Source organism: Gadus morhua, chromosome 5 (genome assembly GCF_902167405.1).
Source record: "Gadus morhua chromosome 5, gadMor3.0, whole genome shotgun sequence".
Classification (NCBI taxonomy): Eukaryota; Metazoa; Chordata; class Actinopteri; order Gadiformes; family Gadidae; genus Gadus; species Gadus morhua.
Window position 1 is genome coordinate 6147247 of NC_044052.1, and position 71644 is coordinate 6218890.

The window sequence follows — 71644 nt, forward strand, 5'->3', positions numbered from 1 at the left end:
TGAAATGTATAAAAAACTGACCTTTAACTTTCAAATAAAACAGATGCAATGTATTTGTGTAAAGTCGTACAGGTTCTCAGAGAAATGTATTTTATTGCTTTATTCCATCTAGACCAATTAGACAGATTGGTTTGGATTTTTTGTGGTCTTGCAGCATTCGTCTTTCATTAAAAAACAATGTTATATTGTCAAGATTGTGCTAATGGACCCTTTGGCATTGTTTATGAAGAAAATTTGTTTGACAAGTGGGTTGCAATAAATAAAAGTTCTGAATAACTTTGAATGAAATCGGTACACAGGCCCAAATCATGTAGGCCTAAAGTATGATCTCAGCGCCTCTTGTGATGTATGAGCGTTTCAGCGCATAGGCAGCCTATGGGGCAGACGCGTAGCCTCATAATGGCCAACGTGGGCCAGTGCCACTATGATTGACAGTTGGGCCAGTGCCACTATGATTGACAGCTGGCCCACCCTATCAGAAGTGCCCGGCATTAACTCGAAATTCAAGGAACGAAAACATTTGCCCATATTATAATGTCATACTAAATTGTTTGAGATCTATTATGTTTCAATTAAGTATCATTATGTTACGAATATTTACAGAAATGCTCTTTTTGTTCATTTTTAATATTCTGTCCGTAAGCTGTGTCCACAATCGCAATTCGGTTAGGCTATGTAAAAAACAAACGTTGTTGGTGTCATCATTTAAGAAACCAAGATTAGTTGTTACCACTAGGCCTACAGAAAGGATAAATGTTGCCGACAACGATGACTTAAGTCTCGTTGCCTTCAACCTCGTCCACAACCACCTCCACTCTTTGTCATTCAGCTCTCTCCATGCCTCCAGGTGAGTAGTTCTCCAGCTCCCGGCACGCACGCACGGAATTGAAAATCCTTGATATGTTTGTTGAACTCAGTAGCCTTCTTGGTCAGAGGTGGTTCTTTTCTGTTTTGTTATTTTGAGTAGTACCTTCTTCAGAATCAATGTTTTGGGTTGAGGAGGCACAGAACAAGTAGGCCTATATATTTTTTTTTTAACAAAGCGCCCGCAATAGCCTAGGCCTTCTACAACCTTTTAATATTTAGCCCAGGCTACTTTATATGATTCTCTTCTCCATGGTGTTCACTATTTGACAAGGCTATGTTCAAAGTTAAAATCACATGCATGTTGTGCCTTTAATCCCCCCCGGGGGGATGAATAAAATACATCTATTTATCAATGTAGCCTATTATTGTTTGACATTAATCGTTTGATCTGCGATTAAATCACATGTGGTTTAATTTTGGTACAATTGCTGTAGTCTATATTGTAATAAAAAAAATGAATGTAAAAAATAGTGGCCCACCCTCTTTCGCAAAAGTTCACCCCGTTGAAGAATCCTGGCTACGCTACTGCTATGGGGTGATGTTCAGATGACTCCAAAAATAGCCTTATCCCTTCTAATCGTTTGCACAGCGTTACCTGCACCACGCAGATGAAAGATAAAGTGAAAACAGATTTGAAAAAATCCCTCTTGGGCTACACCTAGGGATGCTCGCCGTGTGTCATTTGGTCCATGCGTTTCGCCGGAGCAACGTTAACATGATTCTCATAATTCTCTATCCCACTAATTTGATCCTTTGTGGTATTGTTGATGCTCAACAGGTGGTTTATTTAAACTAAGAGACAAGGTCAACGAGCGTGCTCTCTGGACGTGGTTTATGAAGCATCTCTCGAGCACAGGTAAGAATTCAGTTTGGATTGGAGGTGAGCGGAATGGTATATAGGCCACGCCTACAGGTTTAATTTACCCCGGTAACCCTTTGGTCTGTTTTGGCTTTGGCGGATATGGCGAAGAGGCCATGTTTGTAGTGTTTAACCTATCTACAAACTCATACACCCTTATATGGCGTGGTCCACTATGTGGAGAGGAAACCTTTCATAACTGGTGTTACCTTGAAACATGAAGTCACAATAGAGCACAGACTAGAATCATTTACATCACTTAGCGAGACATTGGCGTGGGGCTATTGGTTATTCCGGTCATCTGCAAGAAGGGCTGACTTTGTTCCCCATTAGCAGTAGCTGCTCATCCAGTGACGCCCTTCCATCCACAGCGATTTACTCAGCCGAGCTGGGACCAGGATACTCCCCAGTGGGCGCAGTGCTCGGAAGGGATTCAGAGTATTCCAATACCTCCATGTAGGCCCACGCAGTTTTTTGACAGATGCACCATGATATCGGGTGAAAGTGATTCCCTCTGGGGACGGGTTGATGTCATGTAACGCCAGTTACACAGGGGAGAGAAGCGTGAAGTTGAGGCTTACTCAGGTCCCAGGGGGAATGCATAACGCTGCCAATGTCCTCATAGATCCAAACAGAGGCGAAATATCTTGATAATCCTATTGCAGTCGGTTATAAACATTACCTTTAATTGGAATTGAAAACTACAAGCGGCAATTATCTGAAGTGTTTTAACCGAGGGGAAAGGTGTGCTTGAGGTGCCCAGTTTTTGTTGCGTTACAGAAGCCATGCTGCGCAAGCATTCCTCAATTTGTTTGCATTCGCAAACATGAAACGTAGTGACTGAGAATGAAAGCCAAATTAAAGGTAGAAAAATAAATCTTTCATTATGCTCGTTTAAACTGCAGATATTTGGTTTAAATTAAACCCAATAAATAATGAGTCCAATGAAACATCCAGCCAATAGATGAACAAGGTATTACGAAGTTAAAAAGCACAGGTAGCTCAATAGTTAAAAGCAAAAAGTCACGTAAAAAGCCAGCGCTCTTCGGTTTGACTTCCCTGCAAACATACGCCTTGGTAAATGAGGATTTGTTCATGCTAAGAAAGCATGATAGGGTGCAACATTATGATAGTAAAGACCATTAGGAACTATGAATAATCAGTTGACTACATTTGAGTAAACAATCATTGTAAACAGCTTGGATGTCTAGCCCTTTCATCCAACAAATAAAGTAAATGTTGCAACTTAACAATGAATATGTTCAGTACCCATGAAAATACTCGGAATTTGTAAGTTTCAAATGTTATGAACTTGGTAGCCTGTTGGAAAAACCCATTTATTTATCAATTTGAGCAAATTCACATTGTTTTATGTTGTGGCTATGGGTTCAAAATCAGGCAACAACCCAAAAACAAAAACACAAATAAGGAACATTATTGAGGGGACAACAGAACAGGAATTCATTTAATACGTACTATTGTTTTGCTTCCTGCGGACAAGTGTGGAGGGCTTTGACGAAACAGCGGCACTGTACATACAGATTTGCTTTGCGTGGTCATGATCTATGGACACGTCAGCAACACCATCTGTGATCAAGCATTTACTGTACAAAGGGAGAACAGATGCCTCTGCATCGCTATACAGTACCCAAAGCCCAAGCTTTGCTTTCATCATCAGGTTGTCTACACACCGGTGGGCAAATTTAGTTTCACCACAAGAGGCTTACTTGGTGACTCGTTCTACAAATTAGGGAACGAACATTTAGGTGAAATGGTACAATCATGAGAATGATGAGGCATGACAGAATACCGTATGGTAACTCAGGACCAGGCAAAAATCAAGTGATCAACACATTTCAGTCTTGTGTAATAGGGGTGGTTAAGTTACTATATGACGGCTGTAGAGTTTAGTCACAGATTACTTATACATTGGTATGGGGGGGGGGGGAACAAAAGAAAACTATGAGTGTGGCCGTATCACAGCACAGCCCTCCAGCTGGGTGGGCCGAGGAGAACAATGTCTGTGCTGGGAGACCGCAGTGAAATGGCAGGGCTCAGAGGAGGCGCTTGGTCTTTTTGCAATTCTGTAAAACCATCATTTGTTCAGATAAAATCAAAAGCATGAAAATAAAAAGTATATATATAAATCTTTAACCCTCCCTCCCCCGTCCCGACCCTTAATTCGTGTACGATTGGCGTTTATTCTTCCTCGCTCTCGTTTTCATGCTCCATGTCCTCATCGCCGTTTGTTTTGGACTCCAATCTCCCGTCTTCATCACCACTGTTTTGCCCTTCCATCGCTCCATCGTCCTCCTCATCCTCTTCCTCCCAATTCTGAAGAGAAAACGGTAGAGGTCACAGGATTAGACAACTCAAAAAAAGAAAAAGGACAACCCATGTACAACACTGGAAGGACGGTGTGGTACTCACGTCAGAGTTATCATCATCAGGAAGGCCTTCGTCCCCGGAGGCGTCGTCTTCAGAGGACTCTGGAGGACCAAGGGGAAACACATTAATCCAACCTCTGCAGTCATGGACATGTAAAAACTCTCGAGCACGCCCCGGTGTGCACTACACCTTATGACTACGGTCGGAGACGCGTGCTCAGATGGGCAATAACGCAACCAGTGAATCAGTAAACACCCCGTCTTAGAAGATCTCACATTGGTGTTTGAGTTCCAAGTGTGGGGCGACTGGAATAATCTGCATTTGAAATACCACAGCAAAGGCCATTTACACACACCGTGCACAAACCCACCTGACCCCCACCCACCAAACGCGCATTAGGCAGCTCTGTTATTTTACAAATGTCAAACATTCCACTACTTTGACTTATATGTGGAACGCCAAATTGAATGCCAGTTATTGCCATTTCAGAAAGACACTACATATAAAAAACTATTATTACATCTAAAAGAACAATTCAAAGATGCATTACTGCCATTTATATAAAGATGTATATTCATTTGTTGACATCAATTTTTCACGTGGGAGGAGAGGTCAGTGGTGAAGCGAAATTGTATGGAGATGGATCACATACGCATTAAAAGGTTTAGACGGAACTCATCAGCTCACAAGCAATGCAAATGGTGAGCTGGCAGAAAGAAGGGCTTTGTTTTGGTGAGGACAATGACCAAGGGCTTAACTTCCCAATCCCTGACTCGATACTTAAGAAACCATACACCTTCGTCATAGCAAGAGGTTTTGCCATTTCACCGAGAGGATATTAAGGTACTGAACGTCAACGCAATACTACCAATGCTATTTTAGAATACTTATTTTCATTGCTTATGGTATCTGTTGAAGATGACGTGAAAGGGATCCTTTTAATAAGAATGTTTACCCTCAATATTTCACAACACCCATTATAACCTGATGATTGCTCGGACCCCAATTTTGTTATGTTAATGATATGAGGATAGTCGTCAAGTCAGTTGTACTTAATAAACAGTTTTGTACATGTCCACCCTTATCTAATTGAGTTGTGGTGTACTTCCTATAATAACATAACGCCAATTGAATGTGGCTGTTTTGCATAAACTAACAAAATGAACACGCACGTTTGTTTTTTTTTAAAGGCACAAGTTAAAACAATCAGATTCGCTATGATGAGATTCAAGGAATGACAATGAGTCACTTGACCACTCTATTGACCGCGTTGCAGCGAAAGTTAAATGTAACTTTAAAAACTGAAAGCTACTCTAAACAGTGAGGAGAGAAAAAAGTTGATGGTAGCTGAGCACATTCCAGCATGACACTATGCCGCAGATGAAATTTGTGCGTATAGGAAATGGCGATGAAATACAAAAGGTGGATGGATGGATTTTTTATAAAATCGACATCAGGGCAATATTGAACTTAAATCAGATCAGCCTTATTGCTATTGAAGTTTTAATTATTATCACTTCAGGTCAAAATCTACTTTTCACTTTAAACTTTGTTCTCTTTGAACTTCGATTCAGACTATCAATATAAACGGCCTCAGGCATAAATCAATCTACTGATCATACATAAAATATGGCATCAAGCCACTAGTGATCATATTTCCACAGAAGTGGGGGGGCTATTGAACTCCTCTTGTTCAGGACACGGCCGGGCCCTAATAGGCGCCCTCAGTTGGTTATTCACAGAAGCCTTTTACTTTCATTTGCCGTGGTTGCCTTTTGCGGTGGAATTGTTACTCTGGTTGTTTTATGTTCAGATAGAAAGGACTCGGGACGGAGGAGCTCGTGATTTGCATAGGACTGCAGTACAGTAATGAGACCAAACAGAGCCACGTTCCGCTCAGAGAGGGGTCTGAAAGCTGCTGACCAGGTTGCCTGGCAACAGGAGCCTTGTTTGCATGTTAGATGAGTGACTGCACGGAATTCAAAAGTGCCTTGCCGAGTTACATGTGCCCGTGTTGAGATGCGTCAGCGCATCAGCCCAAGGGCTCGCAGAGAGAGAACAGCACTCAATAAAATGTAGAATACCGACTATTACTGCCACCAATTGTACACCTGCTCTGGGAAACCACTTTGACAAGCAACCCTTTGATAAAAAAAAAAAGCACGTCTACCGTTCAGTCAAACTGAAAAGCCAGAATGTCCGCCATTGAAGGTGCTGACCAAATCCCTGCACGTCCTGAACCGCAGGGTACCAAACATAATGGCTTTGATGAAATGGACTGAAGTTTCATCTCATTCCACCCTGCCTTCCCAAGGACAAACGGTGATGTATTCCTTACCCTCTTCGTAGACCAGCTTAGCAGTGCGGTCCACTTCTGTGTCTGTGCAGCTGTTGCTTGTCGCCACCTAGTGGTGAAAACAAGGAGGTAGATGCAAAAAACATTCAAATCAAATCCCCAGAGCAGCCTTCTCCTGGTCTATCGTTGCTCAATCCCATTGGCACCAACTTTCAAAACCCCAAAAGCTTCGGGACCAATCAGTGCTATGGGAGAGAGTTTAAGTCGCCAAGTTCCCTGCCGCTGCTGAATCTGGTCTGAAGTCAAGCAAATACATTTGACAGAAATTTGATCCGAAGGCTTGCTTCGATTTTTACAGCCTTACTTTCTGTCGCCGCAGCCTTTTTGAAAATTATGCAGGCTGTAACACTCACGCCGTGCTTAGTCATGAATAAACTATCTATCCCTTGATTGGTCCTTCCACTTGTGTTGAATGCCATGGGATCGAGGCAATTCTGAGATTCAGTGACAAATGGAGATGTGACCTTAATGTCTAAGAAGGTTAATGCTTCGTAGGCCGATTCTGGTTTTGGTACACAATGCTAATGTACAAAGCTCTATGTAAAAGGTGCATACCTGTGTGATGAGAAGAAGCAGTTTGCCATTCAGCTTGTTTAACCTGTGGAACATTTTCACCCTGCTTTCGATCATGTGGTACAGCACTCCGAGTTGGTTTACCAAGTCAGGCAGCTGTGGAATGGGAACACATGAGGACCATAATGAACAAGAAGCTGGGTAATTGGCGGCGTTTAAGAACAATATTAACAGGTTCATACCAGGCATGAAAAGATATGTCAGGTAGCATTGCACTAGGGCGAAAACAGACGACTTGTGTTGCTGTCCACATGCAGGCTTTTGGGGGTTAGTCTTAGTACGTGATTATTATTTTTTAAGTTCGCCAAACCTAAGAGGCAACTGATATGCCTTAAAGAGGTACCAATAAGTACAGAGTACTGAGAAACATTACAATGTTTGAAAGTAAGGAGATCAATTTTGTGTTAGTGAAGCTCAAAACTGATCATGATCAATGGCTCACTCCCTATAGGTGAGTGTGCCCTGGGTTGTGCAATAGTTCAGCTGAATCCCGACGTAAATGAGATGAAAACTGACCAACGCCAAGACACGTCAACCCAGTTTCTAAATTTTATAGTGTTATTTTGTCAGGTTTGCTGCCAATATGGGAAATTACGATTTGATTACACATCTTAAACCCAGTTGTTATAAATGAGATTCAATAAAAGTCTAATAATGTGCACAGACAATATCAGTAATGCTACCGGCAGTCAGGATGTCTATTCAAATTTAAATACGAATGTTTTGCAAAGCACTCCCAATATCTAAGGCTTAAAAATACTTTTGTCAACCTTGACTAAATGGTTTACCTACTGGCTGCAGCTATTCTGTACTTAGTGGAGTACAGAATACATTACTGGCCTGCATCACTCAAAGTTAACTTGAATGGAATCATTTTAAACTTGAACAAGTTGTACTACTAGGGAACACAAGACTTGCAATAAAAATAAGTATTGCAAGCTAGCAAAATGACAAATTAATGACCCATTTCTTAACCGTCAGCCAGTGTCAGTGTCTAGTCCATCAGGCGGGTTGCAGGGTGGACTCACCGATGACAGGTACGAGGTGTGTTGCACGAGCACCGCCTTGAGCCACCGTACCATTAGTAGGGCCCTGCAGGGGGAGGGGGAGGAGAAGCCATGCTCCATTAGCGGCTCACATAGCGTTGTACAGCGGTATGATGGTGGTGCCGGTACAATGTGGCCCTCTAGACCGAGTGGGAACCTGCGGTGTTGTGACAAAATAATGAAGTGCGCAGGGCAGGGCGGGGTGTGCTTCACTTACGCTAGGGGATGTCCTTGCAGTCTCTTGGTGATCTGAGAGAACGAAACAAAAGTTTAGATATTCGTTGCAAGGCTTTCTTTTTTTTTTAACAATAGAAGTTGAGAAATAATGATTTGGACTCACTTGGTTCAACAACGGCAGGACTGCTGGGAGTGGCAACCGGGCCACAGTCTTCTTTATCTGCATTTCTTTCTTGTTCTGGAACACTTTCTGCAAGGAGGAGGGGAAACATTATTTGGAGATCTGCATCGAGGTAACAGACAAGTTACAAACAAACTTTCACATTAGAATTTATTGGGGGCGATGATAAAGCACACGTACATTCAGGATCTCTGCATCTTGGCTCTCCAAGCCTTGCACCAGAAGCACTGCAAAGTTGTCCATCTGGAGGGAGGGAAGCCCCTTCACCCGGCCCTTCTGTGCAGATACGGTGGAAAGATCGATCTCTTCAAGACGCTCTTCTATTGACATCTGCACAAAGGGAATGAACAAGTGGTTATAAAAGGGTATCCAATTGGTTCCACATATTCAACTGGCTTGCCAACTCGATAGTGAAACACCAACCACAACTACAAAACAAATGGCAGATATGGTTCCATTTTCCCCAAAAGTCAAAAGCAATTTATAAGAATACGAAAAGATAAATTAAGCTTACCTCTGTAGTTTTACCGCCTAGTTTCCTCTTCTCTGACCCTAGTGAGGTCATGGTGATGGGAGCCTGGTGACCAGGAAGCCCTGGGACCAACACTTTGCTCTTGGTATTGACTAATGGCGTTTTCACCTGGAAAAATGTAATTCACTTTAAATATTGACCACGTGTTCACTCCATGATTGCCACACAGAAAATCAAAATGTCTAAATGCCAAGCACTTGCAATTCGCTGGAGCAAGGGACAAGACAAGTGGCGGGTAAGGACAAGATGGTGGTACCTTGGAGACATTGGCGTCAACGGAGAGGGATAAAGCGGTCTTCACGTCCCGGGTCAAGCAGATGTGTCTTTTCTGATGAGTTCACCTCCTGCAGATAGGCGAGTGGGTGGGGGTGTTAAAAATAAATAAAACGTCATCCTGTAAACAAAGCCCACAGCATGCTGCTGTATTTCAAACTGTTCTGCTTTACTCACCACCCTCTCCATGACAGGCTGAAGGTGGTTGCCATAGGCCAGCATCACACTGCGCGAGTCTGACCCCAGGGCTGTGGCCAGCAAGGGAATGGGCACCGGGGAGTCTTCTACGCCCGACATCTGCACGGTACAGGAGGGGGACAGGGGCTTCTTGCACGGCCTGTGAGAAACACAAACAACAAATCAATCTACAGATGCTTCCGGATAAACACATGCTAGGTGACTAGGAACAACACTTTGAGGGTCTTACCCGTTCAAAAAGTGCTCAAAAAGATGGAGCTGTCCATCTTTGCACACCACAGCCAGTCTCATTGCCTGCACAAAGAATATTAGACTGACTTATTATTGAGAATAACCTATCCAAAACTGCATGAAAGACAGTAGCATCAATACTTTTCAAATCGTTTATATGAGAGCACAACGCGTCTGACCTCCTCTTTGCTGTTGGAAGAGTAGAGGTCAATGTGCAGGGGTTCGTCGGTCAATGTGAACGACACCACAGAGTTCTTGTCCTTGCCATCGTCGCGCACTTGCCTATAAAACACATACAAATGCATGAGTATCATAGCAGTAACAAACTATTGATATAACTATGTGCATTTAAGGGGACAGGTATACAAAAAAATCCAATAGAAAAAAGTTAATTATGAAAACGCATAAAGAGGGAAAAGGATCAAATAAGCATGCAAAAACACATGGAAAGGTACCACAATAGAAACATCTTTGAGGATGAGTCTTCAGTGGTATACATGTTAATTAGCTGCCAGCATCTACCTCATGCTACCACTGTGCAGTCTTTATACTGTATTGATGTGAAAAGAATGTGACAATATGCAATGATGAGGAGCTCATGATAGGCTGGGCTAGTTAAATACGAATGCCTGAAAACACTGCACCCGTTAGGGTGACTTCTTTAGAAATCCATGCAGCTCTATTCCGTGCCATGAAACAAAAATACTATAAATAAAAACCAAAACTAAGAAGATCACCGCCAAATTGTACAAGTATACTATTATTACTACTGCTATTCATTCACAGAAATCCCGTAACTCACCAAACGCTGAGGAGCCTGTCATATGCAGCCCCAGACAGAAAGTACAGTCCATTGCCGTCTGGTGGCCGGGTGGTAGCAAAGCATAGGGTCGTTATAGCCGTCGAGTGGCCTGTGAATTTCTGAAAAGAGGGCAGAAAGCAAATGTGCCCATGTTTTATTCATTCATTGACTTACCGCAATGCTTACATTAGATATGATCAAAACATTAATTAGTGTATTTACTGTTATTTCAAGCCAAGGTAATAGAAAAAACATGGTTAACGATAGAGCCACACTATGAAGTTCCCTCTTGGCCATATTCAGACCGAAAATCAAACCAGCTCTTTATAAATAAGTACAGGCTGTAGTAATGGGGAGATTTCAACTTGGGTAGACATTAGTGGAATAATGATGATACACCCAGGAATAAAGATCCATTTGTGTCCAGTACCAAAGAGCTGCCGTGCTCACCCTATACACCTCCTTAGTCTCCAAGTCCCACATCTTGATGGTCTGTCCTGCAGAAAGCAGCAGCTTGCCGTCAGGACTCGCACACAAACTGGTCACTGCTGCACGGTCCGCTTTCCACTTGCTGAACACATTGAACAGATACATTCACACATTAACTCATCTGTCATCACCCCATACAAACATGGGGTAAAATAGGACTCTTTAACAAAGCTTAAATATCATGGGAATAAACTTTGAATCAAATAACCAAAGGTTAATTGGGGGTTTGGCAATACATGGGCATGGCAATAGATGGCGATAAGCAATAAGACTGAATTTACAAAGGCAGCCATGGATCATTTGCAATAAATCACTTAATACTAGGGATGGTTACCGGTCTTGCATGTTCCAACAGTTTATTAGGTTTCTAATAAATCGCCGTCTAATCAATAGTTCATTCACTGCCTCTTCCGTGGTCATTACAACATTATGAATAGACTGCGTCGGGTTCTCCGACGTCTCTCCCTCTTGGCCTGCCCATAACAGGTTTGAATATTAAGGGCTGCCTAATACTCGTTCGAATTTTGATATTCTAATTATATTCGAATAACGAAGTTCGGAGTCAAAGCCCTTGTGTGTGCGGGGTTCTTGATGGACCGATTTTCGAAAATTATTCCAATGCTTCTCAGTGAATATCGAATAGTATTTTTGCCAGAAATGCACATCCCTACTTAATACCTTGAAAAACATGCTCCATGTAGAATAAAAAGCATTGCCAATCTAATTGAGTTAGCCTGTATTAGGTCATTGGCACTTTAAGTGGAATTAAGTTACGGTCTCGGATAGAACTGCAGGGACGATCTCAGCGGTTGGTTTTCCTTGGAGCTTTGTTGCTTTTCTTCCACTTTGGATAAGTTGTATGTAAATTATAGATGTTGGTAAAGTATTTATGCAGGTTTGTTCTTATTCGCTACTTCTATTTACCCCGGTGACCGTTTATGTAAATATGTCCCCGTCTGTGTTTCTCCACTAGTGAGATTTGTTAGATATGTTGGCCAATTATCTTTCCAACTATCAAGGTTGTACATAAGCCTGTTCTGTGTACCAGTGAACAGTGAACTAAACCATCTCCTACGGTTAGGCTGTTTGTGACTTTTGAGATTGTATTCCGGGCTAGGCCCTCCCCAATAGCCGGGCTACATTGAGAGCCATGTTAATAATGTGTACGGCTCCAAATTACCAGTACATTGATATACCAGTGTTATGGCTTATACGTGTGCTAGTTGAAAAAGCAATTGCTTGCGTGTTATTACTGTTCTATATAATTGTTCATGTATCATCGTTCCCTTAAGAACACATTCTTCCTCAAAGGAACGTTCCCAACCAGAAGCCTGTGGTCTCCCTGTGACTGGCGTTCACCAGCTCTACTCCGCACATCTACAGAGGCCCTAGACATATTTCAATTGTCTTTTATATTCTTGAAGTGTGCGCACGTGGAACTTTTGGGGGGCCTTTGACATTAGTTTGCCTATATACCAACAGAATAGGCCGACACTCTTAACTTACTACGTAACTTACATAATGCACAGTTGGATATATTGTTGAGCATTCATTATCGTTCATAACTGTGACCGAAATTTGAATGAACAATTGGCAAAGGATGTTCAACAATACATTATCCAGCATAATTTAGAAATGGCCTTGTGGATGCAAGGCATTCAAATAAAAAGATGGCAGCAATCTGCCTGAGAAATTTGTTGTTCTAGAAAATGCAAGTTATGTGCGTAGTATGTGGCTACTGACCAGCGTGACTTTCCCGTTTGTAGGTCCCACTCTACAATTTGAGTATCGTCTGAACCGCTGTATAACAAGGCGTCCTGGGGGTGCCAATCCACACAGTTCACTGCTCCACTATGACCACCGTCCTATCAACAGAAGAAAGAAAACACATTAACAAAGAACACAAAACAATAATAATGCAATGACATGTACGTAACCAGCATTTTTTTACATAACCCCACAGCCCACCTCTGGGGTTGTGGATAATTAGATATATTTAATTGATAAGGCCACCAGTGGAATAATTTGTGATTTACAAACATTACAAATGTAAGTGTACCGTGACCTCACCAGAGTGCAGTGCAATGCTCCTTTTGCTGTGCTGTAGATAAGCACAGTGCCCGCCGCCGTGCCCATTGCCAAAAGGTCTGCCTTCTGCTCCACCTGCACTGCCTCTGATTTCCTCTTCTTCCTCAGGGGACCCTCCTAAAAAAAAAAGTTAACAGTTAATGAAAAAGATCAAATCCATTAGAAACATATTTTGATGCTTGTGTTTTACATAAAATTAGGACATCAAGGAATAAGACCATATTCAGCTGGATAAGTAAATGTCAAAGTGATGTATGCCGAAATGGCCAATATCACGAGGGACCAAAAGTTTTTCAGGGGCAGCAATCTTGCTCGGTAAGATATAAACCCTTAAAGTATAAGGACATTTGCGTATACTTGTCTTAGTATCTAAAGTATATTAAAACGTCAGTGATCTATGGCTTCAAGTGTCATGGTGGAACATGTTAGCTTGAAAGCTAAACCTTGTGTAGCTAACGCTAACTTCCAAATGCACACTTTTACAAGCGACTGAGGAGACATCAACGATGCGGGACATTATATAACGGCGCATCTGAAAACAAACAAACACAATGTGGGGTTGTTTCATTCGAAAAACACTGATTTCCAGCAGCATTTTCTGAATTGAAAACTAATTTCCCAACCACTGTGGGACCAACATGTGCGTTTCCCTCAGGCGCTACATAGCCAGCTAATAGCTGCTAACGTGGCCACCGCTTGCTAACCCCATCCCTGTCCGTGTCACACAGGAGATGATCTTCACATTAACACATATGGTTATCCGAGGAGTCACTCCTATGCTCAAACAATAAATGCAATATACTCGGTTTAACTGCCGACGCCGGTTACAACTCATGCATTTCGTCAAGGCCTAAGCATTTTAAGTACTGCTACCACCACATACCTTGACTGTCCGGCATGGTCCCCATGCTATGCAGGTACAAGTGGCACTCAGATGGGCAGAAGGCACATACTCTTGGTGAATTGTTTTTACTATCAGTATTCCAGATTCTTAATCTACCATCTTGGGCACACAAGGCTAGATACTGCGTGATTTAGGTGAGAAAACGCAGGGTAGTCCAAGCGAAGTGCTGCCACCGTCAGCCGCCATTTCCCCAGTACTGGCGTGAGTCTGCGTGGTCGAAAAAAACCACGTGTGAGTGTTCACAAGCAGGCGCATTTCCCCTGGAGTTTACAGCCTTCCCATTGGCTACTATCTACAAATGGGTGTGTCTTAAAAAAATCTAATCCGTTTTGGGAAACAATATTAGATTGAGTTTTAAATCAAATACAAGGCTTAGTACTACATTTGAGTATGTGGTGAATTGTACTTACCTCGTTTGTCGATTTTGCCTTGTCCACAGCAAAACAAACAAGCAGCCTGAGTGCAAAGGTGAGCATCCCAGTTTACTCGGGTATTATCGAAACGGGGAAAGTGCTTTGATTATTTGTATTAATCGTATAAGTGCACAGTACCACAATTGAACCTCACTGATATACGCAACAACGTTATCCCTCTATAACATCTGTGAGGTCACAATAGTATGTTGTGGGCTAAAAAAAACGAATACCATGTTTTTGCACCGATAAGGCAGATTTCACACAGTTAATGAAAGTTTAAACAAGTTAACGATGATAATGATAATAATAATTATTATTATAATTATAATACAAGTATACACTTTTGTTTTTTTTTCTTAGTTTTTTTGGGGTACTTCACAGAGAACCAATGGCGTCCTCTGCTGGAAAATGATGGTAGCTGGCCCCAAGCAGTCAGGCTCCTGGAAAAATCCAAACCCTACCAAACTGATTATTTGCAAAGCATTTTTGCACCAGAATCAACTGTTGCTGGTCCCACGACCACTTGAACCCTTTACACTTACATTACACTTACGCTTTACTACACCCCATTACTTATTATTAGTCATTTTTACTTATTACCACTGTTTTAGTTGTTGTAGCCTCTTATTAATACTTACTTTATGTTATTATTTATTATTGTGATCTTTGCTGCTACTTATTGTTTACATATTTTTCATATTTTTATTTACTTTATCTTGCATTGTTGCTTCTTTGTGGCTGTTGATGGACCAAGCCAAACGACTTGGTTCACAAACGACTCTTGTGTACTTGTACAATAAGATGTAATACAAGTAATTCTGATTGGATACTGCCTAGAACCTGTCCATGCCTAGAACGCACAGGAGGCGGAGCATGAGTTGTCGCAGATTGATGACGTCAATCGTGTTGCTGCATGGGGAGCATGACATTCTGCTGCCGGATGCAATGCCATCGTTGGAGACCTACTGGACTTTCATGCGCAGCGTTGTAGTAGATATCCCAAAGTCTTTGTTTTCTCGGCTGTCGTGACTACAACTTCAATGTTTTGGATAAGTTCACTCAATTGTTTAGATATAGTTTTATATATTATTAACTGTTAATTTAAACCATGTCGATACATATCCCCATGGCAAGGGCTTTGCTTTGGCAGACGCTCGCACGAAATCAAATACCTAGTATTGGACACAAACGTTATAGGAAGCTGCATAAATACAATGTACAGTCAAGGGTCCATGAAGTAAGACGTTTTTCCGTAGGTACTAATAAGATGGACGAGGACGACAGCCAAAAAGTAGGACGAGATGTGTCTCTAGTCAGAAGACGTCCCCTGTCTCCACTGGAGAGAATTAGTCAGTTATTACCTCAGGAGTCCCTTGGACCTGAAGTGGAACAGTTAAGAGATTGTAATGATGACAGAACTGAAGAAAGCCTGGCTGTCACTGAGGATTCAAACACTCTAGTCGCATCTGACCAAATCTGTGAATCAGATACACCCATAAAGGAAATCACAATGCCCCAAGAAGAGATTACACATCTATCTAATGGTCGGACTGTTGCCGATTGCAGTGACGTGCAAAGCCAAATGGGGGCTGGAACTCCATCTCACATGGCCGAACCACTGCCAAAATCTCTCCCTCGGGAGACCATGATCGAGTTCGGGGAGCTGCTTGTTGCCGAGTTTCGCAAGAAAGGTCGGGTAGAGTTTAGGAAGATGTTCCAACTGCAGGAGGGAGTGCGTCTGCAAAGCTCCTGGGGTACCATAAACCACGACGACATGGCAGGGCGACCCTCGGGCCGGATTATGAGGACCACACACTGGGCTCCCATCCTCATTCGCCGCCCGAGCCTGGAGGATTATGTGCTGTTAATGAAGAGGGGACCAGCAATAGCGTACCCAAAGGTTCTGTTTGTTTAGTTCAGTTCATGGGCCTATTGTTACCAATATCTTTCTCTGTCATGGTGTGTTATAGAACAGTTCATTACAGACTAAACATTGTAACATTTGTATCCATGCATTTCTATTCCCTCCAGGATGCCAGCATGATGTTGACAATGATGGACGTGGTAGAGGGAGACTGTGTGTTGGAGTCGGGGTCAGGGTCCGGGGCGATGTCCCTTTTCCTGTCCCGAGCAGGTCTGTAGTACGAGCCACATACATTAGGCTTAATACATATGCGAGACATGCGTACAACATGCATCAATGGTTTTATGAAGACGTTAACACTTGAAACTGAAATCGATATTCACACCTTCTATGTTAAAGACTTCACAAGTGATATCAATAAACTGTTGCACTAATGGATTTTTTAAACCCTGACTACAATAAAATTAAATCCTGATGTACTTATCCGTTTAACTATTTACTAATCAGCAATTACTGAGTAGTGGAGTAACAGTGTTAGGCTTCTAAAATAGAAACAATGAAGTCAATTCTACACTGGTGGTGAAAATACTTTATTATTCGTGTGTGTGTGTGTGTGTGTGTGTGTGTGTGTGTGTGTGTGTGTGTGTGTTGCATGCACGGCAGTGGGCTCCAAGGGTACCGTGCTGAGTGTGGAGGTCAGGGAAGACCACCTCGGCAGATCGGTGAAGAACTACAAACGCTGCGGTTGTCGTGGGCCCGGCGGCGTGGGGGCGAGGAGTGGCCCGACAACGTTCACTTCCACCAGGCCGACCTGAGCTCCGCCTCCTCCCTGCTCGCCGTCGGGGGTTCCATTCGGTCGGTTTAAAACAGCAGAAATGCAAAATTACAAACTACAGTCCGTTGAGCGTTTTTTGTAGTTCTTTCCCCAACACAATAACCCAGCACATTATGGAGACATTTCATTCTTGAGGTACTGACATGGATTCTTTGTGTTGCAGGTTGCTCTAGATCTCATCAGTCCCCAGTTGGTATTGCCAACGGTGGTTCCTCACCTCCACCCGGGGCTGTGTGTGCGTCTACTTGGCTAAGTGTGTAACATGAGCTTCCCCACTAGAGTAGATAAGTGAACAACAAAATACGTAAACAACAAGGAGAATAACATTTGCTCATTAGGTGTGCAAAGCCCTTATTGAGTATAAAGGTGTGATCTCAGGTTTGCCATCCCATATTTGAGAGATGTTTTAAGAGGTTCTGTCAGATAGTCTGAAGTTATTTTAAATGTTTTTGAATCGTCCTTACACCATCCACAGTATATATATGATCACACATTACTCCACATTGATCAAGGTATATTGTACTTGCCTGCTTTTTTTTTTAATTGGGCCATATGGACAAACCTCACACTTGTATCGATCCTATAGTATAACACAAGTCGTCGATCTACTTGACGGCATCCGTTGCTCGTCCTTCCTCTGCTGTGCGAGCGCATCATCGAGGTGCCCGTCAGGATTGGCTTGTGGCGCCGGCTCGCCAGAAAGACGGGGACTTCTGCACAAGGAAGTCTCCCCTGTCCAACGAGGACAAGAAGGGACCTATGTGGAGTGGAGGAAAAAGGTGAAGTTCAATACAGCTTTTGATGAAAGATAAGACGTGTTAAGGAATGGTGTTCTTCATAGAGGTGCAGAAGGTGTTACTGGAAGCTTAGGATCACACAGATCCTGTTTCATCTAAATGTTTTATTTTTTAAGGAGAGTCTGCGAACGATGCACGGCCTTTCGGAAGCGTCCCCTACATTAGCAGACCACACCCGGAGCAATTGAGCCACACTGGTAACAACGCATTTGAATCCAGCAGTTCATCCTTCAATCTAAAATCTCACATGTGAAATATGTGAGATATTGCACGATAGTTTCCTGATTTGAAATTGCTTTTGTTTTCACTTTCAGCATTCCTGGTAAAAACTACGGAAATATGTACAGTAGCCTCTTTGCAATTGACATACATGTATTGTACACTTAGACTAATAAAAACTTGTGACCTGTTACCCTTCATTTTTGTTCGGGTGTGAATGTTATCAAACGAAGTTCCAGGCACAGGCATTGCCACGAGAATATGGTACATTTTCTTGGTTGGCAGAACTATGCCAAAGGGAGGTTTTGTATGAGACACAATAATGACAAAATTAAAGACAAAACAAGACCATACTGAAGTTTAATTCTCTTCTCTATTTAGCCCTCCGCTAGAAGAATAATCACAATAGAAACCACACACATGCACCACAACAGTAGTATTTAGGGTTTCACAATGTACCTATTGTTATTGAGGTATCAATTTTATTTGGGAGCGCCCGTATCTCAGCGGTGGAGTGTTAAAGTTTTCCCATAGGGGGACACTTTGATTCAGTCAAGGTTAAAACTATTCACTGATAGATTAAAAATTCTGAGTCAAAGTCCAAATGACCCATCATTTCTGGTCTGATAATGTAAAACATGGCAGAATGGCCAATTCTAGATATGCAAATATGCATACATTATTCTAAGAGCTGTCAGCTTCAGAAGGTAGCAGAATGTTGAAAATTGCCATGCACATTGAGGGCACCTCCCCTAACAAAGTTTGAAAGTTTACATAAAGATTGGTGTTGACATCTCATTGAATGACGGCGCAGTAATTCCTCATAAGCGAAATGCACCAATTTGCCTATAGAGGGCCCAAATTTCACACAAACGGCATCCAAATTTTGATAACAGTTGCCCAGTTGGTGACGTATGGTTTACTAGTGACATGCCTGAACATGAACGTTTTACTCATGTAAAAGAATCAGCCATTCATATCACATACTTTACTATTCATGTTTCCCAAGTGCACACGAACGGTCGCTGTCAGGAACACGCATAAGATTGAGCCTCATCACTGGTGAGCCGTCTTGTTATCACCAGAAGAGTGAATGCGCCTTCTGTATGTCTTGTGTGCGTTTGTGGTCACAAGTGGCTATGGGAGTAAAAAAAATATATAGTGTTGAGAACAAAGACAGAGGCAAAGTTTTGTAGTAATGACTCAACCCTTGATTTACCTGAAAAGGGGGGCTGCTGGGATAGGCGTTGGATGCCTTCTGTGACTGTATGCAATCAGTTATTTTTTTTGCTTTCACAAGCAACCAGTGAATAGTATAATTCATTCAAAAATAAGGCAAACATTATGGCTTGTGTTTTTGCAGCAGGTGATACAACTTGTGTATTTCAAACAAAGCACAACACTGAAAGTAGGGCAGGGTGAAAGACTGACTGGTCATTCATATAGAGCCTTTATTTAACACTTACAAAGGCAGGCTGTGTCATTTTAAAAGGCAGAGTAGAATGAAAACATGCCCTTAAAGTACCAGTACAAGACATCCTAGGACCTGTGGTCAGAGCCAATATAGATATTAGAGAATATAATATTATTCAAATTATTATTCCTTCATAAACACACATCAAGGAAGTGTTTACAATTAATGGTAGCTATGAAATTGCTTTGACTGAGTGGATATTTAGCTGTGAACGAAACTCGACGTTCCTGATGATGGCCTATTCATGTGTAACCCTGGGGAATCCCAGACAAGAATAATACATGTAACCCTAAACCAAACAGAGTTGTGCTTTACTCTTCGTTGATCCAGTCCATGGAGGCATCATGAGTAGACCCACAGCCAGAATCATGCCCTAAGAAAGAAATATATCCAAAAGGTCATTAGTCTGGTCATGTTTTAGTTAAAACCAGGTAAAATCTATTTACTTTATGAAGAGCTGTGTGTATATAGACCATGATCAACTAGGGGGCACCCCGTTTGAGAGGTCCATCTCCTAAGCATAGTTCTTACTCAGTTTTTCTTTGCAAGTGTTTTCATGGTTGGATCCTTACTGGGAGGAACCTCGGTGAGTCTGCAGGTGGAGCGCTGGGCCTGGCCTCTGGCCTTGCGGGCCTTCCCCTTGGGTGGCTTGGCCTTGGGTGGCTTGGCCTTGGGTGGCTGGGTCTTGGGTGGCTTGGCCTGGGGTGGCTTGGCCTGGGGCGGCGTGGCCTCCACCTCCAGCCAGAGCGGAGAGTCGAGGCTGGGGGTCGTAGCGGAGGAGCACTTGGAGGAGGACGAGGAGGAGGAGAAGAGGACCAGGCTTCGACAGCGTTTTGCCCCGTGCCCACATAGGGTGCATGGAGCAGGAGCCGCAGAGGGACCCCGTGGAAGGCACACCTGATCTCGCTGGCCGTTATGCCGCCTGGCGCCACTGTGGTGCTCCGCCCTCTCTCGTTGCCACAACAAGTGGGATGGCATGATGGCGATCACCTTGGAGTGGGGGGAATGACAGAGGGAAGCTCTCATAATACTGGAATATATTAGATGAAAATCTCAGGTAACAATGGGTACTCTGAAATGAAACTCTGAAGTACAGAACTCCCTTCAACTGGGTTGGTTTTCTTTTAGCTGATACATTTAAATGACACATTTACTGTGGCATGCCTACCTCCTCGCAGCAGCGCTTGCTCACGACACCTCTGTATTCCATGCGAGCCCAGAGTTTGTCGCGCTGCTTGAGGAAGTGTGGGAAGTGCTTCCTCCAGCTACTGCCCAGTGCCCAGGGGAATATCTCATACTTGTTCTCCTCCTCATCCTCCTCCATGGTGTTGGCAAGGTAACTGTTATGTAAGCATCTTAGTTCAGGCTCTGCTATATCGTCCAAAAAACGTTTGGAAAAAAAATAGCTATCCTGATGCTGGAAAAACATCTAATATAATAACTTGATCAACAGGTCAAACTTACAGAGCAATGAAAAAGTTTGTTCTGTTGTGTTCCCCGATGCTGAAGTCAGCCCGTTTGAAGTAGATAAAGGTCATGGCAAGGAGATACTAGTGAGCCAGAAGCAGGAATACTGTTAAAATCTGTAGATTGTGATCCCAATACAGTTTTAGAAGGAGTTTGTTAAGAGTCAAGAGTTTGGCAAGTACCTTGTCTGTGACTTTACAGCAACAGTCCCTGCACAGAAAGTCTTGAATGAGGACATCATCTGCAACCAAACACATTAATTTGTGATTAGGCCTACCACAAGATGAACATTTTAAATGGATCATGTTGTCGAATCTATGAACCTACATTATGGACATTTGCCAAAACAGCTGTGATTGAGTAAACATTATTTCGTACATTATCCACGATGGGTTAAGAATCCAGGATACAAAGGTATGATGACCAAAATAAACAGGAAATTTAGGGTATTGAAAAAGAACACTCATTCTTTGTAGTAGAAAAGCCATTCACCAAAAATTCTAAAGAAGGCGGTCATCTCCTCTCGCTGTACAACAAGTGTCGGCCCCGAGATAACTTTGGCACGATACAACTCATGTTGACACTGACTTGGCTGGCTCTTGCCTGCTGGACCCTGGGCAACTTGTTGATTGGGTCTTTTAAGACGGAGACTTCTCTTGATCTGGAGGGAATATGCATTGTTGGGCTTGGTGCGTACGGTTACCGAGGGCGGGGTCTGGCACCATCTCAGTGTTTGTTTCTTCATGCTGCCTCCGTTTGGATCGTTTGTGGTAAAAAAAACAAACAAACAAAAAGGTTTGCCCTTTACCACTGAGGATTGATTTGTTCTGGAATGAGATAAGGGAGACAACTATTTGAACCTGTTCACCAAGAAGTTGAACTGAACGGGTGTCATTCAAAGTGAGTTAGTCACACGCTAATGATTTCTGCAGAAGAGCATCTCAAACAATAGGTCGCTGTTTGTTTTCCCGTCACCTGTCACCGAGCTTTCTGCCCTGTCAGCTAGTCGGCTAGCTGACGTCAAATAAGACAGCCACAGATTGTAAAGCACATGTGACAAACAAAGGCATTTGCTAAACGATTTAATTTATATACAGTACAATCTATTTTCATTATAAATGCCTTGAGTGGTCATCTAAGCCCACATGTTAACTTTTGCGTTCTGGGCCACACGGCTAACTTAACCACTGGGCAAAGCATCAGAGCAGTTACTGGATATCAAATTTACGTTCTTACCTTTGCTCTGAAGGTTTATAATGAACTCTGTGGTTCTAGGGGGTTTAAATACGGCTAGGTATCCCAAGTAGAGACCATTGACAAGTGCGGTTCCCTATTATAGCAGTGTTTGGTACCTGCATCTACCAACGTCTGGTCCTCGTGCGTCTCTCTTGCCTTATCTCGCGCGCGAGAGCTCTCTCTCTATCTGTCTCTCTCTCTCTCTCTCTCTCTCTCTCTCAATAAATAAATACTATTAATGGTTATTTTGGTATGAAAAAACAAAATATATATATTTTTCGGTTAAACGTTTTAAAGTGAATTTCAATTCAACATTAAATGATTTGTCTTTCTGTCTTTTGTCTTTCAGCCAACTGGGGGATTTTTTTTTTCCCTTTCATAGAAATGTGGGTGTGGAAAGAAGGATTTAAAATGCTGAACCTGTCCGGTTTCACTATTTCCTCTTTGTCCCACATTGCGAAAGCATCACTCTTAACTGTACAATGTTACTGCAGGTACATTTGCTCATGCTGATTTGGACTCTTTCAGTGGGCCAGGTGTCATGCTGTGATTACTCTGGGTCTATGTGCGGTGCCCGAGGTCCAGGGGACATCATCATTGGAGTACTAAATGCCTGCCACTCTAAGGTGGCGAACCTGGAAGGGCGAATTCAAGCAGAGAGATTCAACTGCACAGGGTAAGCCTTCAACAAGTTTCTGTTTATTTCATAGTCTTTATTTCCTTTATTTCAAATAAAGTTGATTGCAGATGCAAAATCAGACAGATAGGTGTTAACAGTCTCACATGCAGTTCATATAACAATAGTTCATAAGAAAATGGAGTTGGTTGTTCTTTGTTATAATTGGTATAGGCAGCTATAAGGCATGCTGCACCGTTTAGGATAAAAGCAAGTCAATGTCATTTAAATGATATCCTAGAATATGAAATAAAAGAAATCAAAGACAGCCTTAAAAAAAAACAAATAAACTAAGTTGTGGAATATTACGTCACCCCGTATTATGTATTATATTTATTTATATTTCCTATTATTACGATTTTGCATAGATCACTGATGTTATTTATACATGTATGTTTATACTTACCTTAATTATTACAGCCATGCTTGCATTTATATGCTTAGTTTGATTCTTTTAGAGGCATATTTAAGGGTTGAATGCAAAGCGTTTGTGATTGTAAACTATGATATGATCAAAACAAGATGAGATTACATAGCATCATGCGATCATCAATACTACTGCTAACAGCTGGGAGAAATGTCGAAACGTAAACATTTCTAATTCGAACGCATTCTGCATTCTCATTCAGGTTTGACTTGGAATCCTTTGTGGAGACCTTAGCCGTCATTCACACGATCGACACAATCAATGACTCTGGCTTCCTTCCTGGCATCCGTCTTGGCTATTTGGTCTGTGATACATGCTCAGACGCCAGCAAAGGAATCCAAGATGCCATCCATATGTTGGCCATCAACCAAACCAAGCCTTTCGGATGTGACTTGATAGAGCGACCATTAGTTAAAGCAATCATTGGGGCACGTTATTCAGAGGTATCAACTGCTGTAGCCAGACTTCTGGGCCTCTATATGGTTCCCCAGGTGAGCATAAAGAAATAATATAGCATCTTCTCTCAATTTAATTTGTTTTCAATTGTCACGCAAATAACCACAAAGTGTTTTCGGATCTTTTTGAAGATAAGTGCCACGTCATCTGCAAACACTCTGGACGATACGTTACGATATCCGTCCTTTTTTTACGCACCATACCTAGTGACGTGCATCGACCCACGCCCTGGCCCAGCTCATGGCCCATTCTTCAAGTGGAACTGGGTGGGTGTCGTATCCGGTGATTATGACGACTACGGGAGAGCCGCTCTACACGACTTCTTAAAATATGCCGAGGATGTGAATGTTGTGCGGACTTCAATGAGGTCATACCGCATTACCTGGACCACCCTGAGAGCAGGCGACGGATTGACGAGGTTGCTAACTCACATCCAGTCCTCCGACGCTCGGGTGTTCTGCCTCATCCTGAAGGGGCAGCTGGTGGAGCAGCTTTTTAGGGTGATGATCAGCAAGGGGATCTCCAGGACCTGGATTGCCACTGATTCCTGGTCCCAGTATCAAGCGGTGGCTGAAATGACTGGGATATCAATACGATAGGAGACGTCTTTGGCATTCGGTTCATCACAGGGACCCAACCCCAGGGTACGAGCATTTCCTCACCAACCTTTCGCCTGGCCAGGGGGCTGTGAATAGGTTCATCGAAGAGTACAAGGATCTGAGGTTTGAATGTTACTCCAGAGGCTCAGAAACACCAGGATTGCCTTAAAGATAGACCTGCAGACCAGTGTCCATTACCTGACTCTCTGAAGCTGAAATCGAAACTTGCTTGTGTGCTACCAGACCCTCAAAAAGCAAATTGATGACTTTTTGGCTCAGGCTCCTGATCAGACGTATGCTCTATAGATTGGCTACATGGTCATAGCGTTCGCTCTGCGATCACTCCTCCAATGCAACACAACTACATGCCCCGGAGAGCGGGACTTTAAACCTGGCAACGTATGTATTTTTCAATACTATTTGGTAATGGGAAGACGTACATAGTGCAGGTTAATCTTGTAACCTTAACATAAATGCCTTATCAACATTTCATCAAACACATGCTCTTTGGTTCAGCTTTACTTGAAATGAAGAATGTAAATTCACCCCTTGATAAGAGGCAGTTTTACTTGATAAATCTAGCCTTGCAATGGCTATGAATTAATCAACTGGGTTAAGAGACAAAAAAATAGGCATTTTGAAATGTTATTGGAGGGTACAATGTGACGATACGCACTCTGGGTATTGAAGAGAAGACCATCGAATGGCATACTCCAAACAAAAACGGTAAGACGGGCTACAAACATACTGGAGTGACTTTACATAGATAACGTTTTTCTTCTTTCTTTAATTGCAATGTTTGTAATATTTGATATTTTTTTATCGTATTTTTTTTCAGATCCCTGAGTCAAAATGTTCACAGTCTTGTCCACCTGCTGAACATTTAAAAAAATCTCCATGATATTCTGGTTGATTCAACTGTAGTGAATGTGAAGAGGGATCCTTCACCAATGATTCTGGTGAGAATATTTTGGTGCATTTATTCTTATGAAAAATACAACCATACAAAATACTAAAACAAAACAACGTTTTTCTTTACAGATCTTCCCAACTGTCTAAAATGTCCTGGGGGAACTTGGTCCTGAGGGGTGCGAAAAAGTGTTATCAAAGAACTGAAAGTTTCTTAAAATGGGACGATCCCTTTGCTATTTCCTTGCTTGTTGTCACGGGGATAGGACTTCTTTTGCTATTTTCCATATTTGTCATCTTCCTGACTAAGCGTATTAGTGTCATTTTCAAAGTGGCAGGTGGAGAAATTGTCTTTGTTTATGATGGCTGGGCTAGCAGTTAGCTTGGTGCAGTGGTCTTGTTTGTTAGCAAGCCTACAGATGAAATTTGTAAATCCCGCCAAACTGTGTATGCCTTGGTTTTACACTGTCCGTCTCTTGCATTTTAGTCAAGGCCTTTCGCACCTTTCTTGCATTCCTGTTTGACATGAACCATGCAGCATATGCTGAATCAAACTATATAACCGGTTGTCATGTTGGTGTCTGGCATCTGGAATTCAAGGTCCTTATTGTCCTTTCTGGTTGATCTTTGATGCCCCTAAAGTTGACCGAGAAACCTCAAGGCAAAGCATTGAAGATTGTGTTGCAGTGCAATGAAGGATCCAACTGGGGATTTGGCATCATGCTCTCTTATATTGCGCTGCTCGCCAGCATCTGTTTCCTCCTTGCCCTCAAAGGTAGGAAGTTTCCCACAGCGCTTCAATGAAACCGGGTTACATCATTTTCAGTATGATCATCTATCTATTTGTGTGGGTCTAGTTTTATCCCCTATTTATGTGACCAAAATTCAACAGCGCCTGCAGTGCAGGCCTCTGCCATTGTTGTAGATCCAACTTTGGAATTATTTTCTGTCATTTTTTCCCAAAGTGCTACATGATGCTTTGCAAGAAAAAGCATGACACAGACAGACGGTCATATTTAAAAAACTGTACACAACTTTTCAATCAGCACAATAAGCAATGAACTGTCGTATACCCCTGATTCTGGGGCACGGATCTGATGTAGAAAATTCATTTGAGAAGTCAATTTTATATAACAGATGCTGGGGCAAGCACCCCAAACTCTTCCAGGGCCTCTGCTATGACAATGAAGGCGGAGTCCCATAACACTGGCATTTCCTCATCAAATCAAATAAGGCAACGGCTGCGAGCAAAGTCCCTTTGAATATTTACTCAGAAACTGAGTATTCCATTTTATTAATCTGAGAATTCCACTGAAACTACGTGTACTTTTCTATTTACTGCTTGGCATTAGCTGTGTCAGTAACAACCAAAATCGTTTTACTGCATGGTAAACAGAAAACATACACAGGAAAAAAACAACATATTCCTCCTCAGTCATCCTCAATCTTTAAAACTTAAGCAAATAGTATTATCAATTCTGTCTATAAATTATAAACAGCCAGTAAATATGTTTTACCATCATCCTGTTATTAACCCCACTCCCTGCCAAAAAACTCTATCCCTCAACTACTCTTGAGGAGTTGTGTTTTATGATGAATTAAGGAGGAATAATAATTGGAGATCAGGCAGGATTAACAGGAAGGAGGGCAGAATTTAAGTAACAATGGAAGGTGTTTGTTCTGTGTATCCTTCGTAAGCCCACAAATAAAGTGTTGAACATTGCAACTCTATTGTCTATTTTCGACATCGGACTGTAAACTCTTCACTGTCAATAAAACAAACTTAATTTCACTTGTGTGGGTTTTTCTTTGTCATTGTACCATAGCAAAACCACTAAATGTGGCATGGCAATCCGTTTTAACACATTTTTCATTGTAACTTTGTAAATAAATGACTTACTGATATGTGTAGCATTAAAAAATGCAATAACACTACATTTGAACCATTATATAGGAGGCACACATCGGGCCCCTCAACATAGTGGTTTTTGTATTTTATTTTTTATGTTACACTTACAAATCAACACATTAAAATGACTGCCTGCTACCCAAAAAACCTGTTGTTGTGCCCTGTGCCTATAGATAGTGACGTGCAGCCAGTCCTCATTACCTAAATGGGCTTATAGTCTTAGAGGTAGGTGAGTTGCACGCTTTAACGTGACATATGTGCACAGCGAGGGGGTTAAGTAAAAGCCTCCCTAATCCTTTTAGCTGCGTGTGCTCAGCCAGGCACACACAGATGTCTCTGTGTTTTGGTACATGCTTTATTGAAATATTAAAGGAATGAAAAACAAGTGATGACGAATAATATATGGATTTGCTTTCCTCATCTATGGATTCTCAGCAGAGACATTGAAGACAGCGTTATCAGTTTATTTTTCTTTGGGGACGAGCTTATGTGACGCAGAGAGCATGGAAGGCTGAACAACCGAAGCCATCTGATAGATGACAGAGCCAGCAGGTGGCTAAGGATCTTGTCAATTGTTTTGGGCTGCTCACAGCATGTTTTACCCTGCTGTATTGTGACCCTACCGTGAGAGAACCAGAGCCTTTTGTGCATACAATGGGCTGTTCTCCATCAAAAGGTAAAGCTTTTGGGGACTTATGGCTCCTTCAGGAGGGGTAGAGCATTGCTACCCGGGACAGAGGATGCTAGTCCTCGAGACTTCCAGTGTGGCAGAGTCCAGAGATTTGTCCGTATCAGCAGATGGAGAAACGAAAGAGAGAAAACCGGTCAACGGCCCAGCCCAGTCATCGCAGAGGGAGCCTCCGTTCTCGCCGCAGAAAAGGAGAACTTGTTTGTCGGATCCGCCTCAAGAAGTGGTCCATTTGGATACTGCAGGAAGTCAAGCAACAAGTACACTCCGGCTGCGAAGGGGAAACAGAAGTCGGTGGAGAAAGATACGACGGACAAAAGATTGGCCAAGAAACCAAAGAAAACTAGCACAGGTGTTAAACCTGTTAAAAAGGAGAAAGTGAAAAAAGTAATTCTCTCAGAGCAGAAGGTAGACTTCCCAGAACCTCTGGTGAAGGCTCACCAGGCTGCTTATGGTTTTTTAAACCCAAGTATAACTAAATATGACATTCTACTGGGACTCTTGGAACAGGCCACACAGACCCAGTGTCTGTGCAGCCTATGGCCGCCTTCATGCTCATGCGTTATGAGGAATTAAAATCGTGGCTTGGAAGCAATGGCTTACGAAGGAGAAAAACTCCTGAAGGAAAACGGTGAGCATCTGGCTTGGCCAATGTCCAAACGAAAAAAACCCTCATCTTCTTCTCCTTTGAAGCCAGCCTCTGCCGACGTTGTACCCCCCACCAGATTTGCTGCAGCAGCTGCTCCAGTACACCACACAACGGATGCAGAATGTGTGCCAGACTGTTGGGGGAATTGGGGATTCCGCTTTGGAGGAAGCCGTGGAGTACTTTGCAATCGCTCTCTGAGCTTTTAGAAGAGAAACTGCATATCAAGCGTGCAACGGATGCTAGGCTAATGCAACTTCTCACACGGATTGAAACAGCCTCGCTACGTAAGCCTGGACCAGAGGATTCGGCTCTCTTTAGCGAGGACAGTGGTATTGGGGCCGAGAGCGAATCCCTGGCTGGATCTGAAAGGCGGCTTAGGAGAGAAAGCTGTGAATCTACCGAAACAAATAGAACTACTAGTAGCAGTCCCATTGGGTGCAACGCAACTACTAGGAACTGGCGTTCGAGTCGAAGGCTAGCAGGTAAAAACAGTTTGAGTGGGTCCCTCACGTCCATAGATTCTACGTGTACAATAATGGCCAAGGAACTAAATGACACAGAGTCAATCCTGGGTTCGTTCTCGTTGGACTATGGTGAGGAAGATGACATCGATGGTGTTGGGGATGCAGATGTTGATGACAGGGATATGGTGGTTAGAAGGCGAGCTAATTCATCTCCTATAGACCCATCACAACGACCTCGACGTCTCGCACCAAAGCGCATTGAAAACCCGCGTAATGTGGAGATGACTTTAAAATGAAAGACGCCATCAGTGGCCGTATTCAATTTGTTCCATCACAACATGCAATTTCCAAAACTAAGGTAACAGGAAGCCCAAAACATAATGGAGAACAGTGGAGGGAGGAGGATGAGGAGCGATCTTGTAAGAGACCACAAACTGCCGCTTCTGTTCGGAGGGCAGCAGTACAAAAGAGCCAAGTGTCCAAACAGCGACGCTCTCAGTCTGCAGAGTCTCTGAGGAGCAGGGGTGAAGACCAAACTCTACTTGAGTTAGAAAGAACCCAAAAAGTTCTCAATCAAAGGATAGAGAGAATGAGCAAGGGAAAGGCAGGATCAAACACCAGAACGGTTCCATCCCAAAAAAATCTAGGAACCTCTCCAGCACAGTCTCCAGCAGCAATTCGTAAACAAGGTCCATCAGTCAAGAACAACAATGTTCAGCCTCCTAAAGAAAAGGCACACTTGATAACACAGCCCTGCAAACAACAGGAGACGAGCTGTGTGGATGAGGATGATGAAAAACCAGCCGTCCAAACATCCAAGGGTCCGATAAAAGCTACTCCACCACCAAGCCCTCCATCATCACCACGAACTTCATCCGGATTTTCCAGAGGGCGGAATTCTGTCAAAAAACTGATCGATACATTCAGTAAAGGCAGGGAGCAATATGAGGAAACCCGCGTTTTAGGGCCTCTCAAAGGTGTCAGAAAGTGTGGCGTTCCTGTCATGCCAGGCTTAGGTAATATTGAGGCCGTTCTCAGTACTGGAATCACAAGCTGTCGAGATGAATCAACATTGAATGATAAAACGGATGATTTAGATCTTGACAGTTTTCCACCACCTCCACTAGAGGTATTAAATGACAATTCCTTTGAGGGGGCTCACCGTTTTGCTTCATCAGATAATGGATCAACAAAAAAATTTAACTCACCTGTCGCTAAGAGAGCTATTGTATCACGGTTTAAGGGCCTCAGTACAGTCAGTCACAGTGCTGCCATGTAAAGGGAATCTGCCACAACTCTCCAGGGTCCCCGCTCGTGATGAGACCTGACACACATGACACAGTTACGAAGATGGAGCCAGAGAAAGCCGTGGCTACCTCCACTCAAAAGCAAGCTAAAAAGATCACTCATCTGCAGGAATCTTACGAAACCCATTCTGAGGTCTCATCAATAACTAATTGTCATTCAGGGCCATTTCTCAGCAAAGCAGCAGCCTCACTAGGAGAACAAAATGATAAAAGACAACCAGATCCGGAGTTCAAAAGTGTGCCTCAAACCATAGTTAGCAACAGCCAACCATCTGTCACCACACCTTTGTCCAGGGTGCGAATGCTACCGTCAACACCTTCGGTTCCAAGCACCGTGCAGCAACGACTCACTAGTCCCTGCAGTTCTAGTAAGCAGCCTATCCCTGCCTCTTCAAGCAGCCCCCCAGTCAGCCGGAAGCTTCCCACTCCACCGCCTGTTCACAGGAGACTCCCAAGCCCACCTGTTACACGGCGAAATGTTCCAAACCCGGCCTCCTCGTTTCCTTTCAAGGCACCATCTCCACCAGCCTCACCGCAAGTTCAGAGATGTTCGCGGGCGAGCAGCAGCTGCAGCAGTAACGACTCTTCTACGTCTAGGCTGACGGGCAACGCTCGCTCTGTGTTTGGCCTCGCTTCCCCATCTCTGTTTGAGGCCCAGCCTTACTCAGTGCCTCAACCTCCCCAAGCATGGACCTCTGCTGGGGGTTCCCTTCATCCGCGCCCTTGGGGAAGCCATGCGCGATGTCCTGTAGCTCTCCGAGGACCGCAGCCTTTTATTCGGCGCTGCCATTCAGAGCGAAGAACAAGTCTGCCATCTCGCTCAGCTGTCAGCTTCTCCATGGCCCAGAGCTGTGGGAGCGAGCCATCCTTAAATACACAGGGTGAGTGATCCATTGCCGTCTTTGCCCCGTATTGCATAAAATGTTCTCATATTCACAATGTCATCGTCCCAAAATGACAATATGTGTTTGTCTCGGTGGGATGCATGAGTCAACTGAAGGAGAACTAATAACATGCATCATATTCATTGATTTCTGATCTCAAAATGGTCAAAAAAATAAACCTAAAAACAAATTGAGTTAGTTAAATAATTCAATAAATAACTATATTTCACAAAACACTATTAGTAGCAGTAAGTTGTCCTAAAAGCTAATTCATCATGTGTCGATATTCCTATTTTGTATATTCCTCAACAATTTCTACAAATTGATTCTGCTCCACAATATACCCTAACAGACCACAGACATTAGAACACACAGTTAGGATTTGTCTTGTGTATCTTAGGTAAGGTTGAAAGATTAACAACGCTGTATTCAGGTTAACTTCAGCACTTACTTATTCTACCCGACATGGATACCAGCAGCATGTGTATTAAAACCGCAAAAGCTCAACAGTCACGTGTTGACTTGGAATCCTATCCCCTGTTAAATTTGGCTGATTAAAGGTAAAAACAACATAATCTCATGATTACTTTAGATTTGCCTGCCTATTCAGAAAACAGCTGACTTTAATTTTCCATATTCCTTTTGTTGCATGTCAACTCTCCAACTTCTGTATCTTTTTAATGATTCATGATTTATTTCCCTCAATTAAATCCCTTTGAGTTCCTGTTTATAGTTGTTCTCCAGCCCCAGAATGATCTGAATATACAGTAATCGTTCTGTACATGTAGTTGTTGGTTTCCTGGGAGGGATTATGTCTTCCATCTCAGGATGAAAGTAACCAACCGTGGCTGTGTTTCTCTCACTGGCTAATCTCTGTGACGCATTTAGCCTGAGTCTAACTGGCATGGCCCTACCTGGCCCTATTCTCTAATCTACCGTAACCATGTCCCTTCCCTTTTTTCTCATAGGCTGGGGGATGAACCTCCCAGGGAGGATGAATTGTGGAGGAGCCAATCAGATCTGCGAACTACCTCACGCTCTCTTACTCACCCTGATCTATGCATTGTGGGTCAGTCCTTACATCGAGTATGAAGGGGCTGGTAACGACCAAGTGGGATTAGGGATTAGCAGGCCTCTCAAAGGATTTCTTGTTGTTTTGAAGAAAGTTATCCCTTTTGTTTTTTTTGAGAACAACTTTTCTCTTAACCTTACTTTAAATGTTTTTTTGAAATGTTTTTGTATGATTTTATACAATGTGTGTGCATCTGTGTGTCTTTGCGTGAATATATACACAGAAAAAACACATACTGTACAATACAGTACATACTGTATATATTTCACGTTATGAAAACACTCAATACATTGAATGTCTGGCCTTTTGTTTTTCTAAATATGGCTAGGTTAAACTCACTGCGTATTGGATTTAATTGATCAAGTAGAGCCTGTGAATATTTTGGATATCTTAATGAATATTTCTGTCTTTATTATTTCTGTCTTCTTCTAATGAGAAATTATTTGTCATAATTTGTTGAATATAAAGACGATTTTGTTTCAGGTAGTTTTTCCACGTACCTACACATTTTAAAGGTAGTGCCTAGAAGTTATTCTAATTGGGATCAGGCGGTGTTATCATTTGATCATCCCAGATATAGTAGAGTTTGTTTTAAGTAAGTCTTTACTGTGAATATAATAATTTATATTAACCATAATGGGTATAAACCACACAAGCTCTGGTTAAATTAACCTTCTTCCTGGGAAATACCAAACATACCAGATACAGCAGAAATAGAATCGTACAGGACAGTTTTGTTTTGTTTTCATTGCGCTATACTTAGAGTAATTATTTCATAGAGGTGACATCATAGGTCAAATATATAACTTAGCATGAGTCTGCCATTTTTCTGTACCTACACTGGGCTGCACCACCATGCGGAAGTTCAAACATAGCCTAAGGCATAAGTAACAACTCAACTCTAAAATTAGGAATTGCTTGTTTATCTAATTATTGAGTTGGCTCCACCAACACAAATAGTAACATACATTAACACACATTGCCAAACACAAACATTTTCCTTAACACAAGATTTCTATTTTGTGTAGGCATAAACAATACTGTGAGCTAGCTTCTTTGTATCATGTACATTTATTTGCACGTACGTTTCCATTAATTGCGTGAATAGGGGTGTGTTGACAGTCCCTTTGGTGGCATGTGAGATTCCGATACAGCTTATTTAATTAATGTAATTAATGGTTATTAGAAACACCTGTAAAGCAGAGAGATACTTGTTAAAAGTCCCAGCGCTGGTATACTCTATCAACATCATGTTAGGCCTCTTTTCCAATCAAATTACAAGGTCAGAACTCACTGCGTACAAGGAAGTCAATGTACAATGTACACAGTGTTGCCATCAGAAAGAGTGAACATTATAAAGCAGGGCAATGGAAAATTCTGGTTAACGTCTGTCATGTAGGTCTTGTGGGAAATTTTTTGAAGATACAACCGAAGATATGCAGATGTCCTATTGTACTTAGCAAACAGTGTGAAAAGTTTGTGACGGGCATTGGGGGAGTTCACACATCCTTCCAGCTGTGAGGCTTAAAAAAGATTCCCCCTGCGTGTGGGATTAGGGAGACCGGTCTGCTCAGTTCACTCAGTAGAAAAAAAGAAAGTGGGAAGAAATTGAAACCGAGGTAAAATGAAAAAACACATAGAAATACAAACAATAACATAATTCGTTCAGATTTATCAGAAGGGTTGGCTTGAGAAAGGAATTAAATGTTAACTTAAATCCAAACAAGTTGACTTAAGAGCGCCTTGCATGGCATGAGACAAGGAAAAAAAACACACTTCTTCCTCATTCACTGAAATGAGCATTGCTACGGTGGACCGGTTCGACCGGTGATTCAGAGCACATCTACTTATGATTCACTGATCAGCTGTTTCTATCAATAGAAAAGGACATTGAATGGGACTGTTTACAGTGAATTGTTTTTTGTATCTTATCATCATGCATAAGCAGGTGGTTTTGTAGAGGTGTCTTGTCAACAATGCATTCAGACTGGAGAGTGTGGTTGGGTTACCCACGACCGCTCAGCTGGTAGACAGAAACTTTAACCACTCGACTAGGCCTGCCTTAATTGTACTCAGGTCTTTTTCTCTTCATCCATAATTTATTTCCATGAATTAAAAAAATAAAGCTTGCTAGAGAGCACAAGGAAGGCCTTGGATCACAGACATGACTGAAATTGAAAGACCACCATGCTATTATGCTAATCACTGATCATCTAATAAAGAGATTATTCAAGGATGCCAGTCAGCTAAAGACTCAAAGGAATTGGTCCCATTTAACTTATCACTAATAAAACTGACGTCATTTTGATTTAGGTAAATATGTTAAGCTGTTTTAATCATTGCTTATGTATAAATATGATTTAGCTTTATATTTAAGTAGTTTTTACTAATTGTGTCTGTGGCCAACTGCATTTAACTGCAGGCATCACAAACATTGAGTCAGTGTATATATATATACATATGTATATAAAATGCTATCCGCCACCTAGGTTACTTTAACTTGGCTCCTCAAAGGACGCAGGGGGTTGTGTTGAAGCTGGTTTAGTAAGGTTTGTAGATTATTACAGCCTGGGCTCCATGCGGGATATATCTTCTGGAATGTCTGTGTGGAGATGGCTGGAATTACCGGTGCAAATTGAATGCACAATGTGCAACAAGTGTGCAGCTTCACCCAGCCCCAGAGTCCAATCAGTCTTACTCAAGCCAGGTAAACCAACCATAAGCCACACACATTCACACACCACAATATATATTATCATTCTTTTTTTAAACAATCCTTAAAACTTGTACGCATTTACTTGTAAAAAATACGTTTAAGTGTGCATACTTCGATAACTGTAGTTAATCTCTTATGTTGTAGTTACGGATGACCGCCACTAAAGGGTGCTATGTTTCCTATTTCCATCGTTCATCTCTTGTGCTCTTTTGACCATATACGTACAGTATACGACGTATCTATCTACAGGTATTGTTTCTATATAAATTGACATTTTGGGGAATTAAAACCTTCTGACGTAGGCTACTAATATAATCTATAATTTTTATTTATTTTTATGATTGGCTCAAGTTCTAGCTCAGTTTCAATACATATTGGACAAATAATGCAATGATGCAATTGCCAGTGTCAGATTTGTATTAACCTTTATCCATATGATAGTTTTTGACAGTATTTTGTGTGGTTAACATTGCTTAAAACCTAGTAAACATATATGATATCCTGCTAATAAAGTGTGTGTCACTTTTCCCATTCATACAAACTAGACTATAACTGGTCTATTTGCGGTCGTATTTCTATGGATGGTGTCCAGACCAAGGACCGGAAGGTATTTATATATATATTTTAAACAATATTACCATCCCAAAGAGAGAGTGAGCGAGGTCCTGACCCGGACAAGATTAAGAAGGGACCTGAGACAAAGGAATATTCTTAGCTGACGTATACAGATGTGCTTGGCCGCTTATCCAGTCAATCTTCCGAAGCAATTTCAAGGAGTTGGCCCAGACAGACTTTTATGAAACTTTTCTGGAGGCTGATAGCATTTGTCATGAAAGGTCACCGTGATCCGAGGAAATCAAGGGGAGAAAGAAAGATGTTGATCTCACCAAACCTTGCCGAGGTTACAGTTCAGATCAAAGATCTGCCACTCCAAAGTACAAAAAGAATGAAAGAAAATACTTTGATATATTTCTTCACCAAAACAATTGTGCTCCTGCAAAAGCTAGGCCAGGTAGCCGTGATAGCATGTTACTAAGCTGCGAAAGCAAAAAAATCCTTTTAATGTTTGAAAACGAGGTGCTTCAACAAGGCATCTTCATAATATAAGAAAATCCTCATAACGTACTTTACCAGTAAAAAACACTTAACCTTGACCACTAAAAAAGCCCAAATTGTGTGCTTGTATGTCCCTTTTCTCTCTGGCCTTGCAGTGTTTGTTAAGATGAACACAATTGTCTCCTCAGATAAACGTGTCTTATTGAATCTCACTGATCCACTATCACAATATCACCAATCGTTGATATGGCCAGAGGGCTTTTTTGACCAGGAAATTTGATCAGTCAATATTGCTTTCCTCTAACGTCTTGACCGGCTCCAGTTGTTTCCTAGGGTTTCGCTAAAGGGCTCGTACATCGTGAAGTGGTACTGCAATGGTGGAGAATCACTAAACAGGGAGGCATGAGAATGCCAATATGCCCTAAAGTGTGACACTATAGTGTCACGACAGTGGTCTCTACATATCTGTCAGGCCTTTCTGTGTGTTACTCCCCCGTGATGTGTCAGGACCTTGTGTGTGTTACTTCCCCATGATGTGTCAGGACCTTGTGTGTGTTACTTCCCCGTGATATGTCAGGACCTTATGTCTCTCCGTTCCTTTTGGTTCAAATGAACCTCGGCCCAGGCACTTCAAGTTACAGAGTTTACAACATATTGAGGATGCTTTTCAAGAGTCTATCTTAAAGTCTCATCAGCTGAAATCATGATGAACTCTTAATTCTCTTAACCCTTAATTGTGCATCATGTACACAATTACTATGGTGTAACGGCATGTTCTCATTTCATTAGTGCACAGTACAGTGCACTAATTGGCTCATGGACGCATTGATAAAAATGCTTGTCATATTGCAATGTGGTATTTTTTGTTGCATATAGGGTTTTAACATAACAAGGCTATGTGTGAGACTCTGACTAAAGGAATTGTCACCAAGCCATTGGGCTACAAAAGTTAATGTATTTCAATTTTTGAGGAGGTTCTCTTAGGATTCCAGTTATTATCTTGTGTTCAGGTCCAAAGACTATTTCAAAATGTTCCAGACCAACCGCTCATATTTACTGGAGGCTTCGTGGCCAGCCTGGGGAGGGGGGGACATGGCCGAGTACCTGCGATTAGTTCTCTGTTATCAGGTTCCGCGTGTGTACACAGGGCCGGTTGGGACATGACAGTTCCCCTAGATAACACTATCTGATAGAACGGCCTGTGGTTCCAATGGCCCCGGAACCTGAAGCTGAGCCCAGATCACCAGGGGCCCCCCGCTGGAAAGTTGGTCTGAAATGCATCCAGATGTTCTGGCTTGGCTCGGTGGCCTTTCCTCTGGCCGGAGAAAACAATGGATAGTGAGAGAATAAACTGAAGGAGTAGAGCATATTTACGACTATTTTGTTGTCATTCAAAGCTTTGCTTGCTAATTTCATCATTTAATAAGTCCAAATCAGGTTAAACATTTTTGTCATGGCACTTGACAAAAATGGAATCCAAAATTATGAAGTATTTTCGGAGATTCATATAATTTTTAGGATCCATACTGCATCAAGCCTGATGTAAAATATTGACATTGTAAAGATGTCAATCTATAAATCTGTCTGGCTGTATGTATGACATAGGATTTGATGGTCTTATTGGTTGAGGATGTTCAACTCTTCAGAAGCATTGATTGAGTATGCATCCATTTTGTAATGACTGAAAGATCAAACTGTCATTTCTGTGAGTATTTATGTTGATGAAGGCCTACAAAACTAGACATTTGTCTTATTTAGTTTTCTGATATAACTAACAGAGGCTACTAAAAGTCATTAAGTTGTTTTGGTATTATGCTCCATTTGCTGATTTCATAATCAGCACGTGCTGTGTAATCTGCTTTGGTTTCGGGGGCAAACTTCAAACAGGCTATTTATCAACGTGTTTGGTCTGCAAATTGGCTGCCTCTGCTGTTGCTATCTCAACACCCTTTAAAAGGCACACTTGCCTTTTATCTATGGCAATAATACAATTCATATTGTATTTATTCTATGGAATCTGAGGGTGTCGTGTTTCTGCTGACTGACTGAGAACCACATGAAAGCTGATGCCCCTGAAGGCCAACATTCCTGTTAAATGAACTGCCTATCAGATGTTTCTAAGCTCGTGGTCCTTTTATCTGAAACAGTCAGCAAAAGAAAAGGACCTTTATTTACACTTTTGATATTCTATATGTATTACCCAAGGACTTTTGTTATTCAAACTCAGATTGTTTTGGTGTGTTTATACTATTCTTGTGCTATGTTCGTAATACTGTGTCTTCTTTGATTGTAATGGATGTTTTTGTCTCTTGTATATAAGATATATATATATATATATATATATATATATATATATATATATATATATATATATATATATATATATATATATATATATAGACAATCCACTCAATGAAATCATTTTACAATTCACCACATAAATGGCCGTAGCCCACTTTCCCCAGCCGACATGAGATCTGCATACTAAACAGAAGTGTTATCAACATTGGAGAAACAAGTTTTAATGAAAATGATTAGTGATATAATGGATGGCTGTTGGAGATGGCAAGACACCAATGGCAGCGACTTATTGAATGTGTGACGTGGATTTGCTCTGCTCCTTTCTATGCAGAGCTACCCAGAAAAATACATTTGCATATAGATAGCAGTGGTGAGATCCTCTAAAGAGAGATTTGTTTGATTGCTAAAATAAATATAAAGTGTGTGTGTGTGTGTGTGTGTGTGTGTGTGTGTGTGTGTGTGTGTGTGTGTGTGTGTGTGTGTGTGTGTGTGTGTGTGTGTGTGTGTGTGTGTGTGTGTGTGTGTGTGTGGAGTAAGGTTAGATAGAACATTAATGTGAACAACCGACTGTAGTCAGATTTAGATCACTTTGCCTAACACATATAATAGATAATGAGTTAAAGTGAGTTGAATGGTATGGCTACAAAAGCAAATAGGACACACACTCCCCGGTCAACACAGTGAATACAAAACAGGCTTTTTAGCATGTCATGTGGGTTCAACTTTATCTGTGAAGGAACTGCTTTTGTGAAGAAGGTGTAGGAAATGCTAAAACACTGATATGGCCACCCAGAATTCGTGTCATTGGTCTGTTGAAGTCAAAAGAAAATATATATTTTTTTCGCCAATCCTGCCAACACTATTATGCGACTCATGATAATTTTCACCCTTTGTACACAGGGTGGCACTGTACACAAAGGCATCTTCTTTCTTCTCGTTGGTCCATTTCCATCATGTTATGGATTTGATTCCCTGGCGGTGTATCGTTGATCATACCTTTGGTTTTCTCGCGTCCTGTCTGCACAGGTCCCCAATACCATACTTAGGTCGACGAGCTGAACCCTCGGGTCGCTATATCCTCCACCCTTTCAGTCAATCGCTCCGGCGGAGCGGGGCTGGTATCGAGGCGCAGGCGCTGGTAGAGCTCTGTGTGACACCTCCTCCTACGCTTGCGTCGGCGCGGTCTTGTGAAAGGTCAGGTAAGCAGCGACGACATTGGACCACTCACTCAAATGTCAGGAGGCCCCGAGGGTCGGTGTGACTGACGGGACACCTTATCTGCTGGGATAACTCTAACCACTGGTTTGGGGATGTCCATGGTATGTATAGGGGCCGCTGGGGCGGTGCTCATAGTAGCCTACTACAGTGGAGGTATGGGCGCGGGAGTCATCATCACGCTAAGTGGGCTTTTGAGAAACGGTATAAGGATTAAAAAGGTCTAGCATATTTTTTATTTAAATAATAGCAAAAGCTAATTATGACTATGCTGACGTAATAAATGCAATATGAGTGAGCCTCGCAGTCGTGTCCTGGCGAAACAACTGCAGCTGTGCAGGCCTCTGGCCAACACCCTCAAAGCTAGAGCACACTATTAAAATGCAAGCTCACACTCACTCTGCTGGCTACCTGCTGATACTGCTGTCGTCTGGACCCCCCCACACCCCCTCTGATGGCTGTGTTCCATCGTATCTCCCCGGGGAGGAAAGTGATAGTGGTGTCAATGGCGTTGGTTGTACCTAATGGACGACTACCAACTCCATCACGTCCCCCCGTTCAAGTGATCGTTCTTTGTAGACAGAGCATGCACTCACTGACTGCACTGTGCGGTAGGTATCCTCACTTTTACCACACACATGTCCACATCTCTGTCAAGGGTGTCTGGAATAGCATCCTAATCGTGTTGTTTGCTCATTGGTTATTGGACCTCTCCTCAAAACAAACATGGTTCGATGAATGAATGAGGGAAATTAACAGTAGTTTGGCCTTATAGCACTAATATTTTACCCTGGAAATCCAGAGTTCTCACGAGAGCACAATTTGAATTTGCTCAGCGAGTCACTCTGGGGAATTCACCTGGATCCGAACATTAACCAATCACATCGGTGTATCTGATATAGGGGGCCAAAAGCTAGCTAAACAGATGACGACAATGCGGACGACCAACAGTTGTTTGAAAGAGCTTTGGCCGCTACAATAAGAAAAGAGTTAGACTTGGCTTTTCCTCTAAAAGAGGAACATAAGATGTCTTCAAAGCTTTCCTTTGCATGAAGGACGTTTTAATCATTTTACCGACTGGATACGGCAATAGTCTAATCTATCGGTTAGCTCCGCTGGCAGCTAGTGTATGGTTCTGTAGGCTCTGATTACGTGACCCCTTGTAGTCTTCTGATGGTCGTAGTGTTGTCCAATTGCTGGAAGTGATATTTCTAATGCATGCTTGGTGCCGCTGTCACACCAAATTTGCCCCTCGAGTTGGGCCATTTCATTACTCGTTGCCAGACCCTACAGCTTTCTAGATGTTGGTCTGGATTTCCAGACTACTAATATTGCAAAATAACAAAATTGAAGTTATCTTTGAAGACACATCTGATTCCAACACTTTTGCTTGCTCTAGTGATGAAGATGATATTTAGGCCCCGTTTACACGAAGGGAAAACGCAGATATTTCCACGCGGTTTGGCCTCTCATTTACGAAAACCCGGTTTTTAACACAGAAAACGATTATTTCTAAAAACTCCGGCCAAAGTGGAGATTTCTGATGACGCCGGTTATGTGTTGTCGTGTCAACTGGGGAAACAGGGTTTTAGGTTTCTCAAGTGTCACATCAAGCGCCAGAAATGCTAAACGTCATGTGAGCTCCCGCTGTCTGTCCACACGAACGAACCTTGCGCCATATAGGGGGATTATTTGTTTATCAACATGGCGGATGCGCGTAGAATGATCGCTAAAAGAAAAATTGTCTGACCGGTTGCCATGGTTATCTCCATGTGGTCAATTTGCAGTTGCGGTGTTAATTAGCGATGTTGTCAGCTTACTGTTACGTAATCAGAAAACACGGTTCTATGCTATAGACCCTATCGTATCTGTGGTATAAAGGCTGGGACGAATTTCAAATTATAAATATGTACACTTTATGTTGAAAGTATTGACCGTCGTGATTCCCATTGGAACGAATGGCGCGGTGATTATTCTTCAAAACGAGAGCCGGTAAATTGTGAAAAATGAATTATACAGTTTTGAAAGGAACAGGAAGTCGCTCGTGTTATTCGTTGTTGTTGATTCAGAGGATTCTGATTGGCTTGCATGGCTTTATCCTTCTCCCTACACTGACGCCCATAGGTTTGGCATAGTTATAATGGCGCTCAACGGCGTATTTATGTGGGTTGCTGTAAATGACAACTTTTTTGAAAAAGATGTGTGCACAATGTTATTTTTGAAAACGGAGGGGGGGAAATATTTGTTTCTCTAAATACCCTGCTATGTATAAACGTGGCCTAAAACTGGCAACCCTTTTCTTCTTCCAGTCACAGGGAAGCAATCATCCTACCGATAGTTAATATCCAACCTGGTTCCAATGACATAAACTGTTGAATGAACAACCTAAGTGGGCCGATAAACGGTGGAGCTAAAGCAATCTATAATTAGCATTACAATATTGATTACTTTATCCTCCAGTCAGTCAATCCAATTCTGCCAGCTGTCCAACAACTTTTGGGGCCATAATGATGCTAATGGAGATGAATATGGACGTATAGGTCTCCAAGGGAGCAGCTTCACCTCTCTCAGGCATCGAAGATGGACTACCTTCTTCTACATTTAGGATTCAGGTTGCAAACACAAACACAAACACACGCACACACACACACACACACACACACACACACACACACACACACACACACACACACACACACACACACACACACACACGTGCGCGCATGCACGTGCACACACATGCACGATTTAGCTGGCTTCTTCCTTCCTATTTTTTGGCCAAGAATTGAAAGTACGTCACTGTTTATTTTTGCATCAATTCACATTGCATGCATTCAATTGACCACGACCCACAGTGTCATGTTTTAAATGACAAGCACACTATACATAATTGATATAAACAGTAGCACTGATCCATTAATGGCATTGGTGTTTTAGAACTTACTCTATCACACTGATGCCGTCTTGATTCATTGTTCATTGCTTGCTGTTAAGGCATTATTATGACTCAATCTATATCAAAATTGATTATAGAATTACAAAGTATTGACCCTCTGGTTTTTTGTCAGAAATAATAATATAATGCAAACCATCGTATAGGTCAGAAGACAATTGGCTTCCATGATTGTGGTTTTGAAAATATTGCGGCCGAGCAGCGGTATTTTTCTGTGTCTAGCGTTGTGCTTGAGCTCTCTGTGAGTTGGAGCACAATAACAAAGTCATAACAACACAGAAGGTGTTAAGTATATAAAACGATTTAACTCTTAATACAAATATTGAACTATTAATAATTGAGTTAATTATTTAATTAATGAATTAATTTGTCTCCTAAAAATTTCAGATAATTCTAAGGTATTTTCAGTTTTGGTTTGAAGTGGCCTAGTTAAAAGGATACTTCAGAAATACATCTAATATATATATATATATATATATATATATATATATATATATAAAACTGAAAGCTGGTGTGTAGTTGTTATTTATGGGAAAATGATTTTATTTTGGATATATATATATATATATATACATATAGATCCAATCATGTCGTATCTATTATTTTTTCTACCTGAAAGCGTCTTCCTGTGTGCTCTTTTCTTTAGCTTGGAGTAGTCATATTTTACCTTAAATCTACTTAATTTAAAACCAAGTTCACTTTGACTTTTGACCATCCCTCAGAGGGGACAGAGTACAGTGGGGGCCACTCTATGGCTAAACACAAGGTTTGAATGGACCAGCGCCAGTCTGGCAGATACAGATCTTTGAAATCTAAGAGTTACCAAAGACTTCCCAAAGGCTCTGGATTGCCGAACACATGAATCAGGTTGAGTGTTTGCAACTCTGTTTGACTTTGAGCGAAGCCAAATGTGCTCTGTGGACAAAAAACTATAGCAACCCATCTGTAGTCACCTTCGTACCCAGCAGAATATAGGTCGATGTTTTGTTTGTATTTTCTTTTTACAGAGCTTCTTACTTTATTTTTTACTGTGCGGGATAAAAATGTGTTGAGTTGAAGGGTAAAAGACAATGCTTTGAATGAATGGGACCAAATTGCTCTGATGTAGTCTGTGTTGTGTGAGGTTTGACAGGAGCTGTTGGTGAGATTGTGTTTGACTGTAAGCTGAAAAGGATAAGCCTGCAGAACAGACCTGAATGTAAGACATGTATTATATACATGTAAACTGTACTGAAGATTGGAGTTCAATTTTCTAAAGTTTTCCTTTGCTGGAAATGTTTTTCTTTCAAATATTGAAATAATTGAAACCTTGACAACAGGCTTTATCTGCAAAGCAATGTCCTCAAAAGGTGTAGAGCAGCATTTAGGAACATAAAATAGACACATTTTTGGTTTTCTTAAAGCATATTCCGTCTCTCTCTCTCTCTCTCTCTCTCTCTCTCTCTCTCTCTCTCTCTCTCTCTCTCTCTCTCTCTCTCTCTCTCTCTCTCTCTCTCTCTCTCTCTCTCTCTCTCTCTCTCTCTCTCTCTCTCTCTCTCTCTCTCTCTCTCTCTCTCTCTCTCTGAATTCGGGCTGGCTCAACCAATCCATACATTTCTGTAACCATTTCCGACATGATAAGATGGATTTTTTTCTCCATCTATTTTCTGACTTACAGCTGATATGTCTCACTGCCAAAAGTGGTGAGATGGTAAAAGATGGCAGTTGTATAAAAAACAATACCCCACAATCCTGCCCCGATGCTAGGACATTGACATTGACAAATCCAAACCAGGACCTAAGACAGCAGCTGGGACAAGTCCCACATTTAGTTTCCTAATGCAGTTAGACATCAAAGCAATCACAATATAAATAATACTCTTGAGATACCATGGCTTCACATCATACAATTACAAACAAATATTTCCTGATTTGAATCACAGGCATGTGGTGGTAAACAAAATAAAAAAGTCCTTTATTAAACCTAACTCAAATCCAAGAGGTAAATGAAAAAGCAAGAAAGAGAAAAGTATTCTCTTCTAGTGTTTGTTTTCTCCTCATGAGGGTCTTTCCTTGCTGCGTCTTGACTGCAGACCTGGGATCGTCTCTGCTCCTCTCACATCATCACACGGTGCGCATACGCACGTGGAGAATCTTCCTGGAGACCGGAGCAGAGCCTTTCCCCCTCCGAAGACGGATGGACACACAACGGGGGACATAACAATCATAACCCTTGCAATCCTATAGCGGCATAAGAAGGGGCTGACAGCACAGCGTGTCAGCGAGGGGCCTTTGCTCAATCTTTCTCTCTGCGCAAACTCGGTCATGCTTCTCGGCTCTGAGCTGTCCATCTCCACATTGAGTCTGTCACAAATCATTCCAGAGTTATTTTGATTGTTTATTATGCCGGACTACCGAGTGCTCCTCTGTCTGTCTGTTTATCCATCAATCTGTATATAAATCCAACTATTCTAGAGTTTAAATCTATCCATCCATCTAAGTATCTATATATATATTATATATATATATATATATATATATATATATATATATATATATAATATAAATATGTATATACCCACACATCTGTCTCTCTATCATCTATCTGTCCATCCATCCATCTATTCTAGAGTTTATATATATCCATCAATCTAATTACCTAGGGTTAGATATGTCTAGTATCTATCCGTCTGTCTGCCTGTTTGTCCGTTTGGCCTCTGTCAGTCCTACAGGATCTCCTACAGTAGTTGCGATAGCGTCAGTCTTAACCAAAGACAACCTAACCACCTGGGCTGTGAAGTCCTCCTCATGCCTATTAGCGCTGCTTAAATGAACACCATACAGACGACAGCCAGTAACCTCACCTATAGCAATGAAACATTAGGAAGTACGTCCTTTCACATATATACATTGTTAACCATTTCGGCATTGGATGTCGGTTTGTGTTCTGATGTCAACATGTCTTTCTTAATGATTATAGTAGAAGCATCAATAACGTATTTTCCATCATCAAATACATACTTTTCTATGTGTGTTTTGAAGCATGCAACACTTTAGTTGTTATTAACGTCTTTGTTATTCTTGGATCATGTTGTGGCTGCTCTTCCCCAGCCCTTCAAGAGGCCAGAAAACACCAAATGAGGATGAAAACGGATAAAACAGCATTGATTTTGAGGGGCATCAGAACTGTTTTCCTGAGTTCTTAAAATACAATAAATCACTAACCGGTATGGATGGCCGGACCAAACGGCTATACATCACCTGGAGCAGCCTTTGGTGTTCCTCACCTCTAGCTTCACTTCTGTAAATACATTATTTAGTTCTCCATTCTCAGGTGTTGACTGCTACACGTGAAAGGAATAAAACGTGCATATCTAGAGCAGCTTCAGCCGTGGCGTTACTTATACGTTTCTTCCACTCCCTCTACTCTGTACTCACACTCTCTCTCTTTAACTATATATTTGCGAGTGTTTTTGAAAACGTTGTTTGTCTCACTTAAAAGTGCATGCGACAAGGTCAACCTTTTCTGTGTGTATGTGTGTCTGGGTCTGTGTGTGTGAGTTTGTGGATGTGTGCATGCATTTGTGTTGTGGTGCCTGTGTGTGAGATGTATGTGTGTTTGTGAACGTGTCTGTCTGTCTGCTTGGGTGTGTGATTGCGTTTTTCTGTCTGTCTTGGTGGGTTGGTTTGTGGATGTGTGCATGCATTAGTGTAGTGGTGCCTGTGTGTGTGTGTGTGTTTATGTGTGTGTGTGTGTGTGTGTGCACCCATATGGTCTGCGTGGGAGCATGTGTGTTAGATCCTTGTGTCTGGATGTGTGGGTGGGGGGTCTACAGAGATCCGGATGCCTCCCTCGCTGCTCTCCGGGCTCCTGCCGACTGCAATCACACTTCAGCCCGAGACTCAAAGTGATATCTGACTTTAATTGCCGCCTGGATTTGGGGAAACCACATCTTATTAGGCACAGGATCTAAATGTGTATCATACTACGCATCCCAATGACCCTAGTGTGGAGGCATGCCTTCACACCCCTCCCCTCCCTGCTATTCCTTCACCGGGATCTCATGGCATCATGAGAAAGTCACAGCTCTGGAGACATTGTGTCTGCTCTGTGGAAGTGTGTTCAGTTTCTAACCTTAACAGCGGGGAGAGCCTGTGTAGTCAGGAGGGAATTCATGAAAAATCATAGGAATTGTGCACTTCTGGAAAAGTTTTTGATTTTTGGCAGGGTGTTAGGTATGGGCCTAAGGTTTTTATAAATCCGTGGATGCAAGTTTGGGCGGCCCCCTAGTGGCCGGTATACATAAAAATCCAAAATGGCCCCCGCTGAAAGAGAAAAGGTTATATCTCAGCTTCCTTTGGTCTTGAATTGTTGTATAATGTAATTGTTCTGCTTTGTTTGATACAAGGAATGCAATCTGATGTTATCTTCTTGTTTTAAGTAAATTTTTATGTTAAATGTATTATTATAGTCACTTTTTGCTTGAAAAACGGTCCATCTCTGAAGTTAAATAGCATATAATGATCATTCAGGCCTCTAAACCCATATGCTCACCCTTTAGGAATAATATTGAACAACTTACAATCATTCACTGTTCATTGTTTTGCAAAAGCCTTTACCAGAAACTGGCTATTTCCGAAATCAAGTCAAAAAAGGTGCAAAAATGGTTTCATTGTTCTATGAAATGCTCCAGAATGTGTTCGGCCAGTTTAGCCAAGCTTTGCCATTGGAATCAGTTGGTTTTACTAGAATATTTAGTCCATTGTAAAATGTAAAAAAAATGGATAGTTCCTAGAACTCTTCTTAGAAGTCCTCGGAGAGCTTATCTAGAGGTGTATATTTTCACCCACATTTCATACATGGGTGACTTCATTCCGCTCAACAGCCTTCACTGAGTAGGCCTACAGTTTAAACTGATCTTGATTACTGAGGTAGCTAGTCATAAAAATATAGCCCTGGAATGTATATGTAGCCAGTTTCATTATTAAATTAATTCAATTCAGAAGTCTAAACATTAGATGACACTTCAATTCGGATGCGGCCATCCTTTTACATTTCAGGCTTCCCTCTTCATATGCCAGGTCTGAAGATCTACATATCTCATCATGAGTGATGAAAATACGTTAAGTAAAAGACGAGGAATAGATTGGGAATGGTGTGGCTTGTGTCAACAGAAATCAAACAAAGATTTGCAATGTCCATATAAAGTGGAGCTCAAAGCATTTCAAACCCTTGAAAAAGATTTGATATCATTTGCTGAAGCTAGTATCCCATTGCCTCTCGGAGTGACATTGGAAAGATTAAATGATGGATCCCGGTCTCACAATTTGCAGCGAGCCAAAAAAAAAAGCCAAGCACCGCCTCTCTTCCATGCGTTCACAGGATGTGACGTGGTATCAGCAATGTATGGAATTGGCAAGAAAATTGATGATATTGATCCTTCAGATGTTGAAAAGCCAAATATAACTTTACTGTGGCTTGGTTCTGAAAATGTGATCTAAATCCTCAACAATGGTCCTTTTGGTCACCTTTCTGACACAATAGTGCTAGCGGACTTGTCCAATCAAAAAAGAAAAGCATACCTTGGAGGTAAAAAATATGGCTCTAGTGCCCTGACTAATATTTAAATGTGACTTTTTCAGAGATATTGACTGTTTGTTTGAGCTAAATAGGACTATGATAATGCATTTGACGTGGACTTAAAATAGTTAGACTATATCAAATTGGATTCCTTTTTTTAGATTAAAGGAAGCTTAGATATAACCTTTTCTCTCTTCAGCGGGGGACCATTTTGGATTTTTATGCATACCGGCCACTAGGGGGCCGCCCCAACTTGCATCCACGGATTTTTAGAAACCTTAGGCCCATACCTAATACCCTTCCAAAAATCAAAAACTTTTCCAAAAGTGCACAGTTTTTATGAATTCCCTCCTGACTATTGGAAATATGCTATCATGCACTGTATAGTCGTCATCTGTCTATTTTCAGTTACCGCAGAGGAGAGAAAACATGCTCGCTGTGAGCACACATAGCATGTGGTGTTCTGTTCTTCTGTTCTTGCTTCATGCTTCTACTGCAGGTTTTTAGAGTAACAAAGGGCACAGAATGGCGGTATGTAATCTATAACATAATTATTTGCTTGACATAAGGAAATGACATTGCAAAAGGAGGAGAGAATGCATATGGCATATAGGGTACATCCATTACATATTTGATCCAGTAATTATGCAAGGGATAATGTATGTAAGGAATTATTTTCCCGATCATTATCGGGAAAATAAGCCCCGACAGGGTAAACCGAACCCCGACGCAAAGCGGAGGAAGGGGCTTATTTTCGATAATGACTGGCAACGTTTTACACATTATCCCGCTTATTACACGGCTTCTTGCCAAAACGAAAAAATAACTTCACATGCTGTGTCTTTTTACTATTTATTGGTTACCAGCATTCGTAGTGTTGATTAGAACAGAACTAGTCCGCCAAAGACGTTGACGTCGCTTATCCACGGGGTTGATAAATTACCGGACTACTTGCGGAGTGATACGGAAGACCACTTTCCTTGACAGCGGTCATTATATGCTTAGCAACAGTTAAATTATCAAAAAATAATTCACCACCGGAAGTTCTGAAGGCCAGTGTACGGAGCGTTCCACAGCATTGAGATGACCCGTGTAATATATATATAAGGGCTGTCAAATGATTGCATAGTGATGAAAAAAAAGAATAGTGTGTTAATGCATTATTTTTTTTTACTAAGATTTAAATTGCGTTATTATGGAAGCCCGTTTCCGCCAGGTAAAAGAAAAAAAAATGCAGGTCATAACTCATTATTTTGACATATGATCTCATTAATTTGAGATAGTATCTCGTTATTTTGACATAGTTATCTCATTATTTTGAGATAACATCTCATTATTTTGAGATAGCATCTCATTATTTTGAAATAGTATCTCATTATTTTGACATAGGTCGAAATGGGACATCCAGAACTGAGTACACTCACTCCGCAACGTACACTACCAGCGTTCAATACGTTGGTTCCCCGTGCTTGGACCTAGAGTGACACAGTCTGGGGAAATGCCGTTTTCACTGCCGTGCATAAAACTTTGCATTGCGGCAATGTGTGTGTTCTCCGTCCCGTGATCCAATCTCACTTTCAATGGGCGACCATGCTGCATCACTGAATCAATGAAATACCCCGCTATAAGACGTGGGTCGCTGTTAGTTGAGTGGGTGTTTAGCCTGATCATCTTTCGCGAGAACCCATCAATGCAACCACTGATGCATATCCCATACGGCTTCAATTTGTCATATCCATCTATGTGCCTAACATAATTCGGGCCACGACTGACATAGACTCTACGTCTCAGACGGTGCCGTGCACGGAGATCCACGCCACCACCATCCATTTGACGCAGCAAGAGACGAACGGTCTCTCTGTCCGTGATGATCCCTGCCATCCAACACTTCTGTTGCATCCACCTGTAGCCATGTTGTTGGCCAGAGGACTGTAATTGGCGATGTATGAAATCGGCTACTTCTCCGATGTCCGCCTTATTGCGTCTTCGCCACAGCTGATTCCTATAAAGCACTCTTTCTAGAGTTCTTTTACTAATGTTTATGTTGTGCTCCATAGATAATCGAGCCAAAATTTCAGCATTTTTATGCCTCTGTCTGAAATAATCTTTAATAATCTAGTTCATCATCTCCAGCTAATCTACTGTAATAATAGGCTATATGTAGCACCTATGGATAAGCTAACAATTAGGCTACAACGACTGGTCTGGTCCTGTTGAGAAGTTATCTCAAAATAATGACATAGTATCTCATTATAATGAGATAGTATCTCAAAATAATGAGATACTATCTCAAAATAATGAGATACTATGTCAAAATAACGAGATACTATCTCAAAATAACGAGATACTATCTTCAAAATAATGAGATACTATATCAAAATAATGAGTTGTGACCTGCATTTTTTTTTCTTTAACGTGGCGGAAACGGGCTTCCATACGTTATAGCATTATCATAGCGCTAATTTTAACAGCCCTAATAAATATGCTTCATCACAGGTGGGTGAAATGCAACACAGAGGGATTGATTGGGGAGGGTGGGAACCTTTTTTTTGTTGTTTCATTTCACAATTATGTTTTTACAACTCTCGAATCCTACCTACAGCCACTTTAATGTGTCATTGAAGTCAAAGAGCATTTATTGGGACTACAGAGCAATCACTTCAGTTGTTTCATTGCCTGGTGTGGAAACAGAAGCTGTGCCACCATGCTCGACCCAGGTTTAGAGTATTATTTAGGAAATACAGCATGCAGCAAGGGTTCTTCCAGATTCACTCTCTAGCCGTTGCAGAGAATACCAATGTGTAAAAGATGTTTAAGAAAGGCGGGGGCACATAAGCTACATGGAATGGTTCTTCAAGAGATGTCTGTACCATGGACAGAACGAAAGGAATCAGCAGGAGTCATGCGGTTTTTTCCACATCTGTGGTGCGGTGCTGGTCTCAGGGATGATTCATCTCAAAAGGGAGATTGATCACACAAAGGTATCCTGTGGAAGATGCTGTGGACCGCGTTTAACAAGGAGGAAGGACAAGGATCTCACATGGCGGGGGCGAGGGCTATGGCAGAATCCTCTGATGAACAAAAAAAAACACTTCCATGTCCCCTGGCGAAGAGGAGGAGAGGAAATTCTGACACTCAGAGCCCCACTCTGGATACTCTGTAGTCTCAGAGTCGCCTGAGGTGCCGGTCCATGGTTAGCGGGTCAAGCTGAGCCCTTTGGAAAATCGAGAAGATCTGGGCCTGTGATCAAAAAGAAAGGTGGACAAGTCGATGACCTGGGTCGTGGAAGCGCCATACATTCTTCTAAATAATTGTTTTTCATTGAAATTCTCCTCTTGCCAACAAAGTATTTGCTTGCCCTAGGTGATATATATATAAGTACAAATAATCTCAGTAAATTCAAGAAAAACAGACCTAAAGGGGAATGTGAAAGTATGCCGCTCGCTATATACGCTGACCTTGAGGGACTCCTTCTGCACTTCTGTATCGTTTTACTCATTTTTTTCTTTCTGTTCATACAGATTTACTTTCGGCTACTCGTTCTACTTTTCACGGCCCCATTTTTGTTGCCCACTCCAGAGCCATTGCTGCCTTGCCGTCCGGGAATACTGCAGGGCAGGACTCTTTATGAGATATGCCTTTATGTCTTTCTTATAGGGCATGTATTTAACCAATTAGGGCTGTCTGTTGAGAACACTAACTGTATATAGGGGTGAATAAACAATATTTGTTCGACTTGGGTGAAGAGTCACTGTAAAGAAAAAGGAGTGTGCTGTTGCGGTGACGATAAACACAGGGAACTAGTTGCGTGTGAGGAACAGCTGGTAGGCTGAGACAGGTTCTGGGAATAAGTCTGAAACAGGGTTAAGAATTTGGCAGACATTAAAGCTGGAGTAACACATTGGTGCAGACGTTTAGTGGGTGGTAATGGGTGGTGGTGGTAGGAGGGTGTTCAGAAGTATTGCTGTCAGACGTTGTTTTTAGTTTACTTGAGTTTTACTTCTAAGGAAGTATACATCCTTAGAGTGCCCTATTGGGAATGACAGACAATTGTGAGTTTTCTAGGCTACAAAAAACACATAACCACCGTTGGAGGCAGCTTGGTAGCTAGTGAGTTTCCAGGCGAAGAGTTAAATAAAGGTCCTCTTAGCCTGGTGACTTGGATTCCGAGGGTGAAAAGCGAAAGCATTCATAATATGGGGTTTGTTGCTTTAGAGTTTATTCCCTTCTTTATATTACCTTTATTTAGTTATCAACTTTGGCCTGTGAAAGTGGATGTTTATTTGGCCTTTTGGTTCATTGTTAGTGTTTGGAGTTTGGAGTAAATGTGGCAATTCAATTATAATCAAGTCGACAAATCTGTGTTGTAATTGCTTTAACGTGAATGGAATATATGATAAGGCTTCCTCAACTAGCAATGCAGTCCTATTTAGCTTTAGCACCAGGACATTAACAAACTGCCGCTGCTCTTCCCTCGTCGTCTCATGATGAAAAGTTTGATGGAGATATTTCAAGGCTTCTGAAATGGAGACATTACACCACAACGGCTGTACATGATGTACATGCCCAGATTTCTGAACGGGGCTCTTTATATAAACTCCCAACGCTGTCATGCTGTAGCCGCGATGGATCTGCTTCAGCTGCCTCAGCCCCCTCTGAGAATGGAGAGGGCGTGCGGGGTCTGAGGGAGGAGAACCGGCAGCTCGCAGGGAGATGGTGTAGCCGTTCGGGACAATTGAGGGGCTTGTTTGCCCTTCTCCCGCAATCTATTAGGGTTGAGATGGATAGCCATGCGGCAGGACGGACCTTGTGCGTGTAGTGATTTTCGGGCCATGCAGCTAGGAGGGTCTATGGCTAACGCAGCTGCATCAATAAAAGTGCCAAAGGAATGATCGAGGTTTCCATCCAATTGCGTTCTATCTAAACAAGCCGACCAACAGAGTGTGAAACAGGGCTCGTCATTTAAGGGGTTTTTCTTGCACCATGCGACCAGAAATGTTTGAAGCATAACCTCAAATAGTGATGGGCAAAGCAGTACTTTGAATCAGCTCGTTATAAAGATCTGGTCAAATGATTAATTCACGAGTGTCGTTCTTCTGTGCTTCTGACTGCGTAGTCCAACTCACAGGAACTGAAACACAGCCGAGGGTGAGCTGAGAAGTACGGTACAGTTTGTAACATGTGGAGTTCCAGACTGCCTTTTACTCTGAAACATATCCCATACCGTTTCAATTGATTGTTTATTATGTACAAATGAATAGTGCCACACACAAACGCTGGGATGGGGCCGCCATCTTATGAGGAAACGGCAGTGATACTCTAAACATGTAGCGTTTAACATAGGATCACAACTTCATGTGTGTGTGTGTGTGTGTGTGTGTGTGTGTGTGTGTGTGTGCATGCGAACGCGACACTGCATATACATATATCTAAATGCAGGCCATGCTCTTGAATCATTTCAGCTGAATATCGGCAACCCAATGTATTTGCTGGGGTGAACACACGTCATTCCTCCTGCGAACAAATTACCTGAGTGACTGAGTGCATCCCTGCGAATGAATCGTGTTCGCTCGCGACTGACTGGGAGCCCAACTAACTGAGAAATGAGCAGGTCATTTCAGGGAGTAATTTCTTCAGTTCAGTTTAGTAACCCAAAAGATTCCTTATTTTGAACAAATCGTTTGCAAACACTAACCTGAAAAGCGAATGCTAGTATAACTGTGGTTCTTGTTGCCATCCGTTGGCTTATTTTTTTCTCCGCCTGATCTTCTAGAGCTCTCTCCCACAATTGTCCAATTCCATAATGATGGGCCCCATTCGGTTCATGCGCTTGGTTACAGATTTGAGGATTCTGATCCATTATTATGAAATTAATGCAGTTATTATCAAAAATATGTATTTTTAGTGATTCAGCAAATATCCCCATATAAATCTATTGAAAAGTGGACAGTTGGCAGGCAGTCAATGTAGGTGCAGTGTACAGCGGTCAGAGGTCAGCTGAACCAGCAAACTATTGCCTGACATTACAGCAGCAACAACCAGAACACCCTTAAAAGTGTTGTTACCACTCAGAATTCCTACCCCCCTACTAGTGTGTGCAAGCTAGTACATAATTGCTAGCACGACGTGCATGCCAGTACGCACATTGACATCCAGGTGTGCTATGTGCCATCTTAGAAAAATAAGTTTAATGCCATGTGGGCCAAGGTACACATGCAATATATTTCTGTGTTTGCCAAACCATCCTGCAATCAATTTACCCCTTCTGGTCCAATTATGTGATTTATAATATATTTGGAATAAAACGCTTTGTGCCTTTTCAAAACCAAATCTATTTTAGTATTGCTATACAGAATATCTGGAAAGAAAATAAAAATGCCACCCTGGTCTGACTAGTAAATGACTTCTCGTAACACCCTCTCTTAGTAAAATGTAGATGAAGTTTACAACATCTTCTCTTTGTGAGAGTGCTGCACAAAGACTGACCTTCAGAATCATGGTTGCGTGGAAAACAAGCTCTTTGGGACAACGTGGCCTTTAAGGACAAAAGCACTTCATAGGAAACATCTCATTCACAACCACCTTGCTTCGAGAATCAACTCCTTTGAGACAACAAGGCTTTCAAGAGAATCATCACATTGAGATTTACTGTGAGTCCGAATATCTACCCCAAGGTCATGTCTCATGTGAGATGAACAGAATGGCCTGAATAGCCCATAGGTAAGAGAGAATCTCTGTGTTGGGAAATGCTAATAAGACAAGGCCACTCGATTCAGGGTCTAGCCAGGGAATGTTTTCATGGCACCCACTACGTTGCCAAACAAATTCTCTATAGAAAGAAAATGATGGGTTTTCATATTTTCACATCTCAATCACGAACAGCGTTTATCAAAAGATGATACACATTCACCGTGTGTGTTTGTCGTTGTTATGACAAAATGATGACCTGCGGTGCATTGCAAAATGCACCCAAAGCCATGTCTTAATCATGATTGGAATGTGATTCCGATCATACATTAAAGCCAGCGAAAAAATCGTTATCGTTGTTAACAAATGCGAGTATGTCATGGGTCCACTGTGTGTCAGTCAAGCAGCAGAACTACTACAACGATGAAGACATTTACTTTGTAAGGGTTAGGATTAGGATTTATGATATTCTTCATTTCTGGTCAAATGTATATTCTATTTTATTCTATTTTTCTATTGTATTTTATTTTTATTTTAAGCACAGAAATACAGAGTACGTCACCCAAACATTTCACTGCACATCATGTATGAGTATGTGACAAATAAAAACCTTTGAACCCTGAATCTTGAATAAGGTCCTAGAGATAATAAGAAAGCATCATAACAGAGAAACATTGTGTTTAAAAATACAGTGCATGGGAAGACCCCCCAGACCAACAATACAGAGACCCGGACCATGAAGTCCCCAAATCCTAGAAACACCCATTGGCTACAGGTAATATGGTAATAAACGATGACCCAAATATAAGCCTACATGTTAATAACGAGGGAATAAACTTACCATCACTATTCCCACTTGGGCCACAATCACCAGTTTATATCAGTCACTAGTTTCTTGTGAGATTGTATGTGGCCACCATCTCTTCCAGGGCCCGCTTGTTCATCTACCTGTCCCCTTTCTCCGCTGTTCATATTTTTTGTATTCAACAACAGAAGCATTGTACTACTTCTCTGTCCCTTAGGGCCTTGTTTTCTTGGTTGATTTTCCAGAAAGAAGTTGCTAGCAGCATTTGCCCGTTTTTTTTTCCTCTGCGACACAACGACCACATGGAGCCTTTTATAAAAGGGAACTCTTTGTTTTCTCCCTCCCTCTCTCCGTTCACTCATCATCATCTCTCCCAGTGCACTCACTGCTCAGCTCCTAGCTTACTCTCTCCTGTCCTCTCTCCCTCTCGCATCCCCTCTCCTCTGGCCCCCCCAACACCACCCCCATTATTTCCTATTATATCTCGGTGTATTGGGGTCACTTTATGAAACAGCATTGGCTTCCCGGACTGTTTGCACTGCTTGACAGCTGGTGGCTGTCATCAGAGTGCGAGAGACACGGGTGGATACAAAGGCAGATGTTTCTCCCCTTTAGGGAGGATATTTCGTTTTTTCTTTGTCATCTACCGCTGTTGTTTTTCTTTAACAACCTCCTGTTGAACACTGAGAGATGAGTTTATTTAACCAAAGAAAAAAAATAGATAATGGTACCAAATACTTTTATCCATTCTGTGTTGTATCCTTTCTGTGGTAGAAATGATGCTTGTACTCACTTCACATGCACCCATGTCAGCAGAAACATTAGCCCAGTTCGGTAATACTCAACCTAGAGAACATGGCATTGCAATGACAAGGTTATGGGTCAATTCCCACAGGTGCCACCTAGGCTAAGAATGAAAGCACTCAAGCGATTTCTGATGAAAGCGTCCAACAATTGACATGTATCATGAACACATTACTCGACCATGCATGCTATAACTTCATCCCTTGGTATACTATAACATGTGTTCACCAAGATTTACTGCTGCTATAAATAGCCTGGCTGGATACCAAACAAGCTTTTAATTTTTGTATTTTGTGACCACCACATACTTACAACTGAAATGTCAGCAACAACATTTTGAACCAGTGAAGGACAATACCAAACACTTGTAGTATTTAGCATATTACCTTACACAACCTTACTGCATAACTTGCTGATTTTATCCTCTGTGGACACAGGACAAATTACTTATGTTGACTTATTTTATGCATTAATAACAATAACACCAAAGGCATATAGGCCATATTTAACCTTCCTAGCCCAATAAAAGTAATGTCTTTATCGCTTTATCGCTTCTGTGTTGTCTCCATGGTGATGACAATCAACAGGTTACCTTCGCCTGGCTTCTCTATTACCAAGCCAATAAAATGCCCTGGTCTCATCCCTGAAGACATGATAGGGATGGGCATGAAACATACAGCAATGCTTCCCTTTTGATCTCTTAGAGCATAGCTGTCCACCAACACAAGATATAGGGGTCCCCAGAGTATATAATCATGTCGCAAGATCAGTTACACCCACAAGCTGGTAGCCTACACACTAAGCACATCAATATATACATAGGAGGACTTTTACTTTGGAGGATTATTACTTTGTTTGCTCCTCCCCGAGTGTCGAGATGTCCCTGAGCAAGACACCTTACCCTAGCTGCTCCCGACGAGCTAGCTTTCGCCTTGCATGGCTGACTCAGCCGTCGGTGAGAGAATGTGTGCATGAATGGGTGAATGTTAGGCAATAATTGTAAAGCGCTTTCAGTGGCCAATTGTTAGAAAAGAGCTTTAGATATGCAGTCCATTTAACATTTATTTTATTTTATTCCATGTCATAGATTACCCATGTTTACGTCGTCCCAACTTCTCCCAACTTCACTGAAAGGTGGAGATATAGGAACAGGAGAGGAAGAGTCACACCAGAAAAAAAAAGGCGAGACATGCTGCGGAAATGAGCAGGCACTGAGGCAAAGAAGAGGTCTGTTCGATTCCCTTTTCACAGCCAACGGCGCCGTTAGTTTTCGAGAAATACAAAGAAAGAACACAGAGAAACGCTGTAACATAACGACGATGACTGTAGTTGTCGATCTAACTTCCATATCTCCATCCTCCATGAGGTGGACATGAGCCCAGCAGACGAGGGGAGCCTGTGAGAGCTGTCCTCTGTCTCCCCCGACCGGGGCCTAATGGAAGATCCCTGGGGGAAGGAGACATGTTCCCCGCCCGGGCTTTGGTCCGGGCTCATGAAAGGCCTGGACAAACGGTACGGTATGGAGGGAGGCGTCCGGTGTGAGGGAGACGGACGGGCGGACTGGTTTGCATCAAAGATGTGTGCCTGGATCCTTGATCTAATGTGTTCATCCAGAGAGGGAGAGAGGGAGAGAGGGGGGGAGAGAGGGAGAGAGAGAGAAAGAGAGAGAGAGAGAGAGAGAGAGAGAGAGAGACGAGAGAGAGAGAGAGAGAGAGAGAGAGAGGGGGGGGGGGGAGGGGGGGAGAGAGAGAGAGAGAGAGAGAGAGGGGGGGGGGAGGGGGGGAGAGAGAGAGAGAGAGGTTTGGATGGAATCCCAGATCTGTGTCCTGGTTGTGGTTGCCAAATGTCTCCGTACTCCATTTCTAAAGTTTGCAACTCGTATTGTTTCAGCGAGGGAATCAACCACACTGTAACTCACCCTCAGTGTCTCTCGGGATTCAGATTTTCTGTTTTTATATTATCCCAAGGTGTGTGATTGGTGAACTTAAGGCGGGAAACTCTCTTTTCTTTACACTCACTATTGTTTTTGTCTGCAAAAACACAGCTGCATCGCAAACCAAGATCGGCAAAACAAAACAGAAAAATCGACCTCTTGAAGTCTGATCGAGCTCAAACCAGCCGGAGATGACTTAATATATATACATATATGTATCTATATCAACATATGTATACCTATATATGCATCTATACGTCTATCTCTATAGCTACGTAGATACAGAATCCTTCCACTGATGTGGATGCTTCAGGCTGCGGGCCGCTGCCCTCGTTATCGTCTCCTGACCGGCTCACCCCCCCTGCTGGTGGGCGGATCAGCGGGGGGGGGGGGGGCACTGACTGCCGACCCCTGACCCTCCCTCTCCATCACGACGGTGTGTGTGCTGGAGCTCAACAGTGACCAGTGAACCTCAGTCAGTAGGGAGGGGGGTGTGGGGGGCAGTAGTGCACCCTGGTGGTGGTGGGGGGGGTTTCAGTGGGATGGGAGGGAGGGGGTTGCTCATGGCATTAGACATCAGCATGAATATGAGTAGAGGGGTGGGGTTGGGGGGGTATAGGGGGAGTCGACAATGACAGGCTTCATCAGTATTGCACTGCGGCCATACATAGAATGTGTGCGTTTCTGTGTGTGTGTGTGTGCGTGTCTGTGTGTGTGTGTGTGTAGGGTAGGGTAGAAGAATTTCACCCTATGTGTTTTAATGAAGGCTTTTACAACGAATGCAGCAAGAATCCTGAGGCCTGACACGCCAGTCCGCAGGGCCATTAGCTATGGGGCGCACATGGGCCAAGCCCTCTTAAGCCTTTTATCATCGCCACAGAAAGGACGGCGTGGGAGGAAAGAAAATGCAGGGTGTGTAGGTGGGCCAGGGAGGAGGTGGAAAGGTGCAGGGTTCTCCGTCTGTCTCGATGGCGCTCATTTTTATCCTTCCGTCTATTTTTACCAGCTCAAAGCCCACTCACACACATATGGCTCCCTCTTCCCCCCCCCCCCCCCCCCCCCCCCCCCCCCCCCCCCATCAGTGTTTACCTTGAAGATGAACACCTTGTAACATGCTATAGTGAGCTCCGAACAGGGAACAAAGCGTGCTGTGTCTATCGGGTGGGAAGTAGAGAAACTGCAGATTTGCAGCTGAACACGCAGACAGCAAACACACACAACCTCCAAATGTCTCGTCAAGTCCCAGGCAGCAGAGAACACAATGCCGGGGACTGAGACGGGGGTGGGTGACGTTCAGGGATAACGACCGGGTTACTGCAGTACAGCCGGGCGGAGAGACGCGACTGGAGGCAGATATAAGGTTGCATAATGAAAGCGTAACCCAGGGGATTAATGAGAAGGAACAATCGTTTCATGGCTCAGGGGCCCTGGTGGTTATGTTTTATAATGCAATTCTTATATTGCAGCATGGGACACAGGAGTAAGAGCTTGCCAATAGGGTGAAATGGATATGCACCCGTGGAGCACTTACCATGATTATCATTTTCTATATTTTATGTGTGCATTTTGCAGTACAGTGAAACCATTAGTTTCAACGCATAACAATCCATTTGTTGTTTACCGTGGCGTTACCTGACACTTACCCGCTAGTCATTAAAGGTCCCATATTATACCACCAGGTGTGAGTGTGATTAGCCGTTACAAGCCGTTTTGCGGGATGTATCAGTTTACCCAGTTGACTGTAACAAACGTTGCTCATCTATCCTTCAGGAAAAGGCAGAGTTTATAAAGTCTTGTAGCAGCTAATCACACTCAGACCTGGTGGTATAATATGGGACCTTTAAGGAGCAGATGGGGGCCCAGATATCTTGCTCAAGAGTGCTCAAGGGACTGCCAACATGGGGTTTCAACCCTCGAACCTTTTGGCTGGTCTGCCATTATATTGCATTTACATTATAAAATGTCAATGTCTAACAGTGTTATATAATGCAAAGGTTGGGTTATGGTTATAAGGTGTCCAGCATTGAGCCGTAAATCATGGCATACCTACCATCCCACGGTCAATATATGCACTCATAAGAAGCGGATGTGAGCATCCAACAAGTACTGATTAATTACACTGGAATGGTTTCTGATCTTTGAACCACGAATGCTATCTGTTGAGTTTAATGTGCAGAGGTATAGGAGGCATATATAATGTCCTTTGATGCTCGACCCGTGCCGTGGAATAAAAGATGAAAAACTTGCCAGGACTCATTGTGTCACCAAAGAGTGACTGTTTCCTATGCACTCCCAAGGCCTCTGCACTCATTAAATGAGCAGGCCTCAGACGAAACCAGACACGTCCCTCTCTCTAGATCTACCTATCTCTCTCTCCCATTCGTTTCCCTGTCTGTCTCGTCTCACTAAACGAAAGAATTCCAGCGAGGCCTTCAAGAGTCCCTCTCACTCACTCTCACACGCACACACACACACACACACACACACACACACACACACACACACACACACACACACACACACACACACACACACACACACACACACACACAAACAAAAAACACCTCACCCCAGCGATATTTTGCTTTCTCTAAAAAAAGGATTAAACTGTCATTACATTACACCACACAGAGGCACATCTCTGATAGATTACAATTAATACTTACTTTGACAGCTCCTTCCCTTTGTTTGGCCAGACGTCCAAAGTAACTAAGATAGAATAAGGGTGTTTAGAAAATATGCTTTGACATTAAAATGAAGTGCTTAAGTCCCGCACTGGGATTTAATAAGATTGTTGATGCATGAGGCAGCAGTCTTACGGCACCTCCATTAAAGATGAGCTCAGAACCGGGATATCAGTGTCAAGCTCCCGGTCCCCGTTCCTCCGTTTTTCAGATCAGCACGCCGTCTGGAATAAGGACCAGGTTTGGGATCAAGGTCAAATCCATCGGTGTGCAACTTCAATACATTGAGTGTGCATGTGTAAGACAAATTATGTATGATGTTTTGAATAAAACCAAGCAATGGATATTGTTTTCTTGCATTTGTTTGCAATTATTTCTAGTATCGATTTCAATTCCTGAGGATACTGTAACGTCAATTCATACATTCATATGAATGAGGAAACCAACTACTAAAACATAAACAGTACCAGATCCTAGAACAGCTGGCACCTTCTGCGCAGTAAATACCACAAGGCTCCCCTCGGGTTTCTGTTTTAACTACTTTCCTGGATGGATGTGGTCTTTAGGGGGGCCTCATAACACAACTGGTAACTTGCAGAACTTAATTAAAGGGATTTCTGCCTTCTTAGCTTCCCTCCGTCTCTTCATCTGCGATCTTAAGCCGGTCCACTCTAGGAAGGCATCCTCATCAATTGCTGTCCTTATTGTGTTGTCAGGGGCTCCGCAGCTGAGGAGATCGTTCCTTATTTAATGGGCCCCTGCATTCAAACGGGCCCCTCCCCCTGTTCCTCAAAGCTTCCCCCCCCCTCCCTTGTATTGATGGAAAATCACTGGACTAAACCCCTAATCAAGGGCTGGCATCTGTCAGACTAGATCACTAACTTCCTTTCACATTAAGAGCGTATTCCTCCAGGTGGGAAGACTGCGCATGGATTGCAATGGTGAGCTGAGATTTCACGGTCACCTAATCAGTGAATTACATAACAAGTTGATTAGCAAGGCAAGGCAAAAAAAGAAAAAGGAAAATAAGAGCTAGTAGTTAATTGCTAATAATGCTCTCTGGATAGCACTTGATTCGGTGAAAGAAGTTAGCCCTTATGAAGACAAATACGGGGTGATTGCAATAAGCAAAAATGAATAAATAAGGCTAAATAAAGTCCTCGCTTCAACAAGGTTAGACGTGGTGTGAAGCCCTGAATACACAACCATTCGTTTGACTCGACGAGTGCTGCAAAGCGATCGAAATACATGAAAAAATGGAATCACCACACATTACAATATAAACATATATAAATATAGATATTTCTTGTATCTTTTTTGGTGGGAAATATAAATAGATTTATAGACATGGATAAATGCCCATACAAGCAAAAGGAGCAAATGCAGGGTTAATCTAGAAATCTAGAATCATATTATATAACAACCCTCAAGAGAGGCTCACTGCACATATGCACCTGATGAAATCAGACGGACCCCAACACCATCATACATGCACGCACGCACGCACACACGCACGCACACACGCCATATATCTAGCATTATCGATCCAGTGTGTGGTGGATGAGGTGCACATCGAGCTGTGACCCGTGAGCCCCTCACTGACACCTCTGTCATACTGGACTACTCCTTTCTTTCTTGCAAACTGCTGGGCTTTTGCTTCTGCATCCTGGATCACCCGGCGTTGAATGTTGGTTGGGTGTGTCGAGGTCTGTTCATGGATACAGCTTAATTGTATGTAAACACAAGATGAAGGTGGATAGGTAGTAGGTGAGTAGTTAGCCTTCTGATACCAGCTATCTCCAGCTAAGTGTCCAACTCAGTCCCTCCCTGAAGATTAGTCTGGCCTCCATCCCGTTGGGACCAACTTTAAAAAGCTGTCAGGGGGACAGAGTTTAGGTTTGGGACTGAGTGAGCGAGCAGTCTGCAGGATAAGATGAAAAGAACGGCGGTGCCGGATAAAAGAGTAGCAATCGAAACTGTTGTATCTCAAATAGACTGAGTAACGATCTAAAAAGATGAACAGAAATCTGCACTGAAGCCGTTCTCAGAGAATAGTTTGTTCTTGAAGTCAAACTCGCACCCAAGTGCTGGTCCACTTTTGTGGTTCAGCCCACACTGATAATCAGCTAAAAACTGCAGAATATGTTATTTAAATGAAAAGGCTCTCCTGTGATATATCATATGTATTAGTCTATTTCAACTAAAAGTTTTTTTACTACTCTCACTGTTATTTTTTGCTCACAAGAAAGAGTATGAAAAGACATATATGGTCTGTGAAAGGCGCTGTACAAATAAAGCTTACTTACTTACTTACTTACTTGCTACATGTTTTATTACATGTTTTATTGACTCAAGATTTAAATGTAAAAGGTAAGTAAAAGTAATGCTTTAAGATAAAGGTATAATAATTCACCATAAATAGACATAATTAAAACACAATTAATTAACAGTAAATGAATGGTGTAGTTATCATTAACTAATAGTGTTCAAGTTTGCTTATGGTATTCATCTTAACAAAGGTTTATTTCTACATACGTTATTTCATAGGGTTAGGGTTATCCTTAGAGAGTAAGGCTTAATTAACCTTTAAAATAATGTAGAAAGCTGGTTTACATTAACACCTTAAGTAAATGATTACTAGTCAACAAGTAAACTGTTAATTAACTGTTAGTTCATTTATATTTTACGCTTATTACTGCATTGCAAAGTGCAAAAAGGTTGCGTGTAAAAGTATAGAGCTTATATGCTTGTAGCTTAATATTTAAATAAATGTATTCACTATTTATTTGTCATGTATTGATTTAGACATGTACTTATTCATTATTATTCATGCATTAGGAGCAGCTCAATACAAACAATCATCAAAAGTGAAAGTGAAAGCGTTGAAACTAAGTCCCCCCCCTCTTCATTGGCTCCATGACAGCTCTGCGATGCGAGGGAGCATAAATCTCCAGCCTCTGCCAGCGCACACTGTCTGTTTTTAGAACGTTTATCTTTCATCTGGCGGAGTGATGTGTCAACAGAACTCCATTTTAAAATTCAATAAAAAAATCAATATTTCAATGAATCCTAGTGATTACGGCTCTCAGAGAGGAGAACGTAGGTGTGTGTGTGTGTGTGTGTGTGTGTGTGTGTGTGTGTGTGTGTGTGTGTGTGTGTGTGTGTGTGTGTGTGTGTGTGTGTGTGTGTGTGTGTGTGTGTGTGTGTGCGTGCGTGCGAGTACTACTTGGATGGGCTGATGCAGAGAGGAACAGAAAATATTAAAAAAGAAAGTTAAAATGACAGCCTCAGCATTTTTACCATATTTCCTATTTTTGGAATACACTTTTTTTTCAGTCATCATCCAATGAACCAATTTCGCAAAAAGGTGTGAAAGGGCTGGTTTGAAGGTTTGAGGGGGAGCAGCAGGCTGTTACGAGTCTTGTCTGAACGAATGCAAGTTGAGCCATGCAGTTTACATGTTGCATGAAAACATACAGTGAATGACCAGGAGAGATTAAAGGAGATTCAAGTATTATGGAGTAAGTGGAAAAGCAAGAGCAGCATGGGCCCTCTTATATTTGGGTGGGAATCGTTTGGTCCCGAGATAAATAAAACAATATCCTGAATAAAGTGCTGACGAGGCTACTTTGATCCTTTGGGGGACTTATTTTAAAAGTAGTTTTTAAAAAGGACAATAACAGGTCCAGACATACTCATCATAACCCCTTGTGGAAAAATACATGGACAAGGTCAAAAAAGTATCAAATTGTAAAAAGGAATAAAAACATTAGGAATCATGTTTCTTCTCCATCTCTAACTCCTGCGGTTATGTGGACAGTTTCACTATGGATTAAATACCTCCGTGGAGTAAATACCCCCGTGGACTAAATACTCCCAAAAATCACTTGAGCATTTCAAATTGAGATTTTAAATAACAAAGCTAACTATTGAATTTACACTTGTGCCGCCAGACTTTCACTTTATGTAATCAATTTGCATGTCTCTGCATGTTTGACTTTTTGGTTTTCTTTGCCAGCAAAGCTAACAAGGAGCGATACTATATATCAGCCGGAAACTACACACACACCTAATCTGTGATTTTTTCCTCTGGTCGAACAGAAGCGGGCCATTCAAGGTACCAGAGGCTTTTCAGAAATACACCCTTCATTCCAGGTTACTGAAGATAAAAAACCAAGCTTGCAGCAGCTTTCGCTATTGGACTTCAACAGAAAAAAGGTAATAAGTATTTAGCCAAGCTCTGGGATTTTGGCGGTCTCAGAGCAACGGTGCAGTTTTACTACTGTTTTATTACTGCTAGGAAGGATCACCAGTCAAAGCCAATGAAAAGGCGGTTAGGGCCCGGAATCAACGGCATTCATTCCTTCTGCTTCAGGAAATATGACAAAAAAAATACCACAAATACTGCACAAACACAAACAGCCATGCACACACAAACACATAGACACACACACACACACGCACAGTACCCTTGAGGATGGCGTGTGTGTGATTTTGTTAAAACAGCCTCTCCCTTTGGGCCAGCGTTTACCTTGATGTGATCATGATGAAGGATCTTAAAGCAAGATCAGAGCATTGAAAATTGATAGGAAGGGACTTACCCAACCAAGCAGTATAGAGAAAATAATTGCTATTTTGTGCACAGAATGCCAATAGCTGTAATGCACACATTCTACCATCACTATAACTTTTCTCTCTCTTTCCTTTTTATCCATTTTCTAACCCAGTTGGGACACTTTGAGACGGGAGTGAAGGCGTGAGAATAGGGTGAGAAAAAGAGAGGTGCAACCATGTTAGCTATTAACCAACAGTAATGACAATGAGTGTAGTTTTTTCTTGCGTTTGGTTCCATTTCTAAGGCAATTGGAACATTCTGAGGGAGTGGAAAGAGAGGTATGAGCCACTCAGCAGTGGGCTGAACAGCTGGGCTCACAGACATCAGCTTCAAGGTAAAAAAAGGCTTTTTTTAGAGCAGTTCCAGACGGGAATATTTGTATACATATAATGAAGTTTTACATACATCTTTTAATGTATGTGAATCTGGTCCTGGTAATGAGGTATTAGCCGGATGTTTAGCTGAGAGAGGAAAAGCTTGACATGTCTTCTTAGTTTACTTACAAAAAACTCCCATATTCCCATATTTTATTCATATACAGATATGCGTGACACTTGTTATCCCCACCACCCCAGCTCCCTCTATTTTTGTCACATTTTAAACAAGAAAAGACGGTTGATTGAACCAAGGAAGACAAGCTAATCGTCCCTCACCTCTGCTGTCGCTAATAGTTCGACCCAGAGCCCCTGTAATGGCCCTATCTTCACGGCTATTACCCATAGACGTTTACTAATAACCTTCTACTTGGAACTGCTCTTCTCTTCTTTAAAATTTGGTTTAGGTCGTCTGAGAATCAGCTGTTTAGTACTTTGTCCCAAATTTACAACCTAGAAATGGTCTGGTTTGTTGGAAAAAATAATTAAATAGAAGCCTAGATGGAGAATGTAAAGCAATTTAATGGTCGCACTTGCAGCCTAGCACAAAAAGTTTCACTTTGGGGAGAGTGAGCCATGAGTCTAGACAACAAACACATCAGTTGGAATCAGTAGAATGAAAAGGGGGAAAATTGCCATCTTATTAGTTGAAGATCTAGCTATGCGTTTAAACAAATCAAATCCTGAAGGAAAACAACTTTCCTGCCTGCCTGCATCGCATTACTCTAAAGTTAATGGAACCCACTTGGTAAACTAACAAAGCAATAAACAATGTCTTACCGAAACACACAAAGACACTCTTTATCCGTCGTAAATGATACGACGCACAACGCCCACTTGCTGTCTTTTGTGTGGCGGCATGTAACTGAGGGGAACTCAAGTAGGTGGTCTGGTCTTAAGAAGAAATATATCATACAGTCTTTAAGAGAATACACCTGAGATTCTGAAGGAAGTGCAAAACAGCCCAGGAAAGGTTTACTTACTGTGCTAAACTACCTCACTCTTCCATCCCCTCACGGAATAGTTCTGTTGTTGCAGTTGACCAAATGTACTGCTTCCACCGGGAGCGTGCCTATGTTCCCACAGATCTATGTTCCCAATTTCACTGTTGGATCCTGCCTCACTTGAGCCACAACATCTTGTCGGAATTGAGCTAGGGTTAGTCCTAACCCTAGCCATATTAACCTAACCCTAACCCTAACCCTGTCTGCTATGTTTTTCACCTACTATTGTGGGAAAAAAAATACTCATTAATTCACTATAAAGTTCTTCCAAATAATCTTGTGGGAGGATAGGACATTAATTGAAGGGAAATATAAGGAACACAAGACCTAATTTTAAAAATGTCCTAGAAATGTGGGACCATAGGGTTTCATTTTGGGAAAAATCTTAGAAAAAAGAAAAATCTTATAAATGTTGGAACATAGGACCTTATTATTCAAAATGTTTTGTGTAAAAAAACCTTTATAAAAATGTGAGAAGATAGGGCTGTGGGACCATTGGGCTGTGGGGACATAGGGCTGACCCCCTTTCACCGGTCTCCTGACTTCCGTTCACCATCTGGTTTGCGTTAGCAGCCAGCCATTGGTCCATCAAACGTCTCGCTCTTTAAACAAATCTCTTCCTCAAGGCTCTCAGGTAGAAATAACTAAACATCCCTGCCTAAAGCTTTATCCACTCACGCAAATTAATTCCTATTCAGTGACTATCAGTAACAAACCAGGAGGACAGTGGGACCCTAGCCATTTATTATTATTTATTTTTCAGTTTTAAGTTCTGCTATTGCAAAGTGGCGCTGCTTGATCCGAGACGATTTCATATGCTACTGAGCCAAACCGAACGGGGGCACCTCTCAGAGGAAGAAGCTGGGCAGGAGTTTGCCCCCCTGGCCACAGACGCCAGCAGAATGAAGCCACAGGACACAACTATGGAACGGCAGCTCCGGTCGCATCCCTCTCCCTCAAATAAGGATTTGCAAGCACAGCAACGTCTGCAGCATCGCCACCACTGCCTGTCCCTGCAAAGTGGCCGGAACGTTAGGCTTCCCTCGTGTCATAACAGATGTCTGATGTCTTCCCAGTCCTAAAATAAATATGCCGACGTATACTGAGGGGAACTGGACTATACTGTACTTAGTGTACATTTACAATTAGGACATTTAACCCCATTCCGCTTTTATCCAAAGCAACTTACAATAATGACATTCTTCACAAGAAAGAGAAACAACACTATATTGCTGTCGGTACAGTAAGATGCTTATAGAAACAAGTGCCAAGCACCAACCATTATGAGGTTAACCCATTCCCCGTAAACAACAAAGATAGCTAGGATAAGATGCTGCACAATGCAAAGTACTATTTTTAAGTGCAAGCACACACAACAATGAGTGCTTAAGAGGGGGGGGGGGGGGGTAAGGGGGAGGCTATGCAGAGTGTAGGTGAACTCTGAACATTGTAATCTTTCGCTCGTGGATTGAGGATTTAGGGATATTAACACATGAATCGGTAATGAATGGATTGTGGAAGGGACCTCGAGATCTGCAATCAGAGATAGGATAATCTGGTGGCTAGGTAGTTTGACACAAGGATTGAAATGCTCTGCATTAGAACCCAATGTCTACAGAATACAAATGAACTTAAACAAGATGCCTTACCCCAACTTAAGGCTACAGTAGGACATTTTTCTCTTTCTCTTTACATCCCGAAGGAATCCCCATGATACTCTGACGGATAAAATAAAATAATCGGTGGCTATTGCAGGTCATAAACCTCTAATTTCCATTGATCTGATAGCCTACCTGTCTGTCTTCCTACCTACCCAGTGACATGTAAGCTTTGGACAACAGAATATTCTACGTAACCATGGTATAGTAAATAGAGACGGAGAGAACTCCAGCTAGGACTGGATCATTGAAGTTTTGGTTCAATTGTTGTTGTGAGAGGGGGTGCTCCCATCTGCGCAGCTGGCTTTCTGTTTGATGGGAGACGGATTTCCAACATATGCCTTGCAGCTGAACAGAACATCATCTGTGAACGGGGGTCATTTAATTATCGGCAGCAGTTTGACACCAAGAACCTGCTCTGTGTCCTAGCTTGACCACATCCAGCTCGCCATACAATGGACTCCCACGGCAGGCTGAATCCGAAGGCTTAAGGGCTGATTATGGTCCCACGTTCCCGCAACGCAATGACCACGCAGTCGTGAACGTTTATTGTTCTGCGTCTTGTTTTAGTAAGCGGACCAATCATAACCCTTGCTGCTGCGTTGCCTCGACGGAAGGCCTCAATTTTTGGGAGGCGAACGTCTGGCCCTTGCGGAAAGTGGGTCCGCAAGGACATAAGGGGTCCGTAAACCCCTTGTGTTGCGTGAACGTGGAACCATAAAGAGCCCCTTAATCTGACAACCTCACTCCCAGCGCAGTCTGCTCTTTCGTATTCAAAGTTCAATGCCAAAAAGGGCTCACTATATATTTGCTCAATGGAAGAAAATAAACAAGGGAGAAATAACTCCCTCCTTCAGTTTTCACAAAGCAAGAATAGCCTCAAGCATGTACACCTATTAGCAAACGGAGAGAAGCACTATATGTGACAAGGGATACAGGGCCACTCCACACACACTCATATCAACTCACATTTACATTTAGGGCATACAGACGCTTTTTCCAAAGCAATTTATGGTTCATAAACACATTCACACACCGACGGCGGAGTCAACCATGCAAGGCGAGCTGTCTTGCTCAGGGAGACACCTCGACTTTCAGCTAGGAGGATCTGATCAAACTCGCAAACCCTCCGGTTACAAGGCAACCCGGTCTACCTCCTGAGATACGCCGACCCATACACTCATGCCCCCCCACATAGTTTCTATTACATATGATAAAGGGTAAGATAAAGAGAGGTGTTCTGCAAATGCTATCTCATTCCCCCACAGGCATCCCCCACAGACATAGATGGATGGCTACAAGAACAACGACCCAACCATCACCTCCTCTGCCTCTCGGCGGACATCATCCTCAGCAAGAACGGGAACAAATGAGGCTACATCATTGGCTGTGGCAGGGGGCCCTCAGAGGACAGAGAGACAGAGAGAGAGAGAGCGCCCTCACAGAAGGGAGGCCCTCACAGAAGACAGAGCGAGACAGACATAGAGGTAGACAGAGAGAGAGAGAGAGAGAGAGAGAGAGAGAGACAGCGAGAGAGAGAGACAGACAGAGAGAGAGAGAGAGAGAGAGAGAGAGAGAGAGAGAGAGAGAGAGAGAGAGAGAGAGAGAGAGAGAGAGAGAGAGAGAGAGAGAGAGGTCCTCCCCTATCCTGTGTGTGGGAGTAAGGAGACAAGATATGCTAAAGCTGTACTACATCGCCCGGGAAAAATAACCAATAACAACAATTTTCAGAACCTTTAGTTGTCTTTCCCCGGGAGCAGAGGAATAATGAATGATAATATTCTCGACTCTGTGTTTACACTCATTTTGCGAGAGCCCGAAAAGAAAGTAGAGATTTAATCCAGTGGTGGAGAGCTGGTGAGTTCGGTATGAACGCAGGCACAAGGTCTGATGACAAGACAAATGAACTAGCATTGTGCAGACACCTCCTCTCTCCAGACCCAGGGAAAATACACTGAAACACTCTCCCTCTCTCTCGGCCTACCTCTCTCTCTCTCTCTCTCTCTCTCTCTCTCTCTCTCTCTCTCTCTCTCTCTCTCTCTCTCTCTCACCCTCTCTCTCTCTCTCTCTCTCTCTCTCTCTCTCTCTCTCTCTCTCTCTCTCTCTCTCTCTCTCTCTCTCTCTCTCCCTTCCTTCATGCATTCCGAGAACACCACCACACACACACAGACACACAAACACACACACACACTCCCACCACACTAACAAACACACTCTCACCGAACACATTCACACACAAACACACACACACACACACACACACACACACACACACACACACACACACAATCCCACCACACACACACTGACACCACACACACACACACACACACACACACCCCAACTCCCGTCACACACACTCCCACGACAAACACACACACACACACACACACACACACACACACACACACACACACACACACACACTGCCACCACAAACACACACACACACACACTGCCAGCGCACAGACACACCTGCGCCCTGTGTCACTCTGCCCGTTTCCTGTTATTCTTCGTGGTGCGCGGTGGCCATGGGACTGCCTGGGAGATGTGCTATGCAGAGGTGTTTTTCGGGGCATGGGGGCGGGGGGCCAGCTAACGTCATCAAACACCACAGCCTCCTGGGGCCTCGAGTCTGTAGAATGATTGGTGGGAGTCTTCATTCCATGTGATGCATTTAGTCCAACCCCCCTTCCCCTTTGGTTGGGGAGGGTAGGGGGGGAGGAGGGGGGGGGGGGGGGGGGGAGAGAAAAGGTCATGAGAATGTGATATTTGTTCTCTGTCTCTGCGGAGCCGGTGCCTAAGTTAGTTATGCACCCGGATGGGCTCTTGTTCTTATCCTCTGGTCTTTTGTGACTACAAGGTGAAAACATGGCGATTTATGAAATGTATTAAATATGTTAATACAGGGAATATGCTAATGAGCGTTTTCTGTTGGATGGGAGCAAAGGGGCTCCGAGGAGGAAA

At 42.4% G+C, this 71644-nt stretch overlaps 6 protein-coding genes and 1 pseudogene across 8 annotated transcripts; 5 read left to right on the forward strand and 2 right to left on the reverse strand.

Annotated features, from left to right (window-relative positions):
- Positions 1-3042: 3042 nt before the first annotated feature.
- On the reverse strand, positions 3043-14165 carry wdr43 (WD repeat domain 43). The gene is given in 20 exon segments (XM_030356565.1): positions 3043-4060; positions 4157-4215; positions 6453-6519; positions 7026-7139; positions 8072-8135; positions 8307-8338; positions 8430-8516; positions 8628-8777; positions 8962-9087; positions 9236-9302; positions 9413-9589; positions 9680-9744; positions 9861-9963; positions 10484-10602; positions 10934-11054; positions 12716-12837; positions 13043-13177; positions 13944-14022; positions 14024-14093; positions 14096-14165. Coding segments are annotated over 20 exon segments (1947 nt in total). The 5' UTR covers positions 14151-14165; the 3' UTR covers positions 3043-3925.
- A 1082-nt stretch (positions 14166-15247) lies between these two features.
- On the forward strand, positions 15248-18295 carry trmt61b (tRNA methyltransferase 61B). The gene is given in 12 exon segments (XM_030357148.1): positions 15248-16280; positions 16412-16514; positions 16908-16982; positions 16985-17080; positions 17083-17099; positions 17243-17317; positions 17319-17332; positions 17666-17706; positions 17709-17750; positions 17753-17858; positions 17993-18073; positions 18191-18295. Coding segments are annotated over 11 exon segments (1410 nt in total). The 5' UTR covers positions 15248-15488; the 3' UTR covers positions 18042-18073; positions 18191-18295.
- Positions 18296-19504: 1209 nt separating this feature from the next.
- On the reverse strand, positions 19505-22443 carry spdya (speedy/RINGO cell cycle regulator family member A). 3 transcript variants are annotated; one of them, XM_030356616.1, is made up of 7 exons: positions 22273-22443; positions 21529-21863; positions 21219-21277; positions 21034-21119; positions 20738-20909; positions 20101-20559; positions 19505-19942 (listed from the first exon to the last, which is right to left on the reverse strand). In XM_030356616.1, exons 2-6 carry the CDS (start codon positions 21779-21781, stop codon positions 20101-20103), a joined length of 1029 nt encoding a protein of 342 aa, XP_030212476.1. In that variant the 5' UTR covers positions 21782-21863; positions 22273-22443; the 3' UTR covers positions 19505-19942. The 3 variants fall into 3 exon arrangements, with proteins under 3 accessions (XP_030212476.1, XP_030212475.1, XP_030212473.1); XM_030356615.1 differs by having other exon boundaries at positions 20142-20559; positions 21529-21782; positions 22273-22442; XM_030356613.1 differs by having other exon boundaries at positions 20142-20559; positions 22273-22442.
- A 286-nt stretch (positions 22444-22729) lies between these two features.
- LOC115543450 (G-protein coupled receptor family C group 6 member A-like) lies at positions 22730-24825 on the forward strand. The gene is made up of 3 exons (XM_030355814.1): positions 22730-22948; positions 23578-23866; positions 23963-24825. The coding sequence occupies exons 1-3, from the start codon at positions 22755-22757 to the stop codon at positions 24428-24430; spliced, it is 951 nt and encodes a 316-aa protein (XP_030211674.1). The 5' UTR covers positions 22730-22754; the 3' UTR covers positions 24431-24825.
- Positions 24826-25490: 665 nt separating this feature from the next.
- On the forward strand, positions 25491-27062 carry LOC115544249 (G-protein coupled receptor family C group 6 member A-like; annotated as a pseudogene).
- A 468-nt stretch (positions 27063-27530) lies between these two features.
- LOC115544435 (photoreceptor cilium actin regulator-like) lies at positions 27531-28984 on the forward strand. Its single transcript, XM_030357388.1, is given in 4 exon segments — positions 27531-27934; positions 27936-28465; positions 28468-28529; positions 28531-28984. Coding segments are annotated over 4 exon segments (885 nt in total). The 5' UTR covers positions 27531-27902; the 3' UTR covers positions 28792-28984.
- Positions 28985-30399: 1415 nt separating this feature from the next.
- LOC115544436 (photoreceptor cilium actin regulator-like) lies at positions 30400-35574 on the forward strand. Its single transcript, XM_030357389.1, has 2 exons — positions 30400-31237; positions 32208-35574. The coding sequence occupies exons 1-2, from the start codon at positions 30400-30402 to the stop codon at positions 32330-32332; spliced, it is 963 nt and encodes a 320-aa protein (XP_030213249.1). The 3' UTR covers positions 32333-35574.
- Positions 35575-71644: the final 36070 nt, after the last annotated feature.

Coding starts and splice junctions, on each gene's coding strand:
- spdya (XM_030356615.1), bottom strand. CDS start 21,781: ATGAAGAAACAAACACTGAGATGGTGCCAGACCCCGCCCTCGGTAACC. Junction 20,910..21,033: donor ACAAACTTTTTCATTGCTCT/GTAAGTTTGACC, acceptor CTTACATAACAG/TTACCTTGCCAACACCATGG. Junction 19,943..20,141: donor ACTCACCGAGGTTCCTCCCA/GTAAGGATCCAA, acceptor TTTCTTTCTTAG/GGCATGATTCTGGCTGTGGG.
- LOC115543450 (XM_030355814.1), top strand. CDS start 22,755: ATGTTACTGCAGGTACATTTGCTCATGCTGATTTGGACTCTTTCAGTG. Junction 22,949..23,577: donor GAGAGATTCAACTGCACAGG/GTAAGCCTTCAA, acceptor ATTCTCATTCAG/GTTTGACTTGGAATCCTTTG. Junction 23,867..23,962: donor GCCTCTATATGGTTCCCCAG/GTGAGCATAAAG, acceptor ATCTTTTTGAAG/ATAAGTGCCACGTCATCTGC.
- LOC115544436 (XM_030357389.1), top strand. CDS start 30,400: ATGGAGCCAGAGAAAGCCGTGGCTACCTCCACTCAAAAGCAAGCTAAA. Junction 31,238..32,207: donor GCCATCCTTAAATACACAGG/GTGAGTGATCCA, acceptor TTTTTTCTCATA/GGCTGGGGGATGAACCTCCC.